Here is a 72,089-nt window from a genome sequence, read left to right as displayed (position 1 = left end):
CCAGGTCCGGAAAAGATTCAAGCTGTGAAAGAGTTTCCCAAACCACATGACAAAAAAGCGATTCAGCGATTCTTAGGTCTGACTTCTTACTTCCGAAAGTTTATAAACGGGTACGCATCCATTGCCAGGCCCTTGTCGGATTTACTGAGAGGCGATTCCAAGTATGAATTTGGAGAGAAACAAGAATGTGCTTTTGAAAAGCTGAAGACTGCTCTTACTAGCGAACCAGTCCTGTATAATCCCAATTTACAAACGGAAATCCACACAGACGCGTCCAAGTACGGTTTTGGCGCAGGGTTACTGCAGAAGGACCCAGTAGACAGTGCTTGCCATCCAGTCCAATACCTGAGCCGAAAGACATCACCATTTGAGGAAAAGTACGATTCGTATGAACTGGAAGTACTGGCTATTATCGGAGCTCTAGTCAAGTGGCCTGTCTATGTGTTAGGCATAAAGTTCACAATCGTAACTGATTGCAACGCGTTCAAAATGACAATGAACAAAAAGGAAGTTCCTCTTCGCGTAGCTCGTTGAACTTTATATTTGCAGGACTTCAACTACAAGATCGAACATCGTTCTGGGACTCAAATGAAACATGCTGATGCCTTGAGTCGGGTCTCATGTTTCTTTTTGTCAGACTCTATTTCTCATCGCTTAAAGGAAACCCAGATTAACGATGATTGGACAAAAGCATCAAAGATCCTAATCGTGAGCTAGTCGTAGTACCTTCAACTATGGAAAATGAGATAATTCAGAGCGCGCATAGCCAAGGGCATTTTTCTGCCGGAAAGACACAGGATATAGTCGAAAGGTCGTATTTTATTCCCAAGCTGAAAGAAAAAGCAGATCGAATTGTCGAGAGTTGTATAAGATGTATTATAGTAAATGCCAAAGCGGGCAAGAAAGAGGGATTTCTAACATCAATTGACAAACGCGATTTAGCTTTCATTACATTCCACATCGATCACGTCGGTCCTATGGAAATGACGACCAAGCAATATAACCACATCCTTGTCATAGTAGACGGATTTTCAAAATATGTTTGGCTCTACCCAACTCGTAGCACTGGTGTAGACGAAGTTCTAAACTGTCTGGATAAGCAAGCCGTCCATTTAGGAAATCCTTGCCGTATAGTGTCCGATAGAGGCACTGTTTTCACATCTCTTGCATTCAAAGAATACTGCGAGTCACACAACATACAGCATCTGCTTATAGCGACAGGTGTACCACGCGGAAATGGCCAAGTCGAAAGAATTCACAAGATCGTCGTAGTATTGCTAGCAAAGTTGAGCTATGAAAAACCATTAGCCTGGTATAAATATGTGGGACGAGTTCAGCAAATTATCAATAGCACCGAGCCAAGAAGCACCAAGATTACGCCATTCAAGCTTTTAACTGGAGTTGATATGCGGTTATCCGGCTGCAATGAACTAAAGGACTTGATGCAGGAGTTCGCGATAAAATCTCTAAATAAAGAAAGAGAGACGTTTCGCCAAAGCCAGAGAGAACATCAAAAAGGTACAAGAAGAGAATAAGAAGGCATTTGATTTGAAGCGGAAACAAGAAAGAGTCTATCATCTTAATGATTTGGTAGCAATTAAGAGAACTCAGTATGGTGTCGGATTAAAGCTTAAGGGAAAGTTTTTAGGGCCGTACAAGATTGTTGCAGTCAAGGATCATGGGCGGTACGAAGTAGAACGTATAGGCGATACAGAGGGTCCATTTAAAACGTCTATGGTTTCCGAGTACATGAAACCTTGGTCAGGTCCATTCGAGGCGAATGAACAGTCAGGAGGGCCGAATGTGGGATTTGAATCAGGCGGGCTTAATGCACGGCACACTCGAAGCGGGTTAAGTTATATGGCAACTCTTAATCAGTTTACCATCTGAACTTCTCGATAAAAGTACTCGATTCTTCTAAGGCCGTCGATACCTGAACGAATGAGCGAGGAGTCGTCGAATAGCGTTCGTAAAGAGAAGAGACAAATTTAAGTAAAAAACCAGAAAGAACTTTGTAAACTAATCTAAGCACCTCTAATGTTTAAACTTAATTCCAATAAAACATTGTGAATAGATTAATTCCTACATTATTTTTGTGATAAACCTTTTATTCTTAAACACTAAAATACAAGACACTTTCTGTTTACTTTCTAATTTTTGTCAACCGATCGCGGTCGCGATAAAAATAGCACTGCCGCTTCATTTCTAAATCTAATCCAACCTCGGCCAGGGGAACCAAAATCGGACTTCAAAGCCAAAGGCAAAGACAAAGCCAAATGCAGAGTTTGAAAATATTGTTTATAAAAGCCATAATTGTCCTGTTTTCACAGGTTTGATAACTTGTATATCTATCTAGAGCCGTTAATAACGATCTGTAACTTAAAACCTATAAGGGTGCCGTGCCAAACAATTGTAATCTTAAGTACAGACCACTTGAGCCCGACCATAAATATAGTTCTCACACTGCACAAAAAGTCGCCTTGCGGGAGACCGTTGATAGGGCTTCTGTTCAGGCTTACAGATGTGGTCTCTGCGTAGACCATAGATAAGTATATTATAAGAATTTCATGTTAGTTACGTAAGCGAAGACTTAGAAAAATAAAGTCAGTTTTTAATACAGAACTCAAACGTGAAGGTTGTTTTCCTTATTACAGGAATCCCTTACAGACTCTTTGCCAATCTTAAAAGCATTCATTTTATCTTACTTAGCACAAAATTAGTATTAGTATTAGTTTCCAAATCAAAACTTCCTGTGGTAATCCTGTGGAATAAAGATTACTGCTTTTCGATTGATATCCAGTTCTCATATGAGGTTCGACGAGGTGGTTGAAATATTGGGACATCATCTTCCAAAATTAGTTTTATTTCGACTGGCGACTTCAGTTTATATAGCTTTTGGTTGTTTAATAATTTTGGTGACACATATTGCCTTAAAAGCTTTTTGTCTTTAATAACTTTTCCAATGAATCGGACTTCGTTTGTATTGAACACAATGTCGACCTTTTGTGTTATTTCCAACAAAAGTAGTATACTATAACTTTTCCCTTTTAACTACGAGAAAAGTTATTATAAATCTTATACTGTCAACGAAAACGTCCAAGTCAGAACTTCCTGTGGTAATCAATTCACCTCTTCCAAAGCCTTTGAGATGTTTGTTATTTATTTTGAAGTTGATCTCTTCCGGAATCTATCATTGCCGTGCAATTAATATTCTGTGCAATTAAGTTTTATTTTATCACACTGTTAGCAATATGACTAGTTTTGTGGCATTTGAACCAAATTACACTCTCGACGCATTCTTTTTCGAAATGTTCTTCCTTTCCCTTACAAACCAGCTTTGTTTGCTTTTAATAAAAACAGATACTAAACTACTTCCCCCAGCTCACTAGATTTGCATAAACATGTCTCTGTCACTTTCTTTTCCCAAAGTCTTAACATTTCGTGAACGTCTGCCGAACACAACTAATTTTGTCTCTCGGACTTAAGTTTATCTTAACCTCGCAATCCAGTCAACCTTCTAACAAAAGGGTCCGTCATCTTCCTGCCAACTCGTTTAGTTTAATCCTCAGAGAAGCTACTCTCTGATGAATCTCTGTGTGATTCTGATGCTCCTCTTAAACTTCTCGTTCTTCTCTTTAGTGAATCACCTTTTAATTGATAAATCATCACCAAAAATGCATCCCTGCTGATGAATAATCGATGAATTTTCATTAGAAATAGTGATGAATTTAACTTTGGTCATGACCTAGGAGTTGATCAGTGAAATTTCATCACCTTTTGATCTGTAAATCATCACATTTTAATAACCAATTCCTCACATTTAAATCAGCAATTCATTACATTTTCATCAGTAATTCATCGCAGCAGTTCATCACATATTTATCAGTAATTATTTGCATTTTATATAGCTATTCATCACATTTTCATTTTAACTGATCAAATTTCATCATGAATTTAACGCGTTTTAATCAGTAAATAAACACTAACATCGACAATCTTTCCATTTATTTAATTATATTATTTTCTTACATTTATTACTTATTATTATTAATTATAATTCTTAATCTTAAGATCTTAATTAAATTTACGTTGTCAGTTGTCTCGGGGGTGTTGAATGGGTACAGTTTTTTAACACACCGTAGAACCTTGTTGAAAACTTTCTCTGCTGGCTCAAGAGTGTCTACCTTTAAATTGGTATCTAAAATAATAAAAATATTATAAAATATATACTCAGTAAAGCGCGAAAAAAGTTGGAAACTTTTTAATGCGTTTCTTGTTTTGCTGCCGTCCAGGTCCAGCTTATTTTATGTTGTCCTAATAGTTTTAGCAGAAGCCTAACCTAAAATTATGAATAAATATAGTAGCAGTATAGGTACAGTTTAAGCAATAAAAAAACAGAAACAAAAATAATTTTATAATTTGCTGCTATTTATTTCCTCCACAACGTAAAATTTTACATTAAACAGATATAATTCCATTTATTCAACATAAATCCAACCTTGTTACATTATACCATTATACAAAAGTTGTGTTATTAATTCTTTGTTGTTTATTTCTATATTAGTTTCTGCGATAAAATATTTTTTTCATTGCCGGTTTTACTGTTTAAATTGTCACATTCTAAACTCTTTGAATAATTAAATCACCTGAATGTATGATAAATTTAATTTGTAACATTTATCAAATATCAGCTTCGATACGTTCTCTGCAGTAATCAAGTGAAAGTGCTTGTAAAAAAAGCAAAAACCTCTTCGAATCCTATTGTTATTTACTTTGCCCAATTAGTCTTTACATGTATCGCTACGTGGTACATTATTATTTAAATGTACCTAATAAATAAATCCAGTTCTTTCAAAACAATCATAATGAATGTATTTTTAAAAATGAAATCCATAAACTAATATAATTAAAAAGTATCGACTAAAATATTAATTACAAGAATAATAATTACTAAACGACTACATTTCGATTTTGATTTTATATTACTAAAAAAAAAGAAGCTATGTCGATTTTGCGCTGCATTTTGCCATCGTTTCTATAGCAGCTATACGAAATTGTTATCAAATTTTAAAACGAGTGCCTCGACTATTAGATACCCGTTACTCAGCTAAACAACTTAATATAAATATGCTATTGTATTGCGTAGATGACCCCAAGACATTGGTACCACGGGCCATGAAAGGCGGAAATGTAGGCGCTAGCCAGGCTTAAGCGTTTAATGGGTTTTTGGGCGTTAGAGTGGGCGTGGCAAACTTTTATTGGGCCAATCGATAGGTATTGACGAAACAAATTCATATCAATTAAAATTTTCATAATAGCATCAAAACTGTGGCCACTGCTTGTGGCTTGTGGGCGTCAGAGGGGGCGTGGCATCATTTTGAAACAAACTTGCGCTGCGTAGGAACTCCTAAAATCTACATGAAAAATGCCAATCTTCTAGCTTTTATAGTTTCCGAGATCTCAGCGTTCATACGGACAGACAGACAGACGGACAGACTGATATGGCTAGATCGACTCGGCTAGTGATCCTGAACAAGAATATATATACTTTATAGGGTCGGAAACGCTTCCTTCTACCTGTAACATACCTTTTACTCTACGAGTAACGGGTATAATTACTATATCTCAAAGGAATATTTCGATAAATAAAAAAAACAGCAAAATAAATTTTTTTTTTTTTCAATTTGTTGATTATTCTATAGGAGCTATATGATATAGATGTCCGATTTTAATTTATTTAAACCCGTAATTCCATAGTATTTAAAACAATTTAAAACAACAAAGTTATACTTTCTTTAATTTTTTTCGATTGTTCCTATGGGAGCTATATTATATAGAGTATACAAATTTAATCACGTATTGATTTTAATTTATATATCGCAGTGGGCATGCAGTGTTCATCTTATCTTGGAATATTTTCCTTGCCGTGGCGTCCTCTTATTATATTACCAATATATCGGACGTGTTCCGGTTCACGTTGCACACACACGTGAAAAATTTTTTCATTATAATTCTCGAGGTTGGGTAAAGAAAGTTCAGCTTTACTTATCAGTTTTTTATAACCTTGCAGAGGGTATTATAATTTCAGTGAAAAGTTTGCAACGCAGTGAAGAAACATTTCCGACCCTATAAAGTTTATATATTCTTGATCAACATGACCAGGAGAGTCGATCTAGCCATGCCAGTCTGTCCGTTGGCCTGTCCGTCCGTTTCTACGCAAACTAGTCCCTCAGTTTTAAAGCTATCTGCTTGAAACTTTCCAAAAAGTTGTCTTTCTGTTGCAGGTAGTATATAAGTCGGAACGAGCCAGTTCGGGCGACTATATCATATAGCTCCCATAGGAACAGCCGAAAAAAAAATAAAACAAGAAAGGAAAGCTAACTTCGGGCGGAACCGAAGTTGATATACCCTTGCAGAATATTCTGTAATTTATATTGGTTGAACATAAAACATATAAAAAATCCCAACTTCCTGACTTTAAAAACACCAAAGTTATGGCATTTCCGATCGTTCAGTTATATGGCAGCTATAGGATATAGATCACGGCGTGCAAAGGAAAGAAGGGTGTGTGCAATGTTTCAATTCGATATCTTTAAAACTGTGAGACTAGTTCGCGTAGAAATATAAGGTATATATATTCTTGAGTATCGCGTCCTGAGTTGATATAAGCATGTCCGTCTATCTCTTTCTACGCAAACTAGTCTCTCAGTTTTAAAGATATCGAAATGAAACTTTGCACACATCCTTCTTTCCCTTGCACGCAGTATATAAGTCACAACGGCCGGGATCGGCCGACTATATCCAATAGCCGCCATAGAACTGATTGATCGGAAATGCCATAACTTTGGTGTTTTTAAAGTTAGGAAGTTGGGATTTTTTATGAGTATAAAGAATGCATCATATGAATAATTTTGGAGAATATAATTTACAGAATATTCTGCAAGGGTATATTAACTTCGGCTCCGCCCGAAGTTAGCTTTCCTTTCTTGTTAATTGTTTTTTTTTTGTTCTTTGGGACTTAGTAATATTTATAGATTATGGAATTGCGGTTTTAATTGAGTTTCACTGCGAATGGTAACTAGCCTGGTCGAAACTGACGTATAGCTCCCAATTTTTATTCTGAATTTATGCAATTGTTTCGTGTTAAACTTTTAATCAACAACCAGAGAGTGATCTCCAAGGCGTTTTATTTTTGTATTGCTGCGAAATTCTTGGTGAAGATTCTATGGACAAGTCCACCTTCGTGGCAAAACAATTTGTTTTTGTAAGCCAGGCAGCAAAAGCTGCAGTGACAGTGCTCAGACGCCCCGCTCTGGTGAATAGCGAAAACAAGTAAAACAAAAATCAAAAGACAACAGTTACAATTTTTTAATCTTGCAAATTAAATCAATTTCTAACATAAACTTAATAAAAATAAAATAAAAAACAGACATCCGTATCCTGTATTTGAGCCTGGTACCTGGTGCCATTCTAAGGTGGCTAAGACACAAAAGACTATGACTAATACTCTAAATTCCTCATTAAAACAATTTAGCAGCATTTATTAAACCAGCTCCATCACCGCCCCACCTTTACCATCCCAAGGCATTGAACCCGATCTGGAAGCCATAGCTGGTGACGATGAAGATTGGTGGACCCCAATTAATAACAAACGCCGTTCTGAATCCAGGTCTCCCAATTCTGCCAATAAAATGCTGAGAAAATAGTCGAATAGTTCCAAAACGTCTGACATGGATACAAACAAAGAAAATATAAGAGCCTATCAAACAGCCAGACATTTGAGGAACAACCCTGATCAGGCCAGTACCAGCACTAGTTTAGACCAAAAAGCCGTTTTGACAAAACAAAGTACGTCAACCTAGTGTTTGTTGAACTAGAGCCATCTTTAACCAATAAGGAAATTCATGAAGTCAAGACTCTATGTCGCCAGCGTGTTCAAGTGGAATTACCCTACAAAAAGGATGAAGTCGAAGAACAGCTGCTTTCTGGATCATAATTGTGTGAGATGTGGTCAGAAACATGCCATAGATACTTGGAAACGGGATATTCATCCTGTTAAATGTGTAAAATGTGGTGAAAATCACACAGCAAATTATAAAGGCTGTGTTGTCTACCAGCAGATAGTAAGACTTCGAAAAAATCGTCCATCCCAGGGTAACGCTCTCCCCCAAAAATTCCTCACAAAAAGGAGTACTGTTAGATCGGATGTCGTGGGAGCTTTGTCATACGCAAATGTCACCAATAATCATTCTCCACAGCAAACTCAACAGGGTGGCCGACCCCAATTGCAGCAACCTGCGAAACTGCACCAGAGCCAATTCCTTCCACTGGAAACAAGCAGATCACCCTCGGTTACAGCCACAAGCCATACAGACGAAAGTCCTTGACCAACAACAATACCCAGAGACCCGCGAACAGTCCTTCCAGCAGCAACATCAACGAAATCTCCAGCAATTCCAAAACGATCAGCAATGGAAACGACAATAACAAATGTATTTACGATCTGAAGAAAAACTGTCTGACCTCGTTGCTCGGTCTGACAAAATGCTCCAGATGATGATGTCAATGATGTCCCTTATAACCAACCTCTTACCCCAAATAGCGCCAGGATCTGCACAAGCAGTCGCTGGTCTCCACACTGCCTTGAGTCAAATTGGACTCAAAATCGGTGTGTGGAACCCCGACGGCTTGACCAACAAGTCACTCGAGATGGATCTTTTTGTAAAGCAAAATCATATCGACGTTATGTTGGTCAGCGAAACTCACTTCTGCTCTAGATCATACTATCAGCTAAGGTGGTATGACGTTCATCTATCAAATCATCCTGCTGATCGCCATCGCGGAGGATCCGCAATTATCATCAAATCGTGCCTTAAATAGTACCAATTCTTATTATATACACCATAAGGCTCAGTGCGTTGCGGTCAAAGTCAAAACTGACCAAGGGGAAATAGTCATTGCGTCTATATATTGTCCCCCAAATTCTTTGCTCACAGCTAATCACTATGAAGAACTTAAAAGTGAGCTTGGGCCAAATTTTATAATTGCAGGGAACTGGAATGCCCATCATCGTCTCTGGAGATCACGTATTTCTTCAAGCAGGGGCAGAACTCTAGCGGATATTATTCTCACATCCCGTATGCAGGTACTTGCTACTGGAGGGCCTACACATTACCCATACAGCCAACGCATGCCATCAGCCACAGACTTTGCCATCTACAAAGGAATTCGTTCTGATTTTCTAACCATCTCTGAAATTCTTGAACTGAGTTCGGACCACATTCCATTAATAATCCAGTACAGAGTTTCCGCTTCTAAGCTTTCCCACAAGACGTGAATCCTGCCCCAGAATACAAATATACCAAAGTCTCAGCAAGCGATTAACGGTTTAGTTAACCTGACATGCACCTAAACACTCCTGATGACATCGACGATGCTACTGAATGGTTTGTGCGAAATATTCACTTCGCTGCTGAGTCATCAACCTGCGGACAAAGACCAAACAACCCATCTGATCTACCTCATGCTCTTTTAAAACCTGAGGTCCTGGATCTGGTGAGGTTTAAAAGAACATTGCGTCGTAGATTTATGCGTTCTCGAGACCCTGCTGACAAAAGAGAATATCGTCGTGAAGCTTGGTTTTTTTTTTTTATTGGATCTTCTCTTTATGAGTCTAACAATAAGGTTGCAAATCTTAAAATAATACATTATCTAACAGTTTAATTTTAACTGAATAGTGACTACATGGTCCTAATAATTAGCGCTGGATTGGAAGGTCGTTGCGGCGAAGACGAGAACTGCTGGAAACTCGCGTGAGGGCTCTCGCGAGATGATTTGGATGTACTGATAACCTGTTGTAGTACTTTCTTGTGATTTGTGTTATCTCTTCTCTGACGAGTGATATGTGAAGGTCCCTGTGAATGCTTACATTCCGAACGTACCACGGTGCCACGGTGATGGTTCTGAGAATTTTTGATTGAGTTCTTTGCATGATATCCACACTGCTGTTACTGGCATTCCCCCACAACTGAGAGCCGTACATCCAGATTGGTTTCAAAACGGTGTTGTATAGAAGTACCTCATAGTCCAGGCTAAGGGGCGAGCGGCTATTGATAAGCCAGTGGAGGCTGTTGGCTTTGAGCTTGAAATGTGTTCTTTTGGCTTCAATGTGGCTGCGCCAAGTAAGACGTCTATCGAGGTGTACGCCAAGATATGTTACTTCATTTGCTAACGGAACCACTGTGTTGTTTAGAGTAAGTGGAGGGCAGTCTTGCCTGTTAAGTGTGAACGTTACGTATTTGCATTTTTGCCTTTTCTGCCTTTGCCATTTCTCCACTGCCACCAGGTGTTTAGCAAGTTGCGTCGTTGCTTGCTTGGGGCATTTCGAGCGGCTTAGGATCGCTGTGTTATCAGCAAAATTGGATGTGGTTAATTGCATGCTCGTTGGGATGTCCGCAGTGTAGATAAGGTAGAGTGTTGGTCCGAGCACGCTGCCTTGAGGAACTCCGGCTCTGATGATGTAATCATCGGACATGGCAGCATAAATCTTACTGAGAAGTTCCTGTTGTAAAGATATGACTTCAGAAGTTTGTGAGTGTTGGTTGGGAGCATTTCTATTATTTTGTGCATTAAACCTTCTAACCATACTCTGTCGAAAGCTTGTGATACGTCCAGAAATATCGCAGTGCAGTACTCCCTTTGTTCGAATGCATTTCGGATTTCTGAAGTTATGAGGTTGACTTGCTCGATGGTTCCATGTTTTTCCCGAAAACCGAATACATGAGTCGGGATTTTGTTGTGTGTTCTGAGATATGAGGTAATATGTGCCAAAAAGCTTTTTTCGAAGAGTTTTGATAGACACGTTATTAAACTAATTGGTCTATATGATGAAGCAATTGTGCGGTCTTTGCCAGGTTTCGGTATCATTATGATGATCGACTTTTTCCATCTCTCTGGGAAGAGTTCATGTCTCGTTATTGCATTGAAGAGTTGGCAAATAGCTCGAACTGCACAGAAAGGAAGTTCAATAATCATTTTTGATATTAGGTCGCATCCTGGAGATTTTTTTGGGTTGAGTTATTCATTTATGATTTTGAGTAACTCATGTGATCTAAATACAATTGGTTCATACGTAGATGTATCGATATCTGATGTTGCTGGCTGTGAAATCCCGTTTGATGCTGCATTGGGCTGAAATACATTTTGAAGATGTTCTGCAAATCTCTCGGCTCTGACTCCGTCGCTGCGCTCCCAGTTGCCTGTGGATGTCCTAATTGGCATTGCAGATTCTAATGGTGCGCTGAGTGATGAGTGTACTCTCCAAAGTGGGAACTTGGAGCTCATTGGGGATAACTGCTCTATGTAATGTTTTTGGGACCTTTCTTCTTCATGACGTAATGCAGCTGAAAGCCTCCGTGTCGTCTTTTAACCTTTGTTTTGCAGATGGTGATCTGTTGGATTGCCAGTCTCGCCGTGAGCGTCGCTTTGCTAGAACAAGTTGTTCTATTTCAATGTTTTTTGCGTTTGTGGAGTTGACATGCGATCTGCTGCGACCAAGACGGATTCAAGAGTGTTTGTGGATAAGTTGATATCAGCTTCGTCATTCAAACGTGGATTCAACTCAATATGCGAACTTACATATTTTTTGTACTTAAGCCAATTGGTTTTAATCGTTGTTAGTCTGAATGGCTTATCTACCGCAACTGGATGCAGATTTAGTTAGTCGCTTATCAGGTTGCGTGGAATGTTTTTTGTGACTGCAAAATCTATCAAGTCTGGCAGTTTTCTGGGATCTGTTGGCCAATATGCAGGTGTCCCAGGTGACACACAGTCTAGTTTGTTGCTTGCTTTTATTATTGCATTGTACAACTGCCTTCCCTTTGGAGTCACAAGTCGAGATCCCCAGTGCGTATGCTTGGCATTAAAGTCTCCTGCTACTATAAATTGTTCGCTCAGAGAGTTGAAATAGTCCATAAATTGGGATTCGGATATTGTAAACCGAGGAGGACAGTATACGGCGGCAAGCTTAAAAGATCGATGATCATTATGTACATCTATAGATGTAGCTTGCATGTAGTTAGTGGCGAAGCTATTGTGGAAGCAGTGCTTAATTCAATTTCTAATCAGAATCCCAGTGCCTGCGTGTGCTTTCCCGTCTGGGTGATTCGTGTTGTAGAAGAAGTAGTCTCGAATTTGGAAATTATATTTATTTGTAAGATGAGTTTCTGCAAGTAGCATTACATCGATATGGTTATTATTAAGGAATTGAGTTAACTCGAGTTTGCGCTGTGAGACGCCGTTGGCGTTCCACAGTGATATACGGAGTGGAGCCATTGATTACTTAGTCTGTTTTTGAGCAACAAGCAGCTCAATCAAAGCGTTCTGGTTTTGCATAAGATCTTGCATAGTTGTCTGTATGAATGACATGAAGTCCATCATACTTTGTTGAAGATTACATATCATTGTTTCAATTTTGTTCGTAGACTGTTCTCCTGGTTGATGAGGGGAAACTGATGATCGTGGCTTGGTGGGAGCGGTACTTTTCAGACCCATTTTTAGAGCAGTTGCAGAGCTCTCGGGTTTGTCGGTGAACTCATTATTAGCTGAAGACTTAACGACTGAAGGGGGAAGACATTACGCGTAGATTTCATAGGTGTTATATGTGAGCGAGCAGTGGTCACTCTTTGGTGTGTACGACTTTTCAGTTCCTTGTAGACTGGACAGCCCCTGTAGTTAGCCGTATGGTTACCTCCACAGTTTCCACACTTTTTGCTGCTGGGATCCTCTTTATTTTTTGGGCATTTGTGGGAGTCATGGAGGTCTCCACAAGCAACGCATACTGGACGAAGCGTGCAATAAGACCTTGTGTGGCCATATTCCTGACAATTATTACACTGCACCGGCCCATTTCTTTTATGCGGCTCTTCTACGGTTTTAATTTTTTTCAGAGGCTTGGATTTGGTTTCGGGTTCAAGTTCTACCTTGAAAAGAGGTTGAGGCTTTCTTTCTCTATTCAAAATGTTAATAACATTTTTTACATTAAAATCTTTCTCCTTCAGTGCGCCTGTAACTTCAGCTGGTGTTACTTCCTGTTCAATACCTTCAAGTACTACTTGCTGGCCTTTACTGCTTTTTAATTGGTACGTGTAGAAGTTTTTATTATTGTCGTTTAAATACTTCGACAAAATTTTGTAGTTTACTTCCGTATTAGTCTGAACTTTTGTTTCGTGAATATTTCCCTTTGTTAAAGGAATTATGTGGAAATTATCTGGTCCGACTAGATTCAGTATCGAGAGCATTAGATCTTTTCTCTCAAATGTAATGGCGGCTTAGGCTTTTTATTGTCCCTTACGATGTATTCAGGAGGTGTATCATCGGATTTATCTGCCAAAATAGCAAATCTGTTTGCTTCTATGGGCTTCTCTATTGTAGATTGTTTTGAGGTGCCGCGAGTTATTTTAGCAAAATTACCAAGTATAGAGTTCTGCGGGCTGAGCTTACGTTTTATTTATATGTACCGATCCATACCAGTCTGTACACCCGAACATTGTTTTGAAGAGAGCGCGCTGGTGTGAGATTCTGCATTATTTGCTTGCACAGCAGATTTCGTTGTTACAGTAGATGGTATTGCGCGAGCAGTCGATACTATTGTAGATGTGTGGGTATGGGGTTTTATCCAACAAGAGCGCTGGAGAGCAAGAGCGCGCCATCCCTTGCGATGTTGGATTGAGTTCATTACTCGGGTTTGGGGTTATTGATCGCGGTTGTTTAGTTTTTGTTGGGTTTGCGGTCGCGTTGTCTTGCATTGACACGATTGAATGGTATGCGTTGTTACGTTGCAGAGAGAGCCGACGCTCGTCTTGCTGACGTTGGAGCACCGTATGAGTGTCGAATTCACTCATAGCTTAATGTTTTAGATTTTCTTCTTGTTTATTTACACAAAAAGTACGAAGTTCATCGCACTAAGCGTCTTTTCGCCCACTGTGTGTTGTTGTTTAGAGCTTGCACTGCACTATGCTTTCGATTTATTTAAATTTTCGTTGACGATAAGAAGACGCGAAAAACACGTCTGCACTTGCCGACTTTCGCGAGCGAAACGAGGACAATTTTAAGAAATTATTGCTTAGAACGAAGAGAGAATACTTTGACGATATGCTCCGCAATGCTGATCCCACAAAGCCGTGTGAATTAAACTTCTGGAGAGCAACAAGGAATATAAAACGACAGGCCCCTCGCCGAATTCCAATAAAGCGTGCCGACAACACATGGTGCAGATCAGACTGCGAAATCTTGACGGACTTTGCTGAGAAAGAAGAAGCTTTTGATCGTGTTTGGCACGATGCCTTGCTGTTTAAGTTGAAAACTCTCCTGCCAACTGCACAATATCTTCTCCGAAAATCGTACGAAATTTTATGGTAGATGTGAGAGGCGAAAGGTCGTATATCACATGCATTCGAGCTGGCGTACCTCAGGGTAGCGTACTTGGTCGGTTTTATACCCTATATTTACCGCTGACCTGCCATACCCTAGAGCACCATGTACCCTCTTGGCTACATATGCTGATGATACAGCCTTTATTGCCAACTCGACGTGTCGAATTGAAGCGACTGAAATCACCCAAAACTTTTTGGACCTGTAATGCGAATGGACGAATCGATGGAACGTTTATCGAAATAAACGGAAATAAGTCCCAGCACTGCAACTTCTCTCTTAGAAGTAAAATTCTCCCCAGAGTAAAATTCCAGGACACAGTTATACCGCAATCTTCTCAGGCTCAGTAATTGGGCTTGATTTTGGATAAACGACTTACGTGGAAGCAGCACATAACGAAGGTAACAGCAGCATGTCGTACTAAGCTTCGGAAACTAAATTGGATGCTTAAAGGAACAAGTAAACTCAGCCTCAGCAACAAGACGTTGCTGTATAAGTCGATTGTAGGTCCTTCAATGACATATTGCATTCAAATATGGGATACTGCTCCAGACTCAAATGTCATGAGGGTCCAAAGAGTGCAAAACCGGGCGCTACGTACAATTACGAATGCACCGTGGTATGTTAGAAACGAGGTCCTAGCTAGCGATCTTCACATTCCCACGGTGAGAGATCAGATCAACATGCATTCTAGCCGATACAATGACCTTCTACTAGCCCACACCAACCAACTAGCAGCATCCTTGGCAAAACAAACTACCAGAAGAAGACTTAAGCGTCGGCACCCTGGTGATCTTTGGACACGAGGACGTCATCAAACCCGCGTCTTGAGACAATAGTGTAGTCTGTCTCTGTTATAAAATTTTTACATTTTCTCATGTTATGATATGTTTCATGTTATTTTTTATACCCTTGCAGAGGGTATTATAATTTTGGTCAAAAGTGTGCAACGCAGTGAAGTAGACATCTCCGACCCTATAAAGTATTTATATTCTTGATCAAGATCACCTCCTGAGTTGATATAAGCACGTCCGTCTGTCTCTCAGTTTTAAAGATATCGAATTGAAACTTTGCACACACCTTTCTTTCCTTTGCACTCAGTATATAAGTCAAAACGGCCGGGATCGGCCGACTATATCCTATAGCTGCCATATAACTGATTTATCGGAAATGCCATAACTTTGGTGTGTGTAAAGTTAAAGTTAAGAAACGATAAACTGGCCACACTAATATATCAATAGTCGACTACCATCGCTATATTCGTGACCCGATAACGAGTTATCGATATCGGGATTCTCGACATCGACCGCTCTGGGCACACTCAACGGGGCCTATATAAGCAGAGGCAAGACCCCAGAGGAGAGACTTGCGTTCCGACTAGGGATGTCAAATATTTTGAAAATATCGTATCGCTGATATATTTTCCTTAAGAAAAATATTTATATGATATTTAATATATCGCCAAAAAATATCGATATATCAGATATTTTTGATATTTTTTTTTCAGTTGAATTTAAGCTAACAACAAGGAAACAAGACTTTTGCCCTTAAATTAAAGTAAAAGCACTAGAAAAATATAAAAAATAAAATACGTTTTGCTACATTTGTTATTTTATTAATTTCATAAGTCTTTGCTTATGGATTTTAAAAATACTCTTTCCGTTATGTGGCGGTCGGTCAAGCGGCTGCATGTGTCGCAGACAACGCACTTAATAGCCGACGCTAACCGCTCTGACGACAATGAGCTACCCGGGGTAATTAGGTAGCTTAGTGCAACACTCGAAAGATTTGGTAAATTGTCTTTCTGGGAGTACCAGAATTCCACCGGATTAGAGAGCTGCACGGCTGCACTCAAATTTTTGTACTCTCTCAGTACTCTTGAGTTGTGTACTCTAATTTGAGCACAACGCATTCAGCTGATCGAGTTCGCATCGCACTGTATTATCATTTGAGCGCAATTTTGAGTATTCATATGAAATGGCATTGAATGAATGTGTGTGCAAAACGGAATGAATGAATGAATGAAGCATAGAATTGACTGAATACTCAGTATACAATTTGTGTGCCGCTGATGATGCATTTATTGATTTCATCGAAGTCCAAAAAGCTACAACCTTAATAAATCAAATAGACAAGGAAATAAACGGTTATTGTAACACAAGTGTAATTTTTTCAGATAGTTTTGATTGCCTTAGTTGGTGGACCGACCATAAAAAAATGTTTCCCCTTTTATTTAAGACTATACATATATAAATAAAATTATGTTTCTACATTTTAATATAAATAATATTTAATAAGGAAAAATTAATAATTCGTTTTTAAGCGAAATATACATACATGAAATGAAAATAAACATTGTTTTATTGTCTCGTATTTAATTTCGCAATAGTAAATACAGGTTACGTAAAAGGAAACAATGCATCATTCATCGCGCTCACTATTTTTACCCGGTTCTTTCGGCATTCAATTCGCTCTCTCTATGTGTGAGTTCGATGAGTTGAGTACAGCGGCGGCGCACACATTCATTCACATTCATTGCAATTCGCAGCCGAATTCATTCAACTCATTGGCAGATGAATGTCTCAAAAGCCGTTTTGAATGCGGCCGTGCAGCCCTTTATGCAAGTATCAAACAATATCGAAAAATAAACTATCGATATTTTGATATTTGGCTAAAAAATATCACGATATAAATATATTTTTTTTTCAAAAAATATCGATATATTGATATTTTTATATATTTTTGACATCCCTAGTTCCGACGATCATCGAGGAAACATCAGCAACAAGGAGAAATATCCAGAACACTTGGTAGATAGTCTTGGTTTTTAACTTTGCTTGCTGGACGACAGACTAGGACTGGATGGTACCTAGTTGCCCCATGCTACTTTTATTGACCTCTGATTACAAATACTTGAATATATAGGTACAATTAATGAGAGAGAGAGAAATTTACATGGCTTTGAGACAGATTAGTACTTAAAGCTAGGTTTAGTATAACAGTTTTTTTTTTAAATTGTAACAAAGTCTACCACAATTCTGGTACGTGTCTTAGATAATTTAGCTAGGAGCTCGACAGTTGGTAACATTAATTTTAGTACATTTTGTGTGTCGGCTTTAAAATACTAGATTGTACTGACTATACTGCAACAGCTGTTTTCTTAAGTGGCAACGCCGCGTTTGTTTGTTTACATTTTCAAATTTGCTGGCAGCAGTAAATTAATTACAAGATTCAATAAAAGATTAATAGTTTTGAATTTCATTTCAGGTATTGTTAGTTTAAGATGAGGGCCAGTGCCACACCAGGTGGATCGGTGGATTTACAGCTGGTAAGTGCCATGGAGTAGAAGTTGCAGTTACGCAGCTTTCTGGGAATTTCCATTTTATAGCTGATGTATTTTTAGTAGTTGTCATCCTTGCAGCGGCGCTCCGGATGGAGACCGGAACCGCAAGAGGCCCGTCTATCGTCATGGAAGTTCTTGGCAGCTACAGAAAGCCAGTGTGGCATAAGGTGGATCTGTGGATTATTAGCAGGTAAGTACAAATAATACAATGATTAGCGGCCCAGTAAGCATAGGCCCATCTTATCTGCAGAAGCCAAGCACAACAGTTTGCTTGTAGATAAAATTAATAAGGATTAACAGATTAATTCATCTTTTATTTCCAGGTATAGGTGGTCACCAGATGAGGCCGGCGTGTCATCAGGTCGATCAGTGCATTAAGAGCAGGTAAGTGCCTTTTGTTATGTTTTGTAGCTTTTGGCTGAATTAGATTTCATTTCAGGTGTTGATTTAATTGGCACACGCCGTCCTTTGGTACGCTCTAGGAAGCAACACAGTCCTGTGAGGAGACCCACCAGGTGGATCAGTGGATTAAAAGCAGGTAAGTGCCTTTTATTATGGTTTGTAGCTTTTGGCTGAAATTAGTTTCCATTTCAGGTGTTGATTTAATTGGTACACGCCGTCCCCTTGGCACGCTCTGGGGCAGTAACTCAGTCCTGTGAGGAGGCATTCCGTCATCCGCAGTCATCAAATGCAACAGCCGCCCATCAGTTAAGTGGATACTGCGTGCATTAGTTTGTAAATAATTTAATAATTAATAATTATTATTTCCAGTTGTTGTTTGCAGCAAGATGAGGACAAGAGTAACATCAGGTGGATTCGGTGGATTAAAAACAGGTAAGTGTTATTTATCAGTGTTTTTTGGCTAATATTTATTTCCATTTCAGGTTTTGAATTAAGTGGTACATGCCGTCCTTTTGGCACGCTCTTACATTTGCAGTAATAAAGTGCATCAGCCGCACCTCAGTTAAGTGGATACTGCATGCATTAGTTTGTAAATAATTTAATAAATAATAATTATTATTTCCAGTTGTTGTTTGCAGCAAGATGAGGGCAAGAGTAACATCAGGTGGATTCGGTGGATTAAAAGCAGGTAGGTGTTATTTATCAGTGTTTTTTTTTTTTTTAATTCTGGCTAATATTTATTTCCATTTCAGGTTTTGAATTAATTGGTACATGCCGTCCTTTTGGCACGTTCTTTCATTTGCAGTAATAAAGTGCATCAGCCGCCCCTCAGTTGAGTAGATACTACGTGCATTAGTTTGTGAATAATTTAATAAATAATAATTATTATTTCCAGTTGTTGTTTGCAGCAAGATGAGGGCAGGAGTAACATCAGGTGGATTCGGTGGATTAAAAGCAGGTAAGTGTTATTTATCAGTGTTTTTTTTTTTTTAAATTCTGGCTAATATTTATTTCCATTTCAGGTTTTGAATTAATTGGTACATGCCGTCCTTTTGGCACGTTCTTTCATTTGCAGTAATAAAGTGCATCAGCCGCCCCTCAGTTAAGTGGATACTGCATGCATTAGTTTGTAAATAATTTAATAAATAATAATTATTATTTCCAGTTGTTGTTTGCAGCAAGATGAGGGCAAGAGTAAGATCAGGTGGATTCGGTGGATTGAAAGCAGGTAAGCGTTATTTATCAGTGTTTTTAAATTCTGGCTAATATTTATTTTCATTTCAGGTTTTGAATTAATTGGTACATGCCGTCCTTTTGGCACGCTGAGTCAAAAGCAGGTCCGTGCTACTTATCAGTGTTTTTAATCCCTAGTTGATATCAATCCATTTCAGGTGTTTATTCAATTGGTACTCGCCGTCCTCCTGGCACGCTCTGGGTAGCAATTTAGTCCTGTGAGAAGGCCTTCCCTCATCCGCAGCAATCAGGTGCAACAGCCGTCCCTCAGTTAAGTAGTTACTGCATGCGCTGGTCTATAGATAATTTAACAAGTACTAGCAGTTTGATTACTCTTTTCATTCTTTTTTTTTTCTCCCTCTTTTTAGGTATTGTTCATAGCAAGATGAAGGCCAGTGCAACATCAAGCGGACTCGGTAGATTAAAAACAGGTAAGTGTTATTTATTAACTTTTTTAACTTTTGTCTGATATTTATTTTCATTTTAGATGTTTATTTAATTGGTTTACGCCGTCCTTCTGGCACGCTCTGGGTAGTAACTCAGTCCTGTAAGAAGGCCTTCCTTCCTCCGCAGCAGTCAGGTGCAACAGCCGTCCCTTAGTTAAGTGTATAGATAATTCTAACAAGCATTAGCGGTTTGATCACTCTTTTTAATTTTTTTTTTTTCCCTTCTAAGGTATTTTCCATGGCAGGATGAAGACCAGTGTACTAGCAGGTGGACTCTGTCCAGTCCAGGCGCACATATGCGCGCCACCTCTCAGAATAAGCTCGGCTGGTTTGAAAACAGAGATCGCAAACCGGTCCCGCCTTTCACCCGTCAAGCAGCGTCTCTCAAAAATCCAGTGTAAGTATCGAGCAAAAGCAGATATAATTGAAAGTAAATTCATTCATAATTTGCAGAAATAAATATCTAAAAAAAAAGGGGAAAGGGGGGGGGGAGAGATTTTTTTTTTGCCCCCCACAAGGTTTTTTTGGCCCCCCCCCCACCCCCCCCAAAAACCGTCGCCTGCCGCACGACAGACCGCAAACATGACTGGTATGCACTCTCTGTAAGGATGCCAAGCCTACAGGGGACACCGCAGCATCATCGCACTCCAGTAGAAAATACTATTAATCCGTTTCAAAATATATTGTTTGGTTGCTCAGATGTAATTTAAAGTCCGGGATGATTATTCTTATAATCCCAATGGGCTGCCCCTCCATTATTTCTATTAAATATTCTCTTGAAACTCTACCCTCTCTAAAACCCGCTCTTAAAGTCTTAAAACTAATCCTACCTCGGCTAAACTAAAATTAAATACGTCTTACGAGCTAACTAATCCAACAGAGAAGCGGAGTTTAACGATTATACTACTTGACCACGAACTCTGTCATCGCGCTGCCTCTGCCTGCGGCTTGTTCTTGTTCTTATACACTTGACCACGAATTCTGCCTGTCATCCTTGGAATAAGTTAAGTATGGATGATGCTAATAAAACTCTGACAAAGGAGAACTCTATCCCTCCAAACGCAAACTGTGAGTCCGTCATCTCTCTGAATACTTCTTCTGACAGTGGCTCCTTGCGCGCGAAAGGCAAGGGCGCCGACGCCAAGTTTCCCGCCATCTCACCCACACACACACACATGCATAATAATTTACAGCCTCCACCCGCCCATTTAAATGCCCCAATAAAAATTAGCCAATCAAGCCAGCAGTCAAATAAAAATGGTTCAGAAGCCAGCTTAGCTAGAAGGAGTATATTGTCCTCAATCCTTAACCTGTCACAGTCGCCAACTGACCCACTGGGAGACACCAATTCCCAGGCCATCGACAAAACTGAGCGGGTTAAAAAATGGGTCAACAATTCTTCTCAGGCTATTGCTTTCCCCTTCAGCCCCCTCCGTACCCCTGGTAAAAGGCCCTGCAGTGAATTAGAGATAGTAAGCGACGAGCTGCTGCGCTCACCCAGAGGCCTGCCAAATCAGGTCTCCCTTCCTATTGAGCAGACTCCAGGGAAAAGAAGGCGTATTTTGGACGACGAGCTCTGCATGGAAGATGACCCACTCTTTTGTCCATGGCTTCCACCCAAAATTAAGGATTCATCCCGAATCAGCCAGCCATGCAGCAACCCCCCGGATGCTGAACAAAATCAGGCAGCTTCCCGGCCTCCCAACCCCACCATGCCCACCAACCAGCCCTCTCAACCCGAAGAACCTGAAGAACCAGTAGCTTTGAGTAGCAATTTGAATGGACCGATTGAGGCTCTCCCGGAATGGCAGGTGGTACCTGTAAGCAAGCGGATTCCCTCTATTCATTTGCCAAATGTGGACGACATTCAGCCTCTTCTTGCAAGCCTTAAGGATATACCTGCGGACAAGTTCTCTACAAGGAGCACACCAGGAAACGGAGTTAGGATCCAGTGCATTGACATGGAAACGTATTCCACTGTCAAAAGGCTGCTTGGGGAGGGAAATTTTGCCATGTTTACGCACCAGAAAAAATCTGAGAGAGGATTTAAAACCGTCATCCGTCATCTCCATCACTCGACGCCGTACCAATGGGTGATAAATGAACTACAAAAAGTTGGCTTTACTGCCCGCTTCGTTAGAGTTATGCGCCACCGATTTAACGATAATCCAATGAACATTTTCGAATGCGAGTTGCAAACCAGTCCTGATGGAAGCCATATGAATGTTCTAAAAATCCAAAAGTTAGGTAGTCAAGCGGTAATAGTTGAGCGTAAGCATAGAGTACGCGACCCTACCATGTGCCACCGATGCCAAGGTTTTAGGCACACCAAAATGTATTGTAAAATCCCCTACAAGTGCATGAAGTGTGCCGAAGGGCATCCCACTGCCACCTGCACTAAGCCTAACAACGTGCCGCCAACTTGCGCCAACTGTGGGGGAAGTCACGTTAGTAGTTATAAAGGATGCCCCGCTTTTAAAGCTGAGCGCAGCAAACTGAGGAGCCACAGGGCGGCGAATGGTGATTGGCCACTCGGAAATACACTCTCCTCCCCCAACATCCCCCCCTCTGCCCCCTCTAGGATCAGAAGTGTCTGGTCTCCCCAATCTGAGCGTAACGTCGAGAGAACATGCAACCAAGTTTTCGCAGGTTGGAACCCCGCAGAGGCTCACTTAAAAGGCCTCCAAAAAAGGCTACTCCAGGAAAGACAGGCTGAAACTCATCCCAAGCCCCAGAGTGGAGGGCATCAGGATGCCAAACCTTCTATATCCGGAAATCCCTTTAAAACTAAGCTGCCTGCCAGAATGGGCAAAAAACAGGTAGGCAGGTCTAGCAAATCCGGGCTCAGGATACGGTTGGCGGCACCAAGGAACCCATTTAAAAAGCAGCAGAGAATCAGGGCTGACGTAGCCAAGTCGGACAAGTCACAGGCCGGCACATTGGAGACTTTCAACAAAGACGCCAGGGGAACTGCTGGCACATCGCGGGCTGTCGGACCGACGGAAGGACACCTGAGGAACTTACAGCAGCGGCTTCGGGAGAAGCAGAGTGAACTACCAAGGAATAATCCTACTATATCAGGCCAGCCACAGGCCAGCAAATTTGGGAACATTGGTGCCAACCTCCCAGACTCGGCCGCCAACCAGTTCATCCTACACGCAAACAGGATGGAAAAGAAGATGGACTGTCTTTTGGACCTTCTAACCCGCTTTGTCCAGCTCCACCCTGCACCCTCAGCCTTGCAGGTTAACTAAATGCCATCTAGCAGCCCTCGCACTAGCCAATAAACACGTTTAATGACCAATAAACACCTTCGAATTGCATTCTGGAACGCATGTGGCCTAAGGAACAAGCTAGCAGAGCTTGAAGTCTATATGAGCAACAACTCCATCCACATTATGATGGTGGCAGAGGTAAGAGCCAACCCTACTAAGCAAAACCTCTGCATTCCTGGATACCACGCCTATTTTGCCCCGAACCCGAGTTCATACATAAAAGGAGGAGTTGTCACTTATGTTAGGGAAAACTTAAGACATTCGGCTATAGAACCCATTAGCATTGCCTGCTTACAATGTGCCCCCATAGTGCTGCTCCCGGAAAATAACAGTAGAAAGGAAATGCTGTTAATTACTCCGGTCTACTGCCCGCCTTCGATCGAATGGCAGCCTAACCATTTTCAAAGATTGTTCACCCACCTAGGTAACCAAATCAGCCATGAGACGAAAATAGTTATGGCCGGCGACTGGAACGCAAAACATATGTGGTGGGGCAACATTCGGTCTTGCAAAAGGGGGCAAGCGCTGATGAAAGCCATACACTCGCAGAACAAGTTCAACATTTTGGCCACAGGAAGCTCCACACACTTCCCATTTGACGTTAGGAAGAGACCGTCGGCGTTGGACTTTGCTATCTATGCTGGTTTTAGCTACAACTCTTTGCAAATCGAATCCACCCCTGAGCTAAGTTCTGACCATCTGCCTATACAGATGGAGATAGCTCTCGACCACCAGTTCCTTTTTCGCCAAAATAGTTCCAGAATAATTACGCGCACAACAAACCTGAACAGATTTAAGGAGATCCTGGATGAGAAAATTCTACTTAATACAGAAATCAACTCTGGATTGGATATTGAGGACGCAGTGAATATCCTGCTAAGGAATATCAAGGAAGCGGCCGCAGCAGCCAATCCGAGGGCCAACTCCGCGCAGAATCCTCTTGGCCAAAACAGAAGCAGGAATCGAGCCTATGATTATGCCCTAGACGAGCCAACGAGAGCCTTGCTCGAGGATAAGAGGCGCCTTAAAAAGGCGTTCAGGGACCTTGGAACGGCAGAGATGGCAAAACAATACAAAGCAGCGGAAAACCGTCTGAGAAAGGCGCTCAAAAAGCTAAAATCAGCAAACATTAACAGGCGTCTTGAGGAGATTGACATTCACGATAGGTACAAATTAAAAAAACTGTGGAAAATAACAAACCTACACAAAAAACAACCCCAGACAAATCATCCGGTCAAAATTTATGCAGGCAACGGTGGCAATAGGCAAAGCGCGCAGCACTCAGGTTGGTCCAAAACTATCTCAGAAAAGGCAGAATTGTTTGTTCAACATCTTGAGGATAGGTTTAGCCCAAAACTCCATAACACCCCCGAGCAAAGGATGTCAATCCAGGACGATTTGAGAGCCCACCTACACGACCGTCCCGAACGAGCGCTCAGGCCTGTCACTCTTGTCGAGCTTAAACTCGAAATACAATCCCTTGACCTCAATAAGGCCCCTGGCTACGACAAGATTGACAATAAGCTAATTAGGATCCTCCCAAATAAAGCCCTTCTATATCTGGTCCTCATTTATAACTCCATCCTGAGGCTGGGACACTACCCGTCGCAATGGAAACATGCTGCCATCTCCCTCATCCTTAAACCTGGCAAGGATAGTTCGGAACTTTCCTCGTATAGACCCATCAGCCTGTTGTCTGGGTTGTCTAAAATGTTTGAGAAAATGCTCTTAAGGAGACTGTTCGAATTTCCCCTGTTTGCAAAGGCAATACCGTCACACCAGTTCGGATTTAGGAAACAACATGGTACTGAACAGCAGCTGGCCCGTGTAACGAATTTTATCCTGGAAGCTTACGAGAACCAGCAGTACTGCTCAGCCGTCTTCATAGACATTACAGAGGCGTTCGACAAAGTTTGGCACGCGGGACTCTTCTGTAAACTATCCAAAATCCTGCCGAACAAAATGTACAGAGTCCTAGAAAGCTATCTGAGCAACAGAACATTTGAGGTCAACTCTACAGACGGCTCCAAATCACGCCAGGGTAGAATAAACGCTGGAGTCCCTCAAGGGAGCAATCTTGGGCCTGTATTGTACTCTATATACTCCTCTGACATGCCCACGCCAGAAATTACAAAGACTGGAAATGCTATGGAATTCCGTGCGCCAAGGGTTAAAAACATGATGTTAGCAACATACGCCGACGACACCATTATCCTTTGCAGAGGGGAGCATCAAGCCTGGACGATTAGGGACAACGAAGAGTTCCTGTGGTATTTCTCAAAATGGGCGAAAAAGTGGGCCATTACAGTAAACACATCCAAAACAGCTCACGTTATGTTTGCACTCAAAAACTTGTCTCACGCTAGGGGCCCCATACAAATCAAGTTTGATAATAACATCATACCGCTAAGCAACAAACAAACCTACCTAGGAGTCGCTCTAGATAGAAAACTCAATCTGCTCTCCCATGTCAATCTTCTGAGAGGTAAAATTAGGACCACAGAGAAAAGACTAGAGTGGATTCTGGGTAAAAACAGCAGCCTGCAAAAGGAATGTAAGATTCTCCTAGTCAAACAGCTAATCACCCCTATTTGGCAGTACGCAATACCGATCTGGGGTGCACTGGTCTCAGACTCGTCGATGCAACGCATACAGACTGCTGAAAATAAGGTAATTAGGAAAGCGGTAGGCGCAACTAGGTACACGAGAAATGACACGATTAGAAGCGCCTATAATATAAAGACAGTGGACGCCATCTTCTCACAGGCCAGTGGCAGGCTTGCTAATTCTCTGGTTGGTCACCAAAACCCACTGGTTAGAAGAATCTTGGCTGAACCATACGTCCCAAAAAGACTAGCGCTAGGAAGACCAAGACTTCTCGCCCAACAGCAGCTATTCTTTGATTCACTCAGACGCAATCTGCCGCAGTTCAACGAACCTCCACCCCCACCAATCCCAGACTGGCCCAAGCCCAAAATTTTAAAACCATTTTTTTTTTGAAGTTAGAAAAAAAATATCTAGAATAATATACGTTGCATTTAAAAATCCAATTTCGTTACGAAATTGCAGCCCTGAAATTTGGAGCCCGAAAGTCAGCCGTTCGTTGATCAGAAATGTTGACTTTTGGCGCTAAATAAAAGCACACTTTGCAGAAGTTCTACTTAATATTTTAAAACAAAGAAAATGGAAAATATTAGTGGAGGTATGAAAATTGAAGTGTTTAAGCAATATTTGTTTAATGAGATTTGTCTTTATGTATATGGCTTTTGTAGAATTGTAGTTTAACAATTTTAGCCTAGCATTATTCGGTTTCGTGGAACAAAAGTAGGTTGGATTGCCGGATTATAAAAACTATTAACGCAGTTTTGTTCTGCATTTATTTACAATACGATGACATAAACCTTTTTGCTCGTTTTTGCTCCATTTACAAAAAAACTTTCTAGACAACAAGACCTATCTTATGGAGAAATGCTGGAGTATTGGCCGCACATGGACGCGAAACAAAGCCTTTACAACTTTGTGTTGCAGCACGAATTAGAAACATAAAGCAAAACATAGAGGATCCTTTAAAAAGAGGATTAAGAACTTTGTTGCTTATGGGATGCTGGAATAAAAAATTTGCCCGGATAGTTCCAAGGTATAAGGCGCAGAAAGAAAGTTTTCTTGCATTACGTTTTCAAGCGAAATTTCAGCCATCAGATTATTTTAAAGAATCCCCAATAGTGGAGGACGGCCACGATTAAGCTAGAGAAGGGCGTTCCGATTAAAGCATAGATTAGCTTGCGAAGTTTCAGTAGAAAATAATAATGACGTCAATCTCCTGCTCATGCAACTACTATCGCGGCCAAAAAGCGATAGATAAATGCAGACCTAAAGGTCTATATATTACAGAATCGTCGCGTCTGTCTCATTACAGAACTTATTAAGCCACACAGCCGAGCGTATTATGCTGTTACAAAAAACGTGTTCAATGTTTATAAAGATATTTCCGGTTTGACATTAATTGCCAGTTATGGATTTGACGGTTCAACTGGGCAATGCCTTTACAAGCAAAATTTCGCCCTACAGACACAGACACATTCGATCAGTCTCTGTTTGTGACAACACTAATTCCGCTTAAGTTAGTGGATTCAATAGGTCGAGTTATTTGGATGAATCGGTCTCCGCAGTCTGTTCGATTTTGCAGGCCTCTACAAATTGAATTCATAAAAGAAACACAAAGTCATATCAGAGCAGAGAAAAACGACTGGACTGGAAATTGAAAATTTAGTGCCGTTTGTTTTCACAGATGAAAGCAACAGCGTTTTCCCCATAAATTTTAAACTGAAAATGACATTAATTGATGGGAAAGTTCTTAATACTTGACAGAAACCAATTCGACCCAGTCTTGCCCAATCTGTGGAGCGAGGCCCCTGGACTTCATGACTGTCGCTGATGTTCAATCGGACAAATTTACGCCGAAGAACTCCCAAGTGCTCGAGTATGGAGTAAGTCCTCTACATGCGTGGATTCGTTTTTCGAATTTGTTTTAAAAGTGTCATACAGAATTGGTATTCACAAGTGGCAAGTACGTGGCCCTCAAGACAAAGAAAAAGTGGCTGCCCGGAAAAAAGAAATTCAGCGCAAATTATGGGAGGAGCTTGGGCTCCATGTCGATAAGCCCAAAGCAAATGGAAGCGGCAATACCAACGACGGAAACACAGCGAGGAGAGCATTTTTCCATACCGAAAAATTTGCAAATGCACTTGGGTGAGAGAGATTTTGAAAAATTTCTATTTTATTTTAATAGCAATTTCAAGCAACTTTGAAATAGATGCTTCAAAATTTAAAAGTTTCTGCGCAAAAACTGCATTTTTATATATAGGCAAGTATCCCTGGTACCCAATGTCAGCTACCGTACATAAAGTACTAGCTCATAGGGCCCAGATCGTTGCCGCATCGTCCCTTCCACTTGGTTGCCTAGGCGAAAATGCATCGAAGCTCGGAACAAAATTTATAAAAATGATAGACGTTCGCATGCAAGACAAAATAGTCGCTTAAACACCATGACTGACGTTTTTTTAGAGCACTTGATTCATCAGATCCGATGGTTTCCAGCATCCACATCAAGGAAAGAGTTCATCAAAACAAAAAATGCAGCAGTTACCCATTAGAAGTTATTGATCTTTTAACACCACCAAATGTCGATTTCCTAAATAGTTATTCTACTGCAGATAATGATGAAAATGACTTGGATACATTTGAATGTAACGATGCCTATTCCTTTGATTTAGATGTTGAAAGTGATTAAAAATTAATTAAGTATATATATATATATAATTTTTCAAGATGCATTATTTAGTTTGGAAGTTGAAAATTGGTAGGGCGGGAGGGATAGGGGATTGAAAGGATATTTACTAAAGTTATTTTATATATATTTAAAATTTATTGGATATATTGGCTATTGGCTTTACTAAAGTTTTTTTATAAATATTTAAAATTTATTGGATATATTGGCCCAATTTTCATGAATGTTTTGTAAATCCCAGGGTGCAAATTTTTTCCAGACTTTGCATATATAGTAACTATATAGTGTGCCAAGTTTCAAGTCTGTAGCTTCATTTTTCTAGTTTATGCAAAAATATTGGTCATTGGGACCAGTGTGCAATCCCAGATAGAGCACGCATAACTGACTACACTGAAGCCGAACAAAAAGCGATACGAGACTACACAAGGCGGTACATTCAGCATGGCCTGCCTACTCTTCTCTGTATGCAGGACGAAAAATTGGAAAGGTTGCAGATGGAGAGGGAGGATCGGCTGGCTGCTGCCGCAAGGATGGCCCCAAAACCGCCACCCAGTAGGTTTTGCGAGTTGCAAATAAATGGCCTTAAAAGGGACTTCGCGCATGGCATCCTCTCCCGCAGAGCTGTAGCAGAGAAAATCCGTGAGCAATGTTTGGCTATACAAAGGCTCATAGTCCCTGACTTCAGGGGCGAGGAGGAGTATTTGGAGCCGCTGGTGATTGAACCGACGACCACCCTGATCAACCTGCAAAATCTTCTGCTCGCTCTGCCTACGACTTCCGCTGCTAATGCTGTCGTTGGTGGAGGGCAGTTGCCTGTGTAACTAAGCCCGGAATCACAGCTGGCTGAAAATTTGCGTACAGTGGAGAGAAGCCTTAGTCTACTATTAGAGGATGAGAGCGGTGACAGCATTTTGGAACCTCGGGATGACAGCGCCCCAGAAGGATCTCACCAAAACTCTGATAGCCAACACATACCAGCACTCCCGACGCAGTCACTGTTCACCTTTTTGACCCTGTTCCACAATTCGCTACAATTGGAACCAATTATACGCCCACAGGACGGCCAGCAATAGATGGCCAGCAATAGGCCAAGCGTCAAGATACGGAGCCTTCGAAACTGGTCTGCTGGCAAAGGCGGCTTGTTAGCGGCCAATTTATAATGCTCCTCCTCAACCGTAGCTCCCGGCGAATTATCCTACTGGCTACTTCTCCGCCACCTCTGGATTTGTTTCCCCAACTACTGGCACTGCACTGGCCCTGAAAAAATGGAATAATTGTGACATTTGGATCATTACAAAAATTTTATTATTGCCAGCGTTTAGTCACACCAGCACTTCAGCAGCAGTCGCTGTACAATTCACAGAGGCTGCTTCACAAATTGCTACAGTTGAAAACGGTGGTGCGCTCACAAGAGGACCGGAAAAAGGCATGACAGCAACGGGCGACACGACAGGCATCAAGTTGCAGAGCTTTCCAAAATGGACTTCTGGCAAAAGCGGTTCGTTGGCGGCCAATTTTTTGATGCTGCTCCTCAGTCATGATTCCCAGCTAATTGCACTTGTCTGCCACTTCCCGTCCACTCCTCCACCACATCGGAAACGGTTTTTCCAACTATCCGCATTGCATTGGCTGAAAAATAGTAATTTGGCGTCAATAATTCACAAATTATATTCATCACAAAAGGTAAACAAAGTTGGCACAGCTGTTTGCATTGTTGCCAAAGCCGTCTGATTGTGGCCAAACTTACTGCTGCTCCCCACTTAAAGTTTCCTGCGAGTTCGCCTCCCCGCCAATCCTCTGCTGCTGCTGCATCATTCCTGGGACCTGCTTTTCCATCTTTTGGCACTCCTTCGGATCTGAAAAACAAAAAAAATTGCGTCAATAAATTACAAAACTAATCTTTGCAAATGTAAACAATGTCAACTAAGCTGTTTTTCATTCCAGCTCTGAGCAGCCAGATAGTTCTGAAGGGATAAAAGCTAGAATCGTTTCGATTAATCGATTAATACTGAAAATATCGCGACGTAATGAAACGTAATAGCATAACGAACGCAACAAAATTGTGTGCTACTAACTATCTACTGGAAATATCGACATGTAATAAACGTAATAGAATTACAGGGAAATAAAATTAGTGTGTTATCACGTAGACTAACAACTGACTGGGTTGATATGGTGCTTAAGGTTGTTTCTTACGATTTATGCCGTGTGTCGTGTTTTGGGTTTCTAAAGATCAGATCTGCTGCGGCAAGGATGGCCCCAAAACCGCCACCCAGTAGGTTTTGCGAGTTGCAAATAAATGGCCTTAAAAGGGACTTCGCGCATGGCATCCTCTCCCGCAGAGCTGTAGCAGAGAAAATCCGTGAGCAATGTTTGGCTATACAAAGGCTCATAGTCCCTGACTTCAGGGGCGAGGAGGAGTATTTGGAGCCGCTGGTGATTGAACCGACGACCACCCTGATCAACCTGCAAAATCTTCTGCTCGCTCTGCCTACGACTTCCGCTGCTAATGCTGTCGTTGGTGGAGGGCAGTTGCCTGTGCAACTAAGCCCGGAATCACAGCTGGCTGAAAATTTGCGTACAGTGGAGAGAAGTCTTAGCCTACTATTAGAGGATGAGAGCGGTGACAGCATTTTGGAACCTCGGGATGACAGCGCCCCAGAAGGATCTCGCCAAAACTCTGATAGCCAACACATACCAGCACTCCCGACGCAGTCACTGTTCACCTTTTTGACCCTGTTCCACAACTCGCTACAATTGGAACCAATTATACGCCCACTGGACGGCCAGCAATAGATGGGCCAGCAATAGGCCAAGCGTCAAGACACGGAGCCTTCGAAACTGGTCTGCTGGCAAAGGCGGCTTGTTAGCGGCCAATTTATAATGCTCCTCCTCAACCGTAGCTCCCGGCGAATTATCCTACTGGCTACTTCTCCGCCACCTCTGGATTTGTTTCCCCAACTACTGGCACTGCAGTGGCCCTGAAAAAATGGAATAATTGTGACATTTGAATCATTACAAAAATGTTATTATTGCCAGCGTTTAGTCACACCAGCACTTCAGTAGCAGTCGCTGTACAATTCACAGAGGCTGCTTCACAAATTGCTACAGTTGAAAACGGTGGTGCGCTCACAAGAGGACCGGAAAAAGGCATGACGGCAACGGGCGACACGACAGGCATCAAGTTGCAGAGCTTTCCAAAATGGACTTCTGGCAAAAGCGGTTCGTCGGCGGCCAAGTTTTTGATGCTGCTCCTCAGTCATGATTCCCAGCTAATTGCACTTGTCTGGCACTTCCCGTCCACTCCTCCACCACATCGGAACCGGTTTTTCCAACTATCCGCATTGCATTGGCTGAAAATAGTTATTTTGGCGTCAATAATTCACAAATTATATTCATCACAAAAGGTAAACAAAGTTGGCACAGCTGTTTGCATTGTTGCCAAAGCCGTCTGATTGTGGCCAAACTTACTGCTGCTCCCCACTTAAAGTTTCCTGCGAGTTCGCCTCCCCGCCAATCCTCTGCTGCTGCTGCATCATTCCTGGGACCTGCTTTTCCATCTTCTGGCACTCCTTCGGATCTGAAAAACAAAAAATTGCGTCAATAAATTACAAAACTAATCTTTGCAATGTAAACAATGTCAACTAAGCTGTTTTTCATTCCAGCTCTGAGCAGCCAGATAGTTCTGAAGGGATAAAAGCTAGAATCGTGTCGATTAATCGATTAATACTAAAAATATCGCGACGTAATGAAACGTAATAGCATTACGAACGCAACAAAATTAGTGTGCTACTAACTATCTACTGGAAATATCGACAAATTAGTGTGTTATCACGTAGACTAACAACTGACTGGGTTGATGTGGTGCTTAAGGTTGTTTCTTACGATTTATGCCGTGTGTCGTGTTTTGGGTTTCTAAAGATGAGAGCGGTGCTGGCTGCTGATTAGTATTTACTGGCAAAAATACTAAAGCGTCTTCGACAAGAGCATTACCAAATTGACATTAAGCAGCCACACCAATGCAAATTAACGCCGGGTAAAAACGTATATAGCCGAGCTGAATATTAAAACATAAAAACCCGCTCTTAAAGTCTTAAAACTAATCCTACCTCGGCTAAACTAAAATTAAATACGTCTTACGAGCTAACTAATCCAACAGAGAAGCGGAGTTTAACGATTATACTACTTGACCACGAACTCTGTCATCGCGCTGCCTCTGCCTGCGGCTTGTTCTATGTTACGCAGCTGTTCCCTCTTCCTGGCCTGAGGAGCCCAGTTAAACATGGAACTTGAGGGAGTCCTGGAGTCCTCAGATACCGGCTGCTGCTCTTAAGACGCGACTACAGCTGCACCATCGGCTGCGAATTGGACTTCTGGCTGCTGTCTGCTGGCTGCTGAACCCTAGAACTCGGCAGCTGCCTCTGACAACAGGCTGCCCCCTCTTCTTGGTTTGAGCAGACCTGGAGTCCTCTGTCCAGTGTGTTGGTACCTGGCATCTGCTATGAAGACGCACCTACAACTACACTCTCCACACACGGCTGCAAATTGGACTTTTGGCTACTGAATGCTGGCTGCTCGCTCAGCGCCAATTCGGCTGCGACTCCTTAGTCGTACACAGATCGTTGGGAGCAGCACCGCCCCTGCCACTGCTCCACCATCACGAGTCCTGTCTCCCCAGCTATCCTGTTCCGACGGCCCGGAAAGGCAGCGTCAATTAATAAAAGCTTATCCATTTCAGAAAGTAAACACAGCTGATTGCATTCCCAGTACAGAGCAATCAGCGATTCCTGACCAGAAAAAGCTAGAAATCCTGGCTTGAAAAATTGATTGAGACTCTCGCCGCCTAAGAAGTCCAAGACAATACCAGCTAGTTTATGAGTCCTTTGGAGCGAGGAAGAAGCCGAGCGTGGTGTACATCGGGATCCTGTCTGTCATCAGCTGGATGCCGAATGCTGCCCAGGACAATGGGCTGCCCAACTTCTAGTTCGAGGAGACCAATAATACAAAGAAGATTCTGCCCATAGATGACTCCGGATGTTTGGCAACTGTTGCTGGTTGCTGCCCCCGGTGAAAGCGGCATTAGTATTTAGTATCAAAACTTTTCATTTACTCTTTCTATCCTTCTTTTAAAAACAAAATTGTCATACACTTGGCTGTTATTTAGTGTTTAAAACTACTACCATTTTTTTTTTTTTTTTTTTTTTTTTTTTTTTTTTTTTGTTTTTTTTTTGTTATTGGTTTTTTTATTATTTTTTTTTTTTTTTGGGGGGGGGGGGGCGCTCTCCAATCCCCCGGGGGGGGTGTCCCCAATGTCCCTACAGATTCCACAACATAAACATCGATGACACGCGTCTCACATCACAAAAAAATATCGGTCTTCACTAACAAGCAAAACAAACAAAATGTAAACAATGCAAATAATTGAAGTGACGGGAAATATATGGCGTTTTGGTGGCTATTGGTGACCTAGCCAAGCACGCCCACCCAACCAAGGATGCCCCGGAGGATTCTGCGGAGGCATCACCCATGATCAGCTGGGTCAAGTCACTCCTCGCGACTAGGACAGCTCCATCTCCCCCACAACGACAACTCACTCGTACATTTCAGTCTTCATGTACATTTAATATCCACAGTAAGTACTAAAGTTAACATAGCTTGTTCTCCTAGTAATTAATTTATCCTTTCATAGCCTCTACGACCAAACTTGGCCACCGTCTTCAAATTTAATCGGTCAAAGCGGAAGATTACCTTCCTTTGGCAAAGGCTACAGGCGCCGCGGAAATAATGTTCCACCAGACATGTATTGGTGGAACTCGCAGTGGAACGAGGCGCAAAAAAAGGGCACACACTAGGTATGTGTCGGGTCACCTAATCCTGAGGAGCTCCTAGGGAAAAGAAGGGACAGGCCAAACGGTAAGTATTACGCGCTGTAAACAATCCCGCCGAAAACTAATAATCGCGACCCTTTTTTACAGGCAACAACGAGGACAAGAATTGAGGTTTTCGGGTCTAAGTCCGGATAAATTTACAGGTCAACAGGTAAGTACATAAATTTAGTAATGTGCACAGTTAAATTAACGTTAATAATTTCAGCCACTCCTGGGCTAGGCGCCGGGCTAACTATGCCCCGACTACAGCGTACTCTGCCGGAGACCAGCAGCAGTAAGGGCCTGGAACACCCCGAGGAGCGGTGGCGAAGGCGAGCCTGATGGCGGTGCCTCTCAACGCCGCGCGCACTGGCAGCCTGACGACCCCAAAGCAGGTGGGTCTTAATAGCCCGGAACGGACTCACCGGTGAATGTCGGATGGCGTTGGCTGCGTCCGAGGAAGGCGAGTAGTGTTTGTCCAGATCTCGTAGCTGGCTCGACCGAAGGTGCGTATTTTCCTGATTTCCCAGATTTAATTTCCTCCAATGTAAAATCACGATTTATTTCCAATTTTATTTTCCAGATTTAATTCCCTCCAATTTAAATCTCCAATTTGAATTTCCAGATTTAATTAGTCCAATTTTATATGTCCAATTAAGTCTTCTAATTTGAACTTCCAATTTAATTTCCTCCAATTTAAATATCCCGGGGCCCTTTGTATTGGGACCCCGGTTGCCCTACGAATAATTATTTATAAATAAAATAAACTATTAAACCTAACACAAATTTCTCTAACACTCACTTTTTATTATATTTCGGCACAAACACTATTTTAACATTTTTGTTCTGTCTGCTGGGACAATATGGCTGCGACTATATAAAAATTTGCCTATCATGCCTATATCTCGCCATATTCCCTTCGCCTCTCTCGAAATTGGGTCATTGGACATATCAAGGCCATCCTAGCCATACCCAGAGCGAACCGGGCTATTTTAAATAGCTAGATAGCCAAGACATCAGCAGAAGGGGGCGCCACTCCAGTAGTAGTTGCCACCCTCCTACTTTATCTAAAGCCCTACCAAAAACGAATACCTCCTTCTTAATTCTTCCAGCCGATTCCAACTTGAAATGCAACACCACCCAAGGATTTAGAGGGACGCCTCCGAACCATGGCCACTCGACGAAATCATTGGGAGCATTGGAGATCTGGCGAAATCCGAATGCAGTTCCAAACGGTGCCCTACGCGGGGCCCACGCTTACCGGTAAATACTGCCTTGGTTTTTTTTGTTTCGTTCCTTTAATTTATGCTGCCTCTTTTCAGGTTATACCCGGATGTCCTTGGCGTGATACACCCCTATCCGACGTCCTTGAAGATCCTCCAGCTCGTAAGCATTGTTGCCGACTGCTTTCACCACCCGAGCTTTGAGGAACTTCCGAGCAAACTTCGCGTTAAAGGCACTTTTGAAGTCGCTGAGGACGAAGTTACGGCGATACACTTCCTGGCCTGGCATCGCAAGGAACGTCCGAGCTCTCTGGTCGTACTGCTGGCGACTTCGCTCGTACGACTTTTCGAGATTCGTCTGCACCTTGGCCTGGATCACTTTGAGCTTGTCGACTGTTCCCATCCCAGCAATCTCATGGTCGCACAGGGATTTCAACTTTCTCGCCAACTTGTAGCTGGCCCCGTTCAAGAACATGTGATGACCGAAAACCGTGAAGAAGGGCGTTTCGCCAGTTGCTGCGTGTATCGCGTTGCGAAGAGCCACCTCGATCTCCGGGAGAAATGCGTCCCATTCCCGATGGTCTTCCTCCAAATAACTCCGGATTGCCGCCAGCACGCTTCGATTAACTCGTTCTGCGGCGTTGCTTTGCGGAGAGTAGACTGGAGTCTTGATGTGGGAAATGCCGAAACTCTCCATTGCCTCCACGAAGATCTTTGACGTAAACTGTCGACCGTTATCTGAGTGAATGATTTCCGGGACCCCGAACTTGTAGAATACCTCGTGGATGAGGAAATCTACTACGCTGGCGGCCGAGGCTTCCTTCATGGCTTTCAGAAACGTATACTTCGAAAAATGGTCGACGACAATGAAGATCCATGCGTGGCCCTTCTTCGACCTCGGATATTTTCCAAGAAAATCGATGTACAGTTTCTGAAATGGCTGCTCAGTCTGGACTCTTTCCCCAATACCAACTTGCATCCGGAAATTCGGCGCCTTGGACTCCTTACAGACATCACATCTGCGTACGAAAACTAGGACCTGCAGCACCATACCTGGCCAGTAGAACTGTCGCCGTAGGATTTCCAGAGTCTTTCCCATTCCGCCATGAGCTGCTGTTGGGTCCGTATGCGCACGCTCGATTAGGCTGTGGGTCAGACTCTGTGGGATCCACAGTTTCCATTCGGAACCTTCCATTTCATCGTCCAGATTTACCGAGGAGACTCTCTTGAAGATGAGACCATCCACGATCTTCAGGTCCTGTAAGTTATCCAAGTTATTCACCACATCCTTCACTAACTCGAGATAATCTTCTCCAGCGAACTCGGTGGTTTCGAACCCCAACAAATCCGTCGGATTAACTACGAGCTCCTCCACACACCGTGAAAGGGTGTCTGCCACGACGTTCTCACTTCCTTTTCGGTGCTCGATGTTGAAGTGGAACCCTTGAAGCTGCAGCGACCACCTAGCCAACCGTCCCGACAAATCCTTCATGGACATGAGCCACTTCAAGCTGGCATGATCCGTGATGCAGGTGAATGGCATCCCTTCGACATATGGCCGGAACTTCCGGATGGCCATGAGCGCCGCGAGACACTCTTTCTCGGTCACGGTGTAATTTACCTGATGTTTATTCATCTTGGCCGAAAAAAATGGAATTGGCTGCTCTTGTCCGTCGTCGTCTCGCTGGAAAAGCACCGCCCCGACTCCCACGTGTGACGCATCGCACTGGATAAAGAACCGTCTGTTGAAGTCCGCATGCACCAGGACTGGTGCAGTCGTTAAAGCCATCTTCAAAGCTTCTACTGCAAGCTGAGCCTCTGGACTCAAGGAAAACTTAGAATTTCCCGTTTTCTTCAGCGATTCAGTGAGCGGGGCGGCCAACGTCGCATAGTTCTTTATGAACCGGCGGTACCATCCAGCAGTCCCAAGGAACGCTCTCACCTCCTTCATCGTCCTAGGCTCTGGCATCCTCCTGATCGCTGCTACTCGTCCCGGATCCATTCGTAGACGACCTCCACCAACGATAAAGCCCAGGTAGGTCAATGATTTGAAGCAAAACTTTGACTTACCCATACCTATCGTTAACCCCGCTGCTTTCAGGCATTCCGCGACTCTCCGAAGGTACTTGAAGTGGGTCTGGATATCTGGAGCCAGTATCAGCAGATCATCGAGGTAGACAAAAACGTTGGAGCGGATCTCAGCTGGGATCACTCGGTCCATAAGTCTCACCAACCGCTGCGCCGCGTTGCAAAGTCCGAAGGGCATAACCCGGAACTGGTAGAGAGGCCGACCAGGAACCGTAAATGCCGTCAGTTCCTTGCTCTTCGGGTCCAACTCGATCTGCCAGAACGCGAACTTCAAATCCACGCTGGAAATGTAAAACGTTTGGTCGATTCTGGACAGGATTCCGTCGATACTCGGTAGCGGGTAAGCGTCTTTGCCGGTCAGATCGTTCAATTTGCGGGCGTCTAAGCAGAACCGATCTTTCCCAGGTCTCGACACTACCGTCGTCCGGTTGCTCCACGGGCTCATGCTCTCCTCGATGACTCCGAGCGCTAGCATCTTGTCCACCTCATCCTCGACAACCTTCTGCTTCGCTGGAGACATGGGATATGGCCGATCCTTGAAGACCTTGGCTCCCTCGATCAGCTCGATCGTGTGCTTCTCCAAATTCGTCGTACCCAGACCATCCTTCTCAAATGTGAGAAACACCTCCTGGATCTCAGCGAGCTGTCGTGCGTCGGCTCCGGATAAGGTCCAGGATTCGGGATCCGGTTTCTCCTCGTCGTCATCCTCCTGTTCGGCGTAGTGCTCCATATCCCTAGCGTGGATTTCGTCTGCCTTCTTCACGCTTTCCGGGTTGCTGGGGCCTATCACCGCTGGAGCCAAGCCAAACGCCTGCCAGAAGTCCACTCCGAAATAGGCTTCCTGCTCCAGGTATGGACATACATAGAACAGGATCCGCTTTATCTGTCCTCGGTACTCCACAGGTAGCTCGACGCGTCCTATAATCGTGCGATCCTCTCCAGACGCTGTTCGGACCACAGACAGGTACTTCTGGATTGGTACATCCAACGCCTCGACGAGCTCTCTTCCACCATTGCCCAGCAGGCTGACACTAGCTCCCGTGTCCAATAAGCCAGTCAGCTGTTGGGTCAGGATCCGGACTTCAGCGAATGGTCGAGGGTCTCCCGTTCCACTGCGCTTCACCGCGGCAACCACTCCTCGCCTCTTCGCTCGTCTCTTACGGAATCGATCCCTGGCCTTCTGGACTTTCCTAGACACCGTTCGCATGCCGGCTAACTGGTGCTCGGAGAAAATTCGGTTCCTGGTCTCCAGGTACCGACGCATCCTTTCCTCATAAGGTAAGTATTTTAAATGGTTCTTATTCCTACTCGTACATACTAAACCTTTTTTACATTCTAGAACATTTACTGCATCGCGGGACTCTTGTCTGGACGCATCCTTCCCGCCCTCGGATCGCCCAGCCGACCGTTTTCCGCGCAATCCGGACATCTCGGAGACACAGTGTCTGGCCTTCCGCATCGGTAGCAGAACAGGCGCCGTTCTGTTGCCGCGCAGTCACGGAACCCGTGGTCTACGGCTCCGCAATTCCAGCAGCCCGCTCGGAACGGATTTCGGGTCTTCGCTTGCAACGCCTCCACCTGCCACTGGGAATCCTCTGCAGTGTCGGGACCAGCTGCCTCGCTAACCCTGGCCTTCTCCGCCGGAGGATAACGCATCGGGTGCGCATAGGCCGCGCGTCCTCGTCGTCCAAAATTGCGCTCCACCTCGCAGCACTCTTCCCTCAACTCGTCCACAGTCATCACATCCATTGCGTAAACAAATCTTGCAATACCCTCTCTCAAGCCCTTTTTAATTATCTTTACCACCTGTCGCTCTGACAGTGGTTTTTTTAGGCGAGAGGCTAGCTGCTGCATCGCATGGACATAGTCCTCAACGGCTTCTCCCGGCTGCTGTTCCCTCTGCAGAAGCTGATGCATCCGGTCGGGCTCCGTCTGGTGGCCTCGGAACCTGTCCATCAGCGCAGCACGCAGCTGTGGCCATCTCTCCACCCTACATTGACGCACGTGGACCCAATACCACTCGCGTGCCCGTCCGGTTAGCAGCACATGGAAATGGTGGAGCACTTCCTGCCAAGGGCACTGGTACTGCCGCTGCAGGAACTCGAGCCGGAACAGGAAATCTTCCACCGAGTTTCGCTCGTCCTCGCCATCAAATGAAACGCCCCACCGCTCGATGCGAACCTGTTGGCTGCCGCCACCTGGCCCTGTATTGGCATAAAAGCGCGGCTCCTCGCGGAAATCAGAAGCCCTGCGGTCCTCGAAGTGCCAATTTCGAGGCTCGTTGCGTCGCCCTCGTTCGCCATCCAGCGGATATCCTGGACTGCTGCTCTCCACCGGAAACGACTCCACGGGCCTTCTAGGCGGCTTTGGTGGAACCCTTGGTGGCGGTGGACGGGAGCCAATCGAACTTGCTGATGGTGCAGTCTTTGGAATCGCCCCTTTCTGGACCAGACTTGGAGCCAGTGGTGCCGCCGTGTCCGTCCAACCCGGATGCTGTTGCTGATCGGTATGGTTCCCCAGTGGAAGCTGCGGCCGCTGAGCAGTAGGCCTTAACACCTCGTTCATCAACTTGATCATTTCCAGGAAGCCACCTCGGATTTCATCCCTTAAGGACTGGCTGACGCCGGACTCCTGAGCCTTCCGATGGGTCTCTGCCGCCTGGGCCAATGCCACATTTACTGCCGATGTTGCGTGGGATCTGTTCCCATCTGAAGTTCCCTGCGCAGCTCCTGATGAAGACGACCCAACGGAGTCCTTGGCAGTCCCATCGATATCCGTGGCTGTTCGGCCCCGGCAACCTCATCTAAATCGGTGGACCACAATTTCTCCTCTTCCTCGGCCGGAAGAACCTTCGATGGGAGATCGTAATTGGAAGGCATCTTTGTATCGCACCGAACAACAAAACAGAAATATACCTATCTCCCTCAGAATTCCTATATCCTACCCTAAACAAATCACCACAAGAAATAAATACTTAAGAAGAATAATAAATATTAAAAAAAAGGACTAGCAAATAATAAATAAAAAGATAAATATATAAACATGTAATAACAGATAATAATTATAGAAACCAAATTTTAAATAAATAACTAAATGTTTTTAATAAATAAATAAATGTATAATTTTAGTAAATCAATAGATAATTTTTTTTTTTTTTTAGTAAATAAATAAATGTTTGGAAAAATAAATAAATAATGTACGAAAATAAATAGAATAAATAAATAGATATGATTTATTTATGATTCCTCCTTTATTGATTTAATTCTTCTGAGATTTTTATCAGGGGAGATGGAACTGACCCTCGCCGGTGGACTTCCGACCTAGCTCGTCCGGTGCTTTCCAAAACCCAATTTTTCCCGTCACATTCTTCCACACGCCGCTCGTCAACTGGACTGGCTATCACTCTTGGTGATAGCCGCCAGTTAAGGACATCGGCTGCTCGTTGAGTCCTGTTGGCTTTGTTTTCCCGTTTGTGGTTTGATCCTTAAATCGAGGTGTTCGTGCAGCGCGTGTACATAGGTCACGGGTCACGAACACACATTTAAGCATCCAACCGACAGAAGGTATCAAACACATCCGAGAAACCAAAAGCCTCCGGATCAACAAAAAAAACCAACAAATGGAATTACTACAACTGACTTTACCCCACAAACACAAAATATAAATAAATAAATAAATAAAAATCTACGCCCTAACATATTTTATCACAGTTTATTATCACAGTTTTTATCACAAATTTAGCTATCCGCGGATGCAAATCTTTCCCCTTCTGGGCCAAGATGCCACCCGCAGTTCACCTCGTCTGTGCTGTGACCAGGAGCCATTGTCTCCATTCGGAGTCAAGCCTCCTGCCTGCTCAAAAAATAAATTCCCCTACCTTTCACTCTGCCTCGCAGACCACCACTCTCGGTGCAGTTGCATACAACCTGCTGTTGCTCTGCAAGTCACCGGAGCGGAGGCTATGCGAGGCAAATCCCTATATGCGAGACGTCGTCGTCTCGACGATTTATTTTTTTACTTTGGGCGCCACTATGTTATGGAACTGCATTTGGTCCTGGGACGGCGCCGGCTAGCTCCCGAATCCCCAGGGCGGAGTATCCCCAATGTCCCTACAGATTTCACAACATAAACATCGATGACACGCGTCTCACATCACAAAAAATATCGGTCTTCACTAACAAGCAAAACAAACAAAATGTAAACAATGCAAATAATTGAAGTGACGGGAAATATATGGCGTTTTGGTGGCTATTGGTGACCTAGCCAAGCACGCCCACCCAACCAAGGATGCCCCGGAGGATTCTGCGGAGGCATCACCCATGATCAGCTGGTCCAAGTCACTCCTCGCGATTAGGACAGCTCCATCTCCCCCACAACGACAACTCACTCGTACATTTCAGTCTTCATGTACATTTAATATCCACAGTAAGTACTAAAGTTAACATAACTTGTTCTCCTAGTAATTAATTTATCCTTTCATAGCCTCTACGACCAAACTTGGCCACCGTCTTCAAATTTAATCGGTCAAAGCGGAAGATTACCTTCCTTTGGCAAAGGCTACAGGCGCCGCGGAAATAATGTTCCACCAGACATGTATTGGTGGAACTCGCAGTGGAACGAGGCGCAAAAAAAGGGCACACACTAGGTATGTGTCGGGTCACCTAATCCTGAGGAGCTCCTAGGGAAAAGAAGGGACAGGCCAAACGGTAAGTATTACGCGCTGTAAACAATCCCGCCGAAAACTAATAATCGCGACCCTTTTTTACAGGCAACAACGAGGACAAGAATTGAGGTTTTCGGGTCTAAGTCCGGATAAATTTACAGGTCAACAGGTAAGTACATAAATTTAGTAATGTGCACAGTTAAATTAACGTTAATAATTTCAGCCACTCCTGGGCTAGGCGCCGGTGCCTCTCAACGCCGCGCGCACTGGCAGCCTGACGACCCCAAAGCAGGTGGGTCTTAATAGCCCGGAACGGACTCACCGGTGAATGTCGGATGGCGTTGGCTGCGTCCGAGGAAGGCGAGTAGTGTTTGTCCAGATCTCGTAGCTGGCTCGACCGAAGGTGCGTATTTTCCTGATTTCCCAGATTTAATTTCCTCCAATGTAAAATCACGATTTATTTCCAATTTTATTTTCCAGATTTAATTCCCTCCAATTTAAATCTCCAATTTGAATTTCCAGATTTAATTAGTCCAATTTTATATGTCCAATTAAGTCTTCTAATTTGAACTTCCAATTTAATTTCCTCCAATTTAAATATCCCGGGGCCCTTTGTATTGGGACCCCGGTTGCCCTACGAATAATTATTTATAAATAAAATAAACTATTAAACCTAACACAAATTTCTCTAACACTCACTTTTTATTATATTTCGGCACAAACACTATTTTAACATTTTTGTTCTGTCTGCTGGGACAATATGGCTGCGACTATATAAAAATTTGCCTATCATGCCTATATCTCGCCATATTCCCTTCGCCTCTCTCGAAATTGGGTCATTGGACATATCAAGGCCATCCTAGCCATACCCAGAGCGAACCGGGCTATTTTAAATAGCTAGATAGCCAAGACATCAGCAGAAGGGGGCGCCACTCCAGTAGTAGTTGCCACCCTCCTACTTTATCGATAGCCCTACCAAAAACGAATACCTCCTTCTTAATTCTTCCAGCCGATTCCAACTTGAAATGCAACAAGGTGAATAAATGAATTCAGGTCCGCCTTTGGCGGTTTCCTGTGCTTGAATATTAAAACCATCGCTATATTCGTGACCCGATAACGAGTTATCGATATCGGGATTCTCTACATCGACCGCTCTGGGCACACTCAACGGGGCCTATATAAGCAGAGGCAAGACCCCAGAGGAGAGACTTGCGTTCCGACGATCATCGAGGAAACATCAGCAACAAGGAGAAATATCCACACTTGGTAGATAGTCTTGGTATTGGTAGCGGATCCGAAAGAACTCGGTTTTTAAATCGGTTCTGCGAGCTGGTAAGGATCACTGTAGAGCTGCAAAAACATCGATGGTGGCACTATCGATAGTTTTGATTGTTTGCAGAGTAAACATCGATATTATCGCGATACTATCGACCGTATGTTAACATTAGGGGTATTCATGTAAAACCAATATAAAACCAATATATTAGGGGCATTCATTCAGAAAATAATTTCTAAAAGATAGTGTAATTATACAAATATGTTAATATTTCTGTCGAAAACAAGAGAAAATTAGTAGATATTCAATTTTTCGTATTTAATTGTTCTAATGATGGAAATTTTTTATAATACTATCGTGATAGTCTGAAAAATATCGAACACGGTCACCGGCGGCCTGCCATCGATATTATCGATAGTACCATCGATTTTTTTGCAGCTCTAGACCACTGGCGTCCCGGCTTGGTTTCCGAGAAATCCCAGACCCAGTCGTGATCACTGAGGCGGCCCGGTTTACGTAATACAGGCCCACCTCAGTGAGTTCCCCCAGACGTAACGTTTCCGGCTCCCGACCCGGAAACGAAACGGATGTAGAACGGCAGTTCGAACCTAACGATAACCGGCAGACCGATACTAACGATGCCCTTCATTCCCAAATCCCACTAGAAATCCAAGTAGATCTCTTCCAACGACCAGAACACTACGAACCCGACGATGCAGTCCACTTCTCGACTTTTCGGCCCTTCCGCAGCGCCGGGTCACGACAACAAGCAGTTTATCACTCGGCCCTTCCGTAGCGCCGGATCACGACAGCAAGCAGTTCATCATTCGGCCCTTCCATAGCGCCGAATCGACAAAGCAAGCAGTCCCGACCATGATACAATAACATAAGGTAGTCTCGTCGGCTGTCTAAACGTTCGGGTTTTGATCAGTGCGTGTTCGTTTTTTGAAGGAAAAGGTTGTCTGCGGACGAATTTTTTACAGAATAAACCCTTGAGCAACATGACTTTTTGCAATTTGTGCCGCAAACACGTCGATGGCGTAAAATTTTGAAAAGCACCGAAATGTTTGCAAAAAAAAGAGCGCTGTGGGAGGAATTAAGAATCTTAACAAAAGCTTTACCATTCAAAGACAAAAACAACGCCTAGTTTCAAATTCCAAATTATTAAAAATTAAATTATAAAAAACAAGAAAGGAAAGCTAACTTCGGACGGAGCCGAAGTTGATATACCCTTGCAGAATATTCTGTAAATTATATTCTTCAAAATTATTCATATTATGTATTCTTAATACTCATAAAAAGTCCCAACTTCCTAACTTTAAAAACACCAAAGTTATGGCATTTCCAATCGTTCAGTTATATGGCAGCTATAGGATATAGTCGGCCGATCCTTATGAAATTTGGTAGGTCGGATTGATTGGCCAAAAATAAAACACATAGAAAATCCCAACTTCCTAACTTTGCAAACACCAAAGTTATGGCATTTCCGATCAATCAGTTATATGGCGGCTATAGGATATAGTCGTCCGATCCTTATGAAATTTGGTAGGTCGGATAAATTGGTCAAAAATAAAACTCATAGAAAATCCCAACTTCCTAACTTTAAAAACATCAACGTTATGGCTTTTCCGATCGTTCAGTTATATGGCAGCTATATGATATAGTCGCCCGATCCGGCTCGTTCCGACTTATATACTACCTGCAATAGAAAGACAACTTTTGGGAAAGTTTCAAGCAGATAGCTTTAAAACTGAGGGACTAGTTTGCGTAGAAACGGACGGACGGACGGACAGACGGACAGACGGACAGACGGACATGGCTAGATCGACTCTCCTGGTGATGCTGATCAAGAATATATATACTTTATAGGGTCGGAAATGTCTCCTTCACTGCGTTGCAAACTTTTGACTGAAATTATAATACCCTCTGCAAGGGTATAAAAATTAAACTCGTTTTATTATGAAAGGCAAAAAAACACCTGAAACATCTAAGGGTTAATCCACACATTCTATTGTCGCTCTGCTCGCACTTACTAAACAGTTCCCATTTCACTCGCACTCATTGCTATAATAGTAGAGGTACCAGATTTTGCCGACGAGTCTACCTTATGTTATTGTATCATGGTCCCGACTCATCTATACACAACCACACGACCAACGTACATTGTACGATTACTTCGAAATACACGTCTCCTTTATAGTTCTTTCCCTCTGGGTCATTATTGGGGAAAGGGAGGTAAATTAATCTATAGAGGAAAATATAAATATCTGTCACGAACCCTAACCACGGCGAGCTATACCGTCTCCCAAAACAGGGTCGTTACAAAGGGAACGAAGTTAGCTTTCCTTTCCTGTTCTTCTTTGGTTTTTCCATGCGTTTTATAGCCATTAAGTTGGTGGATCAACGCTTTAATAAATATTAGTACAAAAAAAAACGGTTTTAATTATAATAAAATGGGACATCTATATCATCTAGCTCTCATAAGAAAATCAAATAATTAAAAAATTAAATAAAAATTTATCAAAATATTTCTTGGAGATTTAGTAATTATTTACTATATCAGAATTACGCTTTTAGTTTTGTGAAAGTCGGACAACAATATCATATAGCTGCCATAGACGATGGCAATATGCAGCCCAAAATCGACACAGCTTCATTGTTTTTAGTAAAATAGGCATAGAAATCGAAATTTAGTCGATTTGTTATAACTGCAAGGGTATATAATCTTCGGCTTGCCGAAGTTTACTTCCATTCTTGTTTCTAATTTTTTTTTGTTCTTTGGTAATTGTTAAATACTATGGAATTACGGTTTAAAGGGGGAGCCTGCTTTAGAAGCTTCAAAAAATCAATTTTTCCGAGGTCTTTTTTGGGAAGGAAAGTAAAACTTGATTTAAAACAAAACTTTCAGGTTTTAATTTTATATATTTCAACAGTCTTCTTAAATTACAAGCATTCTCATTTACAAGCATCAAAAAATGTTATATTTTCAATTGTATAGCTTCTAGTTAAACCAAGAAAATTTAACAAACAATAAAAAATTCAAAAAAAATTTCCGAAATTAAGATTGTTTAAAAAGCGGGTTAATCACAACATTCTTAAGATTTTTTATGTTCAACTAGAAGATAATTTAGTCCCGAATACAATAAATTTTGTCTTGTTTCGATAGGACGGGTAATTTTTTCCTATCTTTCCCGCCAATTAAGAAAAATCGTTAAAATGAAAAACCAAAAAATCGGACGTCAAAATTTTGGTATATACAAAATCGTAATATTCTTAAACTTACCTCAATAATATGCTAATCAGCGATTCCAGGTCCATAGAGTTTCCCTTCAGTCTCTTCAAAAAAGTAAATAAATTATAACATCGTCCGTAGTCGCTGACGCCAACTTCTCCATTGTCAGATGACGAATCATTATGGAACTGATTGCCCGTTCATTTGAAGATTTTTTTACTTTCAGATGGCTTTGCATGATTACAAGATGTTCAAGTGCCGAAAGACAAATCAAAACTGAACTTAAATGCTAAATTTAGATTTGCTCAAGCCGACGCAGCCAGCTAAGATATACCGTTATAACACATACTTTTATTCCTACCATAGCCTTTAATGAATTTCTACGAACTGTTGATAGTGTCTCGAAGTATTGTTGGTCACTTTGGATACGTAGAATACCCTGCAGTTCCGAAATTCATCACTACAAAAATTCATCACTGTTTAATCAGCAGCGGACTGCGACGCCGGCAGAGCCAAAGGCAAAGTCGGCAGAGCCGAGAGCGACGCAGGCAGAGCCGAAACTCTCAGTCCCCGATCGTAGGCAACGCATAAAAATTTCCATCTCCCTCTCTTACTCCTTCTCTCTCCCCATAAAATGAGCTGAGAGGTGGAGGACAATGTATTAAAATCAGATCGACCTTTATACACCCTTGAAAATAAATTAGCATAATTTTTGTATTGTAGTTGTTGATTCTTATTAATTATATTATTTTATGGAAATACTTTTTAAAAATAAAATTATTATGATAGTTTTGAAAGGTATGGATTCCTTTTTTAAGTGAATTTAAGTTATGTGATTATTTTGCATAGTCGGACATGCTTTTATATACCCTGCTTTGACGCGAAGCGAAACATGTAAAGACAAATTAGGCAGAGGAAAGAACAATAGGATTAACAGCGCCCTTGTTTTCAACTGAAGTTGTTTTCGCTGTTTTTACGTGCACTTGCATTTGAGAGAACGGAGAAAACAGATCGAAGCAGAGATTTTTTGTGAAATTTTATAACTAAATTTATCAGAAATTTATGTAAGTGTTATTTTATTAATTATTTTGAACTGTACCTACATATACTGTTAATATATTTATTCATTATTTAAGGCGAAGCTTATAATAAATCTGTTGGGCCAGCATAAACTAAGCTGGACTTGGCCGGCGGCAAAACAAAAAACGCAGTAAGTTTTTATTTTTTTAATAATTTTTCTATTTCAGATATACTTGGTCAGGAAGAGCCAGTACATAAAGCACGAAGTCAAAAAAAGGGCACGGAAACCGAAACATCCTCAACACCTCCGGGACAACTGAAAACGTACATATGTAGATTGAATTAAGTTAAATTAATTAGTTATATGTAATGAAATAAATGAAATAATAATGAAATATTGTAATAAAATAAAAAATGAAATTTATATGAAAATTTACTGAATGAATTTTACTGATGAAAAAAAGCGATGAAAAAGCGATGAAAAAGCGATGAAAATGCGATGAAAAAGCGATGAAAATGCGATGAAAATGCGATGAAAATGCGATGAAAATGAGATGAAAAAGCGATGAATTACTGAGTAAAGAGTGATGAATTACTGATGAAAATGTGATGAATTCATCACTCTTTAATCAGTAATTCATCACTCGTTAATCACTATTTCATCGCATTTTAATCACTCGTTCATCGCATGTTCATCAGTAAACGCTGTTCAAAGAGTGATGAATTACTGATTAAAGAGTGATGAAAAACTGAAAAAAGAGTGATGAATTACTGATTAAAGAGTGATGAAAAACTGAAAAAAGAGTGATGAATTACTGATTAAAGAGTGATGAAAAACTGAAAAAAGAGTGATGAATTACTGATTAAAGAGTGATGAATTTTTCACTGATTAACTCCTAGGACATGCCAATGTTAAATTCATCACTAATTTGTATGAAGTTTCATCGCCGATTAATCAGCAGTGATGAATTTTTGGTGATGAAAAAGCGATTAAAAGGTGATGAACGGTACTGCAGGGTAGCTATAATAGTTTCAATACATACAAAAGATCGAGACGCTCGTATACCTGCTCGACCCATGCTCACTATTTCTCCTGTAACTTTAAAAATATTTTGAATTTGCGTCTAAAATTTTAGGGACACATAGTTTGGCCAATACAAAAAAATCGATTTTTTGAAGCCTCTAAAGCAGGCTCTCCCCTTAAATCGCTACGGCAAGGAATAGTTGCTGTCTATTCCTATACAACACAAGAAAGGCAGCAAACTTCGGGAAGCCGAAGCTTATATACCTTTGCAGTTGTTACAAATCTACTATATTTCGATTTCTCTGCCTATTTTACTAAAAACAATGAAGCTTTGTCGATTTTACGCTACATTTTGCCATCGTTTCTATGGCAGCTATATGATATTGTTGTCCGATTTTAATTTAATTAAAACTATAATTCCATAATATTAAAATATTACCAAGTCCCAAAGAACAAAGAAAATAATTTAAAAAAACAAAGTTATAATTTCTTTGAATTGTTTTTTCCGATTGTTCCTATGGGAGCTATATGATATAGTCGCCTGATCCGGCTTGTTCCGACTTATATACTAAGTACAATAGGAAGACAACTTTTGAAAAAGATAGCTTTAAAACTGAAGGACTAGTTTGCGTAGAAAAGGACGGGGGGACAGGCGGACTGACAGACATGGCTAGATCGACTCTCCTGGTGATGCTGATCAAGAATATATATATAGGGTCGGAAATGTCTCCTTTTCTGCGTTTCAAACTTTTGACTGAAATAATAATACTCTCTGAAAGGGTATAAAAAGCTGGTCCCAACTCAAGTATCTTAGAAGTTTAGCCGACGAAGATCCACAGTCATACGACTGTGACGGGTGACAACATTTTTACCCGATATTCTTCGTTTACCCGTCTCATTGAAAAAGAGTCGATTACAAAATGCACCACTTATTGCGACGTTTTGTATCGTTGGCATACTACGCAGCGTCGCAATTATTGCTCTAAGTCCCGATCCATGATTTGTTTTCCGAATTCCCAAGTGATCACCTTTTACCTCGCTATAATTTTCTCTCAATACACATTCTCGCTGGTTCCACGGTTGTATATTCATTGTGTGTATTCGTTCTGCCTTCGTCAGTTTCCGGATAGCTTACGAAATCACGTTTTCGCCGTTCTCGTCTTCTTGCGTCAGTACCGCTCCTAATCTACAGTCACTGGCGTCAGCCTGTAGTACGAGGTTTCTTGTAAAGTCTGGGCAAGCAAGGACCGGTGTTCTGTTGGGGCACGCTTGAAGGATTGAGTCGCATTTTCTCGTTCTTAATCTCAATTTAATATAACTCCGTTTTCGACATTATTATAAAGCGGCTGTTCCAGTTCTATAAAGTCTGGAACGAAGCATCCTACTCCTAGTAAGCTGTGTACCTGCTTCGTTGTTCGTGGTCTTGTTTGTAGGCCTAATGGGATTACCTTCCTCTAGAGCATTCCTTGTTCGGGGACCGTAAAAGCTGTGATTTGCTTACTGCATTCTTTCATTGGTATTTGCCAATAGCTACTTTTTTGATCTAGTGTTTAGTGCTTGTCTTCAATAGCTTGCGGTGGTTGTTGAAGTCTCCAGTCATGTTCCGGTGTTTGTTGAGGTATCAAGAATTTGTTAATCTTGTGGAGGTCTCCAGTAGTTCTCCGGTGGTTAAAGTGGTCCCCAATGTGCTGCGTTTTGCCGTACTCCTCTGCTATCCGAATTAATTCTCTTAATCTTGGGCATTCCCCAGGTTTGGCGTAGTAGATCTCATAACTAACGGGAGTTCTAGTGTGTATTCCTTACCTGGCTCATCTTACCCTGGTGACAGCGTGAGATGCTTTCGTCATAAGGTTCCTTTATGTGAGCATTGGTGTTATTTGGGTGTGCCACCAGTCCAAAGCCTCTGTGTAGGATTACCATGGCTCCTGATGCTTGATCCAGTTCTATTCCGAATGCTTCTGCTAGTTTCTCTGTTCTGCTAATAATGGCAACTTTGTTTCGGCCGATCCTTGTGGGATCGCATTCTCTCCCTTCATTGCAGGGTTGTTTGGTTTCCCTGATCCCGCTTGGTTAGTTGCTAAGTCCGTCGGGTGTTGGTGAGGGGCTTCTTGTACCAGATCTAAAAGTCATTTGAGTGTTTCCCCGCTGTGATTGCTGTTCCTTATGAACTCTAACATCTGCCTTCGCATATCTTCCGGTAGGGCTTCTTGTTTGATTTTGATCCGAGCTTTGTTGGTGTTGCTCACCCAGCCTCGTCTTACTTCGTCCGCCATGGTGTTCCAATTAAAACGGGGCACTGTCTATTTGTCCTTATCTGCTTAGGCGCTACTGTAACGACAATTTCTCGTAAGGCAGCATTGCTCGCCGTGGCCAGGGTTTGTATTTAGTTTTGCCCCTCTTCAGATCGGTATAACTTTCAGTCCCCAAGAATAACATGAGCAACTGACTTAGTGTATACAATTGGTTACTGATTACAAAGAAATAGTTCTGCTTATATAGACGTCGGATTGTGTGGCCACTTCGAGGTAGGGGATTCTGCTGAGTTTCGCTGACCTGTTATTGAAAGCTGTGGATCGCGCTGATGTGGGTTTAGTGTGATTTGTTTTGGACGCGCATTCTAATTGTTGCCCAGGCTTTGAATAGGGCTAGTTTGTGGCCGTCAGAAAGCAGTAGATCGATATCCAAGCAAGCAGAGGACAAAAAGGCAAGAGTTAGATTGATAATAAACTTCACACGGCAATAAGCAGAGTTTAGAAGCCCAACCATTTTATTAAAATAAAGAAATATAACAACTCCTTGGAATTCAGTTGAAACTGCGAATTTATCTACATACTATCACAAGCACTAATATTTTCAAAACCTTAAATGTTTGAAAATATGGCAGATCCTTAATCTATCTATCTATCTATCTATTTTACGTAGAAACAGACGGACGGACAGACGGACGGATGGCTATATCGACTCTCCTGGTGATGCTGATCAAGAATATATATACTATATAGGGTAAAAAATGTTTTAATTAATAAAATTAATTAATTATGCGCAATAGCTACGCCGCCAGTTCTATTCCATCAATAATTACATTCGAGCATAAATAAATTTATTTCGATTAGTGCTTCATAAGAGATTTTGCAGGGTTTAATAGTAGACAACAATTTTTGTATATTGTTTATTTATGAAAATACAATAAGTGCCAATGTTACAGTTCGTATCACCATGAGAATACAAAATAAAGTGCTCGTAAAAAACTCGAAAATTCAGTACATATCTACTTAAATCAAAAACTTGTTACTCCAATCATTTTATTACTAAAATTCCGTTTAAATTTGCCCCATTGAACAGACCGGGGACAAACCAGAAAGTTATTTAAGCTATATATATACTAAATCGTTTGTTGAACTGCAGCAAAAAGTTAATATTTTTATTTTTAAAAATACAATTTCAGTGTCATTTTTAAAATTGCACAACATGTTTCGTATTTGTATTGAAATCACCAAGAGAATACATAATAAAATGCACGTAAAAAACTCTAATTAATCTGCATTCGTGCAAAGCTACTTAAATCGAAGACTTGTTACTCCGCTCATTTCATTACTTATATTCCGTCTTTGTTTGCCCCATTAAACAGACCAGGGACAAACTAGAGTTATTTAAACTAGATATATACTAATCGTTACTCATTCATCGTTTGTTGAACTGCAGTAAGAAGTTCCCAAACCAAAAATTACGCTTACACAGCTTTAAAAACTAGAAAACTTTACGCTTATAGGTGTCCATTTGGACCAGATTAGCTCCAGACATCGGCCGAGTAGCGCTTCTGAGCCTCCATCTTCTTGATATACTGCACGGCTTCAGCCTCGCTCATGTTACCTTTGGTGGACAAAATTTTCACTAAAATGTTCCTAACGTCCACGGCCATGTTTTTCGCATCACTGAAATAGAACAGATGATAAAGTATATAACATATGCAAATCGGTTTTCGAAACACTTACCCGCATATGTAGAAGTGTCCCTTGTTCTCGCCAATCACTTTCCATATTAGATCTGCATCCTGCTCAAGGAGATGCTGAACATAGATTTTTTTTGCCTGGTCACGGGAAAAGGCGGCCTTCAGATTAAGTGTGCCCTTTGTTACCCACTCCTCCAACTCGGTTTCGTAGATGTAATCCTCGATGCGCTTACGGCAACCGAAGTACAGTATCGACTCGCCCACATTCTTGCCCTCGTCACGTAGAAACTGTCGCTCCTGGATAAATCCACGGAAGGGCGCAAGACCAGTGCCCGGACCCACCATTATGATAGGAGTCTCCGGCTTCGTAGGTAATCGGAACTGAGATTTTCGAATAAACACTGGCACTTTAACTTCCTCGCCGCTATGGGGTTGCTTGTTCTTTAGATACGTCGTGGCTACACCCTTGTTGGTGCGTCCCGTAGGAGTCTTGTACTCCACGAGCACGGCAGTCACGTGCACATCAGTAGGGTGCAGCTTAGCTGACGACGAGATGGAATAGTACCGTGGCTGTAAACGGGGCAGAAGCTCGCAAATGTGGTCGATAGAAGGACGGCAGGACTTAATGTCTTCCAGAATGTGGACCACATTACGACAGGCGTCTTGAATCCAGCTCTGGTACTTTTCCTTTCCTGTAATAAGATACATGAAAGAAGTGTTTAGAAATAAAAAAAAAATTAAACGAAAATATATGTTTTAGGGTTGGTCGATTTGGGTGCTTAAAAATCGTATGGGCGGACATTTCTAAACTAATCAACATGGCTAAAACAAATATGTGTCTAAAATGACTATTTGGAAAAGAAAAATACTCGTATTTCTTTTTTTACATTTTTGTAGTAGTTGTTTGGGTTTGGTAAATGTAAATTAAAACAAGAAAGGAAGTAAACTTCGACAAGACGAATTTTTTTAATTTTTGATTTTCCTATGCCAGCTTTATGATATAGATTAGACTTCTGCATGAATGCATCCAAAACGACAAATGAATCACTTAGTCTAGAAGTGGGCACACTTTCTTTTCTGCACAGTATATTTGGGTGTGAGTGAGTAGGGTAGTATTGTCTGTTTTGATTGACAGTGTTCTCACTTATTCCATAGTTCTACAGCTGTTGATGAGTACAGCAAAATTGGTGTGCAGTAGTCAACGTACTGTACAGTGTTTTGGTGTGCAGTATACTTACTGTACAGTTTGAGAAATTTACCCTGCAGTTCCGAAATTCATCACTACAAAAATTCATCACCGTTTAATCAGCAGCGGACTGCGACGCCGGCAGAGCCGAAGGCAGAGTCGGCAGAGCCGAGTGCGACGCAGGCAGACCCGAAACTCTCAGTCCCCGATCGTAGAAAACGCAGACAAATTTTCATCTCCCTCTCTTACTCTGTCTCTCTCCGCATAAAATGAGCTGACAAAATGGAGTGGAGTGATGAATTACTGATTAAAGAGTGATGGAAAACTGAAAAAAGAGTGATGAATTACTGATTAAAGAGTGATGAATTTTTCACTGATTAACTCCTAGGACATGCCAATGTTAAATCCATCACTAATTTGTATGAAGATTCATCGATTAATCATCAGCAGTGATGAATTTTTGGTGATGAAAAAGTGATTAAAAGGTGATGAACGGTACTGCAGGGTAATGACTGGTACATACACACATATATAGATCTCGTGTGTATGTATGTCATAGAAAGAATACGATTAAAAAATTGATTTGTATTTTCGTTTCAAATGTATTTATTATAAAATAAAGAAAGTTAAGTGGAATAAATCGTTGTGTTATAGAAGAAATTAAAATATAACCAACGTATGACCTCGAGTAATTCAATAACACTACAATAAAATAAAGAATTTAGAAATTATTAATATTTTAATTAAAACTAATTATAAAAATTATTTTATGTTATTCAAGAATATATATTTAAGTTATTAATATTGGAATGAAGGAACATTATTTTATTTACCATGCCTTCAGTGGTGGCAATTTTCACTGCATTGTTTAAAAAAGGACAAATGCTGTACTCACTCACGAAGACCACAACCATATACTGTAATCACTCGAAGTGAGTACACTGAAAATGTTGTGCTATCTTCTTCTGGCCTATAGAGTATACTGTACAGTAAAGAATGAGTGCAGTATTTTTAAGAACACCATACTACTGTACAGATCTGTTATGTTACAAATGAGTACATTCATGCAGAAGTCTAATATATATGTCCGATTTTAATTTAATTAAAACCGTTCATCGTTTTTAAATAAATAGAACACAAAAAAAATTAAAAGCAGCAAAGTTATACTTAAAAAAATTTTTTTTCTCGAAATAGTCGCCCGCTCCGGCTGTATGATATAGACAACTTTTGGGAAAGTTTCAAGCAAAAATCACATTTTGGAAAAAAAAAACCAGAGTAGCCAAAATATACCTAATGTAGACACTGTAACTTGTGAAAGAATTATCCGAAAATTACAAGGAACATTTTTCTGTTAGTGTATCTCAATATAAATTGAATAAACCTAGACAAAAACTTATATTATGTTTTTAAAATTTATTTAATTAAAGAAATTAGTCAAAAGCCTTGTTCCTTTTTTGGTTACTTCATTTAGTGAGTCAGTTTTCATCAGTCCGGATAGATATTATTTTAGTTTTTAATGGTTTATATGTGGACAAACATATTATATTTTATGTGAAGTCATATTTTGTGCTTGCACTGCGAATGATAACTTTAAATTTACATAATTTCGATGTTTCAAAATAAACTTCTTTAGCCTATTTTGTTGTTAGCACTTTTAGAAAAACTGCGCAAAAAAACTGAAATTACTGATTTCGGTGGTCTAAACTTATCGCATATGTTCCAGTCATTTTGGAAAAGCTCCCAACTGGATGTTGCTAGGCTTTTGAAAGGTGGGAAGTCCCTAACGAAGAATTACAAAAATTATAATACCCTCTGCAAGGGTATAAAAGCAGTCGATTTGCCGGATTTTACTCTAATTCTGGCACTTACACTATATGAAGAATATTAAAAGAAGCATTTTTTCTGTCGGTCGACCTTATTCTGATATTATCACTACTGGGCACAGCTGCTCTAAGCAGCATTTAAAATGGCGGGGAAAATACCATACGGAGAAACCACCATTGTTTATCTTCCGTATCAAAATCAAAACACAGAACAGCATTTCGTATCTTGAGTTATGCAGTTAGCCCAACATGGCAAAAATTATCCCGTAGTAAGGCAATCAATAGCTATTTATCTAAATAAATATGACACGCTACAAAAAAATTGTACGTTTAGGAAAGAAACAAAAATATGTTGTTGTTACGACAGACAAAATGAGAATATTTTTATAACACCTATTGGCTTAGTCTAATGCATATTTCTTATAGCCTACAGATGTGTTTTTGTGTAATCTGGATAATTTTTAAATGGTTAACTGATCTAGCTCAAATGCATTTAATACACGTCTACTTACCTTCCGGACTGGTGGAGGCCATGGTGCGCAGTAGATCCTTTTCCTTCTCGTCATTACAATACTCAGCAAGCTCCTTGAGGATGTGCGTGCGGGGTATTGCTGTAATTTCCAAATAGTGGGTGAGTGCGGTGCGATACGTGGTAGGGCAGGGGAACGGATGTTTCTTGCTGCTGTCCGTGTCCGTGTTAATCAACGAAAAGACAGTGTCCAGGTTTGCGTTGCACAACTGGCCAAGCTTTTCCACCAAGCTTTTGTCGTTAACAGGGTACATGGCGACATGATCTCCAGCGTCGTAGCGCATTTTGGACCCATCAATGCTCAGCTCTATGTGCATGCAGGAGCGACCGCCACCCTTGTGCAGCTCGCGATTAACCTTGACGGGTGCCAAGAAGGGATTCTTAGCATCAAAGGGCGGCCGCTGGTTCTGCATCGAGTGTAAACGTGCGATCTCTCCAGTGTAAATGCGGTCAGGCTGCACCTCCGGTTGTTCCAGCAGACGGTACTGGCGAATGAGCACTTCCTCGCCACCGCCCTCGATGCCAAAGTGGTCGCAAACAGCGGGCCAAAAGCGGTCCTTCCACGTGATAAAGTCATCCTCGATGCTATCGCAATATTAAAGTATAAACTTTGTTTCTTTTTAGCATATACACATCTTACTTAGCATCATCGTCGCCCAACCCGAGTTCAAAGACTCGGTTAGCGCCCAGTTCCTCCAGCCGCTTGTCCACGTATATGGCCACCTTATTGTAGTGTTCGTATGTCTTGTTGCCCAAGCCAAATACCTATATTCCGAAAAGGATTAAATATTTTTTAAAACTGAATCAAAGGTTGTTATATGTGTTGTGAAATAAATTTATATGTAAACATCTTTTACCTCCCATTCCGTTTTTTATTCTCACCCTGGTAGTTATGTTACGTAAATTATGGAAAATGCCTTGCAAGGCTCGAAGTTTTTGGTACCGACATGTGCCAATAAAGAGAGTGCAAACGGAAAGCTTATTAAACATTATCCGACCGATATTTGCTGGAAATTTGGCAAAAACAGAGATCGGCATAGAGCACAAAGCTTCCCAAAACAAAAATTCCTTTTAAAAAGTCTCACGAAGACAGGTACGCAGCGTAGTGCAAATCTGCGAGCCCGAACAACGCAATTTTGAGCAAGGCAATAATCTGACAATTTGAATATAATTTTAATTTTATCTTTCCAAGACTGAAAAAAAAACTTAATTAGATTGAAATCATAACTAATTGGTAACAAATGAATCAAAAAAAAAAAACAAGATATGTAGAAAAAGGTATACAAAAATATTTTAAAGTTTTAAAAGAAATGAGGGCGGAAGCTAACTTCGGCAAGCCGAAGTTTTAATACCCTTGCAGACTTCGCCGAAATTGCTAAAACCGAAAAAGTAGCGAAAGGAATAAGGTATACATAAATAAACTAGATTTGTATCGCTTGATGTCAATTGCTTTTATACTCCAAAAATGCCATATAAAAATTGAAAAAAAGGGATACTTTCGCAGCCTCTAACAATTTTTCCTACTGAAGTTATAAGATATAGACGTCCGATCGGCAAGCGCTTTTACCCTAATCAAGATATGCGTAATTAAATAAGACTTGGAGAAATTTATGTCAGTAGCTTACACACTACTCGAAAAATTCAGAAAATCATCAAATTTGGACCGATTTCACCCTATTGTTCCTATGGGATATAGACGTCCGATCACGCGCTTTTACCCTAATCAATGTATGCATAAAAAAAATACGATTTGGAAAGATTCATGTCAATAGCTTATATACTGCGCGAAATATCTTAAAAATCATTAAATTTTAACCGATTTTACCCTATTGTTCCTATGGGAGCTATAGGATATAGACGTCCCATCGCCAAGCGCTTTTACCCTGATCAAGGAATGCATAAAAAAATAAGATTAGTAAAGATTTGGATTTATGTTAATAGCTTTTACACTGCGCGAAATATCTTCCTATGGGAGCTCTAGGATGTAGACATCCGATCGGGGCGGTTTTCAAACTTGATCTGCGTACACATGTTTTAGGACAACTGTGAAAGTTTCAGATCGCTAGCTTTTAAACTGAGCTCGCAAACGGTATTGAAACAGACGGACAGACTGACGGACGGAGAGACGGACAGACGGACATGGCTATATCGAAAACTTTATGGGGTCGGAAACGTCTCCTTCACTGCGTTACAAACTTCTTACCAAAATCATAATACCCTCTGAAAGGGTATAAAAAGATTAGCTATACGTAATCAGATTCATTTTTAAATAGCGGCTGTAGTATGTACTTGTCTGATTGGCAGCAACTTTTACCCTGAGCAAGGTATGCATAAATAAATTAGATAAATTGCATAGTTTCATGTCAATAGCTTTTATACTGCAAAATTGTCATATACAAATAGGAAAAAAAGGGATATTTTCGCAGCCTTTAACAATTTTTCCTACGAAAGCTATAAGATATAAACATCCGATCGGCAAGGTATGCGTAAATAAATAAGACTTGGAAAAATGTATGTCAATAGCTTAAACACTGCGCGAAATATTCTAAAAAACATGAAATTTTGACCGATTTCACCGTATTGTTCCTATCGCGAACATCATTTTGAAAGTTATATCCGATTGTTCCTATGGGAGCTGTAGGATATAGACAACTGATCGGGGCGGTTTTCAAACTTGATCTGCGTACACATGTTTTAGGACAACTGTGAAAGTTTCAGAAAGCTAGCTTTTAAACTGAGCTCGCAAACAGTATTGAAACAGACGGACATGGCTATATCGAATCCTCTATTGATCCTGATCAAGAATATATATACTTTAGGGGTCGGAAACGTCTCCTTCACTGCGTTACAAACTTCTGAACAAAATTATAATACCCTCTACAAGGGTATAAAAAGCCATTCAGTTTTAAAGCTACCTGCTTAAAACACTCCCAAAAGTTGTTTTTCTATTGTAGGTAGTATATATGTCGGAACGAGCCGGATCGGATGACTATATCATATAGCTCCCATAGGAACAATGGGAAAAAAATATTTTAAAAAAGTATAAATTTGATGTTTTCAATTTTTTTTTCGTTCTTTGGGATTTGGTAATTCGTAAATACTATACTCCGTTGCACACTTCTGTCTAATATCGAAAATATTTTAAAATGTTATACAGTTTTACTTCCATGACCAATTTGTAAAAAGACCCGAGCCCATGCCATTTCAAATGGTTTTTATCCGATTACATCAGCAGTATCAAACAAACTTTAAAAGCTAGCATACGGAAATATACAAAATTGAGATACGGGTGGAAAAGAATGCTTATCAATGAGGCACTGTTTGATAAGCGGATCGGAGTCGGTATTCGCCCGGTATTCAAGGCCAGAGACATTCGTTTAGATAACGTCGAATCGAGTGTTAAATTTGACACTTACCGCATAATTAAGCCCGGTCAAGTCGACATCGCCGTTGGTGATCCACTCGTAGAACTCCATGGCGTTGTCCGTAGGATCTCCCTCGCCGTAGGTGGCCAGGCAGAAAACGGCCAGAGAATTAGATATGTCCTTAAGCTGCAGTAGCTCCTCCATATCACACTCCTCGGGGTCCGCAACCATTCCTTTTAGACGGTATCGAATGCCCTCCTTAGCTAGGCGGCCGGCGAATTCCTCACCGGTTCCGGTCTGCGAACCATAAAAAACGACAAGGCTGCGCCCGGAGGCTTTGAGCTTCTTTATAAATGAGTTGTCCGCAGCACTGGTGGTGCACACTGTTGTGGGTCTGTATGCAATAAAAAAAAGAGTTAAATCGATAAAATACAATTATAAGTTGAATTTTTTGGAATCATTACGAAATGTATTAAGTAACATATAATTATACCCGTTACTCGTAGAGTAAAAGGGTATATTGTATTCGTGCAAAAGTATGTAACAGGTAGAAGGAAGCGTTTCCGACCCTATAAAGTATATATATTCTTGTTCAGGATCACTAGCCGAGTCGATCTAGCCATGTCCGTCCGTCCGTCTGTCCGTCTGTCCGTCTGTCTGTCCGTCTGTCTGTCTGTCTGTCCGTATGAACGCTGAGATCTCGGAAACTATAAAAGCTAGAGGATTGGCATTTTCAATGTAGATTTGAGGAGTTCCTACGCAGCGCAAGTTTGTTTCCAAATGGTGCCACGCCCCCTCAGACGCCCACAAGACACAAGCTGTGGCCACAGTTCTGATGCTATTATGAAAATTTTAATTGATATGTATTTGTTTCGTCAATACCTATCGATTGGCCTAATAAAAGTTTGTCACGCCCACTCTAACGCCCAAAAACCCATTAAACGCTTAAGCCTGGCTAGCGCCTACATTTCCGCCTTTCATGGCGCCATCTAACGGATGACTTTGGAACAGCAGGAACAGAGTCGACGTTAATTCTCGATAAGGATTTCTATTAAAGGAAATTGCAATGGTTTTCATTTGTCAATACCGAACTATATCCCAAGAACTATGCAAATCAAATCAAGTTAGCCAAATTGGAGGTCTGAGTCAAACAATGGCGTATGTGTGTATGTATGAAGCCAATACATATGCATGTATTTACATTGTACACAGTTGCAATTGCCCGGCAAAGATAACTTCTTTCAAAGAAAGCTATTCGCTTTACCCGTTACTCGTGTTGTGCAAACATTTATACTTTAATATACATAATACTATTTAAGAATGTATGTGTTTAGCCAATATAAGTATGTATGTTTAATATTTCTAGTCAATTTATTGCACTCAAAAACATAAACATAAACACAGCTGCTGGTGCAGGACAACAGCTGCCTGCGCTAAAGCAGCGCTGGTGCTGATGCTCGTGCTGTAAAGCTGCCAGCTCTAAGAGATCGCCGAATTCAAATTGATAATTTTAACTTTTTTAGCTGAGTAACGGGTATCTAATAGTCGAGGCACTCGACTATAGCGTTCTCTCATGTTCCGATTAGCTCTGTTCACTGCTACTTACAGAAATTTTAACCAACAATTACATGTTGAAGCATTTTACTGTATAGTTGGTTGATTTTACAAATACCAGGTATCTCCACATCTAAACATATTTACAGTTTAAAATTGTAAAGTTAGAATATAATAAAAGCCTTACGTTTTCAATTTTTAAATCAAATTAAGAAATAAACAAAACCTAAATCTTATTAAAAATATCTTGCAATAAAGCTTTTACTAATAAGTTTTAATTTTCCAATAAGTAATTTTCGTTTTATCAAATTATACTTACTGTATAGAATAGCTCCGAGCCGGCTCCTCTTCCTTCTTGCGGCTGCGTAGAAAGTAAAACGCGGCTCCACCAATCAGTACCGCCAGTAGGGCCACGTCCAATAGTCCCAAGAAGGGTTCGTCGGCGCCGATTGCGTCTGCTCCCGCGATCGTTTGCTCGCTGGCCATGGTGGGTAGTGTGTGCCTGCAAAAAGCGCACAAAATTCACGGCGCTTTAGTTTTAGTTTTGCATATCATTTTTTTTAGCGCGATTTGCATGACGCGTACTTTGGACACGCACTCTAATTAATGTATTCCACGTAAGCCAGAACTTACGAAGTATTAGATGTGCGTCTAACGGTAATCCGGTTCTACACTTGTTTTAACGGTGCAAGGTACCTCTCTTAATAAATGTTTCGACAGGAGCGACTGACACTGAAATTGCGAATCAAAACGGATGATAATCGATTGTACCTTGGGTCTCGCGTGTTCTAGCGACTGCTTTGATTATTAGCACACGTCAATCGCACTTGCAGATGTGCAATTAAAACTGTGAGCTAGATCGCTAATATAGTCACACAACGTCTGCCTTGGCTTACGTAGCACTGCTAACTGACGGTCGGCAGCAACAGGTTTTATGCACTGCGCTTATCGGACACCGCTGCCATTCGTGCTAAATGATGAAATGTTAAAAATGCGTTGCCTCCAAGTCATCACAAAATTCAGGCTATCGACTACAAAAAATATTAATATAAATATATTAATATAAATATATTAATATAAATATTTTACAACCAAAAAAAAACTTATCTTGAAACACACGGCCAGTATTCGTCAAAAAAAAAATAAAGGTACGACTGCCCATGAATATTTTAGATTTTGGCAAAGCTTAAGCAGTATGGTTCGAAAGCAAAAATTTTAACTTTTAAACATAACAAATAAAATAGATAATAAAATACAAATTATTTTAGTGGTAAAAATTATTTGTCAAACATGCACAATGTACATCAAGTACTTATCGAAACTTACTATCTATATAATAACACGCACAATGTGCACCAAGTACTTATCGAAACTTACTATCTATATAATTGTTAGTTAGTTTTTAATTTCCTACTGCTCTGTACCTACTCTACAGGCATCACTAAGCCCTTTAATCTCCATAAAAGTAGTATAGGTTACCTACCTTTTGGCTTAATAAAATTTCGAGGAATGATTACTTTAATTTTAACTTTAACTTTTGAACCAAACAACAAGAAATTTGTCTGTCACTGCGTGAACCCAAACGACCTTATCTCTCGTTTGTAGTTTTTATACCCTTGCAGAGGGTATTATAATTTCAGTCAAAAGTTTGCAAAGCAGTGAAGGAGACATTTCCGACCCTATAAGTATATATTTTCTTGATCAGCAGCACCAGGAGAGTCGATCTAGCCATGTCCGCCTGTCCGCCTGTCCCCCCCGTCCGTTTCTACGCAAACTAGTCCTTCAGTTTTAAAGCTATCTGCTTGAAATTTTCTCAAAAGTTGTCTTTCTATTGTACGTAGTATATAAGTCGGAACAAGCCGGATCCGGCGACTATATCCATAGTATAATTATTTACTATATTAGAAACTATTGCAAAATGCACCGCAAAATCGATATAGCTTCATTGTTTTTAATTATATAGGCAAAGAAATCGAAATGTAGTCGTTTTGTATTTATGTATATAAACTTCGGCTTGCCGAAGTTTGCTTCCTTTCTTGTTTGAGGACTTTTATAAGAAAGTCTTAAAGTTGCCCCTTGAATTAATTTTTGACTTTATGCTTTAATGTTGCTAATGCGCTGCGACTTGTGTGTACTTTGTATAGACTCGTAATAGTTATTGTTGCTGTGGTCAGCAAATGGCAGAAAATAAATATTAAACATATGCCCAGGCTAGCGGAGCAAGCATGCGAAGCATATGCAAATCGACGCTTGTACTGTCGTTCGCGTCCGATTTCAGTTTGAGGAAGGTTTTCTACGCCCGTGCTGAATCAAAAGAGCCAATGCTCACGATAATGACTAACACTGACAACAATGCGAGGCGAACAATAAATTGGAGAATTTTTATAGGTCACTTTACAGCTGCTGTGGATTGTTTAAATGTTTCCATGGCAATGGGGAAAGTGAACTAAAATACGCTTAGACTTTAGACTTAGACTTAGACAAACTAACATTAATACGTTAGTCGCAAATAAGTGTATTTACAAGTTTAGAATATAGTTGAAATTTAAGAAAACTATAAGGGATTACTATAAATATATTGAAAAGTTGCTATAATACTCCAATTAAAGTATATATTGTTCTACTCTTTAAATTTACACAATAAGACTGTTAAATTTTATGAAATTTAAATCGATTAGTACGGGAGATATTTTGATTAAATTAAATAAAGTTAATTTTAGACCTGAGACTTAAAGTAGAAAGCATTAGTTTTGGTAAAATTAAAAATTTTTTTTTTACCAAATTATGTACTGTACCAGAAGCATAACAATACCTAGATTTGTATGCCATTTTCAGCTTGAGACTGAAAATTCGATTCCTTCGACAGCCGAAAATTATACAGCACCAACCTAATGGAAAAACTTAATGTTTTTTTTTTAAATTATTACATTAAGAAAATGTCTAAATTAAATATTTCTTCATAGTGTTAAAGTTCTATATAAATGTAAAGAGAAAAAACTGTTAAAGTTTAATATTAAGTGAACCAGAAAATAAAAAAAATTAAAAAACATATTTATTAAGAAATTATGATTATAATAATTTATTTAGGATAATTTGTTTTTCATGATTATTAGAAACATTGAAGGACTTAATATTTTGTATATCCACCAATGTTTTCAAATACATACATTTTTGTTATTTCCTATTAATACACTTTTAATTTTTAGTTCTTAAAAAAGGTAAAGCACAAACTTTATCTTAAAAAAGATTCTTAAAAGAAATCAAATTTGGGATACTTAATCAATTCATTAAAATATAATTCATTCAAAAGAGTTCAACTATTTTTTGATTGAAACTTTAAAAAGTGTTTCTAAACCACTTCGTCAGTGCTCTGAGTAAGGTCATAATTTTGTTTATCTTTACACATCTAACCAGATAAATCTTAGTTCATTGAGCCTAATCAAAATAAAGTTGCCAACACAAACGCCCAGCTAATGACACATACATACACCCAGTCCCCACTCATCCATATTCGAGCGATAATACTGAAGATTTTATTTGGTAGAAACGATTTTAAAATCCCCTAGCCACGATGACAGTAGCAAAATGCTCCTACGGTTTTCCATCGGAATATCAGAGTAAGCATGACAGGACAGTTTTATCTCGCGCACGAGAAACTATTCTTATCACAAATAAAGTTTACAAGCAGTGGATTTTGTTTTCAGTTCTCACTTCAGTGCAGGTGAAATTGGCTAAAATAAAAAATCTTTCTGTTCAGCATTGCATGATGAATTTGTCTGACCGTTGTCAGGTAACGAATTGAAAACATTTAGTTCGGAAATCAATGTTTACTAATCTTAACCTTCTTATGTTACTTAGTTATTAAAAAAAAATACTAAAGCACATAGTTATAACAGATTTACTCAAACTCAAAGTGGTCTAAAAATCTTGTAAGTAGAATTAATTGACAAATGTGTGCAAATGTGTGTCTCAATAGAAAATTGTTGAACGAATACAACATACTAATATACCCTTCGAGAAATTCATTTCAGTCGTTTACATTTATTTAATATAATTACAAAATGCATTACCATTTCCGGTTTATTTCTTACTCGAACCGGAAACAATTTCTTTTAACTAACATAAAAGGCATATAAACATATATAATAGCAGTATTTCAGTGGGTAAGTGGAAATTCAGAAAAGTACATATAAAAGAATATATAGGAATGAGAGAGTATTGCTCGTAAATTTTTAATTAGAAATGTTGAGGTTCTAATCAGTGGCGGGGGTACGGGAAGCCGATGGAGGAGTTATATAACAGCATTTATTCCAAAAATAAAGTTTGTTATTGTTTTATAAATTATTAATTAAACTTAACATGAACGTGTTGATTTTTACAATCAACTTACCAGTCCGAGAATACACTGCGCAAATAAACTCCATAGAACACTACGGGCAGTATGCAGATATATGACAGCTTTAGGATATAGTCATCCGATTTTGATAAAACTTAAGGTATTGATCCAAAAAACATTATACTACTAGAAATTTGCATGAAATAAAAATGTCGTAAAAAATGCTAATTTTACCCAATTGTTCATTTAACTGCTAAAGGATATATATGCCCAATCAGTGGCGTTGATCTACAGTGACAAACATACAATCAATAATTTTTTGTTAAATACAAGTGACTTCATTAAGTTATCTTTTAAAAATAATTTATTAAAAATAAAAAACCAAAAAAGGAACATATTTCCCCAAAATAAAATATTGGCACACATGGGTCTTAATTAACTATTTTGGCTCTAACCATTTGGCTCTATACTCTTAATGGTATAATGATTAATTGTATAGCTATAATTGATTTAGTTCCTTAAAAGAAAGAAACGTTGTTTGACTTTACAAGGTAAACATAAAATCAACCGGACGTTTTCAAAAAATTAAATTTAATATGCAGGATCAAGGCAAATCGAATGTCAAGATTTGGAAATGGATGCCCAGAAGCCATTTTTTTTTGGGGGGGGTATGTTATTTACATTTTTTGCCTTTTTTTTAATTTTTAATTTTTTAATGTACACTTGAAAAATTTTGCGTTAAAGTTTTAGATTGATCCGAGTAGGTAAATTCCAAAACTTTTTTTTAAAGCGTTTTTCCCACAACTCACTTTTTCAAAGTCGGTGCCCCTCTTTTTTATACCCTTGCAGAGGGTATTATAATTTTGGTCAAAAGTGTGCAACGCAGTGAAGAAGACATCTCCGACCCTATAAAGTATATATATTCTTGATCAGGATCACCTCCTGAGTTGATATAGCCATGTCCGTCTGTCCGTCTGTCTGTCCGTCTGTCTGTCCGTCTGTCTGTCCGTCTGTCTGTTTCTACGCGAACTAGTCTCTCAGTTTTAAAGATATCGAATTGAAACTTTGCACACACCCTTCTTTCCTTTGCACGCAGTATATAAGTCGGAACGGCCGGGATCGGCCGACTATATCCTATAGCTGCCATATAACTGATTGATCGGAAATGCCATAACTCTGCTGTTTGTTAAGTTAGGAAGTTAGGACTCTCTATGGGTATTGTATTTGGCCAATCAATCCGACGTACCAAATTTTATAAGGATCGTCCGACTATATCCTATAGCTGCTATATAACTGATTGATCGGAAATGCCATAACTTTGGTGTTTGTAAAGTTAGGAAGTTGGGATTTTCTATGGGTTTTATGTTTGGCCAATTAATCCGACCTACCAAATTTCATAAGGATCGGCCGACTATATCTTATAGCTGCCATATAACTGATTGATCGGAAATGCCATAACTTTAGTGTTTGTTAAGTTAGGAAGTTGGGATTTTCTATGGGTTTTATTTTTGCCCAATCAATCCGACATATCAAATTTCATAAGGATCGGCCAACTATATTCTATAGCTGCCATATACATAACTGAACGATTGGAAATGCCATAACTTTGGTGTTTTTAAAGTTAGGAAGTTGGGATTTTTTATGAGTATTAAGAATGCATCATATGAATAATTTTGGAGAATATAATTTGCAGAATATTCTGCAAGGGTATTTCAACTTCGGCTCCGCCCAAAGTTAGCTTTCCTTTCTTGTTTTTCATAGTTTTGATTTTACAATGACAAATTAACCGATTTTTTTCCCAAAAAAACATATTTTTCACTTCAAAGTCTTCGCAAAAATTCAAAAATTGATATTTAAAAAAAAACTCAACAACGTTACCTGGTGCAAACTATGAACGAATGAACTTGGATTTTTTTATTTCAGATGATCCAGCACCGAGTTATGAGGGGCACCGCAATTTAACTTTTTTTGAGACACGTCCGGACCATTGCCATATTTTTGAATATTTCTTTGTAAAAATTTTATAAGACATTCTTCGAATGTCATACATTCGTACCATTCGTTGAGTAATTACATTTTAACTGTGTCGTCAGGAAAAAAATCACAAAAACATGGTTTTTTTTGTATTATTTGACCTTACACCCCTTAATGAAGTCACTTGTATTTTACAAAAAATTAATGGTTCTATCTAAAAATATTTTGTTTTATATAATATCAGCATATTAGAAGAAGAAAAAAAGCGTTAAAGTTCAACATGGTAGCTGTGCCAATAATTACGTTTTGTTACTGTATGTACGGTACAGACGGTCAGCCAGACAGACAAAATCGATCGAAGTTCACGTAGAAACAGACAGACGGACATATTTATATCAACTCTGGACGCGATCCTGATCAAGAATATATATGTATACACTCATGGAAAAAATAATAGAAACGACAATTTTTTTTCTTATTTTTCAAACTTTTCTTCAGTCAATTTTTTTTTTTTAGTTTAATAATTTTGATTGATAGTCGATACAATTATGTGTCAAAATATACCAAAACAATAATTTTCAAAAAACTTAAATCCTATAGAGCACCTTTGGGGGATAATAAAGAAGAGGATTGGTTGGTTTAAGTCCAAAACTAGGGAAGATTTGTGGAAGAAAGTAAATTCAGAGTGGTACTCCATTGAACCATCAATTTGTGCCAATTTGGTGGATTCAATGGGACAACGGTGAACCAAAGTCATTAAAAATTGCGGTGGTACAACTATATATTAAAGTTACCATCTAAACTAAAAGGCTTCGAAGCTACAAAACAGTTTTTCATAGAATTAACTAAGTCGTTTTTATTATTTTTTCCAGGCCTAAAAATTTTAAAAATTATTTTTTAGTTCATAACATTTTTTGAAAATTATTGTTTTGGTATATTTTGACACATAATTGTATCGACTATCAATCAAAATTATTAAACTTAAAAAAAAAATTGACTGAAGAAATGTTTGAAAAGTACGAAAAAGAATTGTCGTTTCTATTATTTTTTCCATGACTGTACTTTAAAGGGTCGGGGAGATGTCTCCTTCTCTGCGTTGCACACTTTTGACCAAAATTATAATACCCTCAGCAAGGGTATAAAAATGTATCAGCCACGCACCCCAGCTGTTTCGCGGTAGGTCTGTCGACCAGATCAACGTAAGTTGGTTTTTTTTTAATTAAGCAATTAAGCCTACTACTCAGACGGATACGTGGAAAACAGTTATTCAGCGAGCAAGTAAAACAAATTAATAACATAAGTAAATTATATTATCTTACACGCATATGGGCGTTAGTAAGCGAGAGCGAGCTATTGCACAAACAACCATAGGGCTGTAAAAGCAAAGAGCTGAGCGAGCTCAGCAACAGGTACTGAACTTTAAACTCGGACGCAAGCGTACATGTGTGCGAGCGAGAGTTTGTATATGGTGTGTCCATCTGTCCTTGTCGTTGTAACCTTGACCGTCAATGCATCGCTCGTTGCGTATTAATTTTCGAATCATCAATAAATTTATGTATTTCGACTGCGCATGCCCTTGAGACTTGGATGTCCAACAAAATAACTCCTTGCAACTCACCGATCTTACTATATCGTTTCTGTTGCTCTTCCACGACTAGATGCTGCTTCCTGTTCGTTTTCCTCTCTTCACCCGTTTAGAGCACGACAAAGGTCTTAATTCACCTTATTGAGTTAAGTGGGAGGGAGGGACGACTGCCACCGTGAGGGCAGCAACAAGTTACTGTTACAATTTCATTGACATGCCTTTCGCTTAAGCACTAGCTTAAATCGATACCATAGACTCGTAGAAATTTGGGAAACATCGATATTTTTTCTGAAACTATTAACATGCAAATAAGACCCCGTTTACACTAAGGCTAATAATTCAGCCCACTGATAAAGTTCTTACACTGGCGCTTAAAATAGTTTTTGACAGTTGTTCCTTTCACACAAACACCCGCGGTTTCAAAAACAGCTGATTAGCTGTTTACAAAAAATAACAAACGGAACAAGAATAACAAAGAATAAAAACAAAAAAGCGAATATTAACGCAAAACTAAATTAAATTTTAGCATTGGAATGTATTAATAATTACCAGTAAATTAAAAAAACTACTGTTCAATTCAAATTGTATTGTTTTTGAATTGTCTTGTCCAGCGGCAGACTTGTCTTGCTAAGGTAGTTAAGAATATGCTTAAAATGATTTTTCCCGCAAAACAGGATTCTTAAATTTTAATCTTTTAAGCCTAGTACGCAGATCGACGAAAACTGTTCCCCAGTGATGAGAGAGAGCGAGAGGCAAACAGCTGGCGTTCACTTTTCATTAGGCTTTTCACCTCAGTACTCAAATCGACGAAAAAAAAAATACTAGAAAATTACTTCGCGTATCCAACCACCTAAAATGAACTTTTGGTGAACCCTAGCGCAAAGATTAAAACATTTAATCTTTTGGAGTGCGCTTCTCACTGAATATTTTAAATAATGGAGGGAAAAAAAACCCCGCAAAGATCGATTGCAGGAGTTTACTTGTAAGGACAAAATAACATTAATACCATCTGGGGTGCCTCTTGTCAGAGCAAAGTGTTTCTTAGGTCAAAAATGTACGAAAAAACACATAAGTTCAGCTATAAACTTTAAATAAGCAAATAATTGTCAGTAAATTAAAAAAAAACAACTGTTAAATTTAAATTGTATTGTTTTTTAATTTCTTTGTACAGCGGCAGACTTGTCTTGCCAACGTAGTTGATAATATCTTTTAAAGGCTCTTTCCCGCAAATACGATTTTTGAATTTTAACTGCTTGTCAACAAACCCAGCTGATTGACAGTAAGACCTAGTACGCTCAGTTCGGATGAACTATCGAACTTTTGGTCACACTGGAAAGATTAAAGTTTTTACGCTAGCGTACTCGTTGGTCGATCTGAGTACTAGGCTTTAATCTGTTGTCAGAGCAGAGTGTTTTTTTAGGTCAAAAATTGACTGAAAATCACAACAAAATCTCCAGCCATGATCTCTAGATTACCAAAGAATTATCAGTCATTAAAAAAAAAAAACTGTTAAATTTAAATTATATTGTTTTCTAATTTCTTTTTATAGCGGCAGACATCTTTTGTCAAAGTAGTTAAGAATATCCTTTAAAGGCTCATTCCCGCAAATAAGATTTTTGAATTTTAACTGCTTGTTAACAAGCCCAGCTGATTGACAGTACGGCCGTACCACGCTCAATACTGATGAACTTTCAAAAATGCTGTCACACTGGAGGATTCAAGTGTTTCCGCTGGCGAACTCTTTTTTCGATCTGAGTAAAGAATAGTACTCAGATCGACAAAAACTGTTCGTCAGTCATGAGTAAGACCGAGAGGCAAACAGCTGGCGTACACTTTTCGTCACGCTTTTTTTTTTACCTCGGTACTCAGATCGACGAAAAAATACTAGAAAATTACATCGCGTTGCCAACCACTTTAAATGAACTTTTTGTGAACCCCATCGAAAAGAATACAAAATATAATCTTTTGGTGTGCAGTTCTCAGTGAACATTTAAACAAAAATACGTTATTATTATTTTAACTGCTTGTCAACAAACCCAGCTGATTTACAGTACGACCGTAGGACGCTTAATTCGGATGAACCCTCGAAAATGAAGTCACACTGGAAATATTAATGTTTTTACGCTAGCGTACAAGTTTTTCCGCTGGCGAACTCATTTGTCGATCTGAATACTAGGCTTAAGTACATCACACCGATACTCGGTTCGACGAAAAAATTGTATATCTTTGCTAGTCTGCTGAAATGAACTGTGGGTGAACGTTCGTCAGGCCCTAGCGAAAAGATTTAAAAATGTAATCTTTTGGGGTGATTGTTGTAAGAGCATAGTGTTTTTCAGGTCAAAAATAGACCGAAAAACACAACAAAAACACAGAAAAATCGTCTGCAAGAACTTAGGGCAGATATGATCTCTAAATTACCAAATAATTTTCAGTAATAAAAAAAAACTACTATTAAATTTAAATGATATTGTTTTCTAATTTCTTTGTATAGCGGCAGACATGTCTTTCCAAAGTAGTTAGGAAATCCGTTAAAGGCAGTTTCCTGCATATAAGATTTTTAAATTTTATCTGCAGCCCAGCTGATTGACAGTACGATCGAAGCGGGCGCGATACTGATGAGCTCTCAATAATGCTGTCACACTGGAAAGATGAAAGTATTTCCGCTGGCGAACTCGTTTTTTGCTGTAGAGTTCAAGACCTTAAACCTAGTAATCAGATCGAAAAACGAGCTCGCTAGCGGAAAAATGTCAATCAGCTGGGTTTGTTGACAAGCAGTTAAAATTCAAATATCGTATTTGCGGGAAAGAGCCTTTAAAAGATATTATCAAATACCTTGGCAAGACAAGTCTGCCGCTGTACAAAGAAATTAAAAAAACAATACAATTTAAATTTAACAGTTGTTTTTTTTTAATTTACTGATAATTATTTGCTAATTTAAAGTTCATAGCTGCACTTTTATTGTGTTTTTTCGTACATTCT

General features: G+C 40.4%; 1 protein-coding gene and 3 long non-coding RNA genes across 6 annotated transcripts; 3 read left to right on the top strand and 1 right to left on the bottom strand.

The window, feature by feature from the left end:
- The first annotated feature begins 18,559 nt into the window (after positions 1–18,559).
- Positions 18,560–20,251, top strand: LOC123037342. The gene is made up of 6 exons (XR_006417453.1): positions 18,560–18,863; positions 18,928–19,133; positions 19,198–19,403; positions 19,460–19,512; positions 19,567–19,839; positions 19,896–20,251. It is a non-coding gene; the product is annotated as an uncharacterized LOC123037342 (long non-coding RNA).
- Positions 20,252–33,759: 13,508 nt separating this feature from the next.
- On the top strand, positions 33,760–35,506 carry LOC123037344. Of its 2 annotated transcripts, none has more exons than XR_006417454.1 (5): positions 33,760–34,048; positions 34,106–34,329; positions 34,392–34,455; positions 34,510–34,789; positions 34,867–35,256. It is a non-coding gene; the product is annotated as an uncharacterized LOC123037344 (long non-coding RNA). The 2 variants fall into 2 exon arrangements; XR_006417455.1 differs by lacking the exon at positions 34,867–35,256 and adding an exon at positions 35,396–35,506 and having other exon boundaries at positions 33,761–34,048.
- Positions 35,507–41,698: 6,192 nt separating this feature from the next.
- Positions 41,699–43,289, top strand: LOC123037345. 2 transcript variants are annotated; one of them, XR_006417457.1, is made up of 5 exons: positions 41,699–42,019; positions 42,077–42,300; positions 42,363–42,426; positions 42,481–42,660; positions 43,267–43,289. It is a non-coding gene; the product is annotated as an uncharacterized LOC123037345 (long non-coding RNA). The 2 variants fall into 2 exon arrangements; XR_006417456.1 differs by lacking the exon at positions 43,267–43,289 and adding an exon at positions 42,738–43,128.
- An 8,657-nt stretch (positions 43,290–51,946) lies between these two features.
- LOC108053212 (NADPH--cytochrome P450 reductase) lies at positions 51,947–61,717 on the bottom strand. The gene is made up of 6 exons (XM_017135810.2): positions 61,535–61,717; positions 59,713–60,055; positions 56,937–57,061; positions 56,280–56,881; positions 52,802–53,450; positions 51,947–52,741 (listed from the first exon to the last, which is right to left on the bottom strand). The coding sequence occupies exons 1-6, from the start codon at positions 61,699–61,701 to the stop codon at positions 52,597–52,599; spliced, it is 2,031 nt and encodes a 676-aa protein (XP_016991299.1). The 5' UTR covers positions 61,702–61,717; the 3' UTR covers positions 51,947–52,596.
- Between the last annotated feature and the right edge of the window lie 10,372 nt (positions 61,718–72,089).

Source organism: Drosophila rhopaloa, unplaced genomic scaffold (assembly GCF_018152115.1).
Source record: "Drosophila rhopaloa isolate 14029-0021.01 unplaced genomic scaffold, ASM1815211v1 contig_158, whole genome shotgun sequence".
Taxonomy (NCBI): Eukaryota; Metazoa; Arthropoda; class Insecta; order Diptera; family Drosophilidae; genus Drosophila; species Drosophila rhopaloa.
The sequence above is the reverse complement of the archived record's forward strand: the minus strand, read 5'-3'. Positions and strand labels throughout refer to the sequence as shown.

Bases quoted from the DNA above. Each gene is read 5' to 3' on its own strand.
- LOC108053212 (XM_017135810.2), bottom strand. From the start codon at position 61,701: ATGGCCAGCGAGCAAACGATCGCGGGAGCAGACGCAATCGGCGCCGAC. The intron at 60,056-61,534 runs GTAAGTATAATT...TATTGCATACAG, and splicing joins GCTCGGAGCTATTCTATACA to ACCCACAACAGTGTGCACCA. The intron at 52,742-52,801 runs GTAAGTGTTTCG...GTTCTATTTCAG, and splicing joins GGACACTTCTACATATGCGG to TGATGCGAAAAACATGGCCG.